The sequence below is a fragment of the Anguilla anguilla genome, chromosome 7 (genome assembly GCF_013347855.1).
Source record: "Anguilla anguilla isolate fAngAng1 chromosome 7, fAngAng1.pri, whole genome shotgun sequence".
In the NCBI taxonomy this organism is placed as follows: domain Eukaryota; kingdom Metazoa; phylum Chordata; class Actinopteri; order Anguilliformes; family Anguillidae; genus Anguilla; species Anguilla anguilla.
The window spans coordinates 35,726,236-35,798,324 of NC_049207.1; the positions used below are offsets into that span (position 1 = coordinate 35,726,236).

General features: G+C 40.2%; 2 protein-coding genes and 1 pseudogene across 3 annotated transcripts; 2 read left to right on the top strand and 1 right to left on the bottom strand.

The window, feature by feature from the left end:
• Window positions 1-5,175: 5,175 nt before the first annotated feature.
• Window positions 5,176-31,238, bottom strand: LOC118231753 (charged multivesicular body protein 3). 2 transcript variants are annotated; one of them, XM_035425928.1, is made up of 6 exons: window positions 31,065-31,238; window positions 14,954-15,014; window positions 13,619-13,798; window positions 13,324-13,445; window positions 11,720-11,834; window positions 5,176-9,768 (listed from the first exon to the last, which is right to left on the bottom strand). In XM_035425928.1, the coding sequence occupies exons 1-6, from the start codon at window positions 31,107-31,109 to the stop codon at window positions 9,629-9,631; spliced, it is 663 nt and encodes a 220-aa protein (XP_035281819.1). In that variant the 5' UTR covers window positions 31,110-31,238; the 3' UTR covers window positions 5,176-9,628. The 2 variants fall into 2 exon arrangements, with proteins under 2 accessions (XP_035281819.1, XP_035281820.1); XM_035425929.1 differs by lacking the exons at window positions 14,954-15,014; window positions 31,065-31,238 and adding an exon at window positions 14,251-14,366.
• A 17,397-nt stretch (window positions 31,239-48,635) lies between these two features.
• On the top strand, window positions 48,636-66,200 carry rnf103 (ring finger protein 103). The gene is made up of 4 exons (XM_035426472.1): window positions 48,636-49,412; window positions 51,093-51,235; window positions 59,786-59,901; window positions 62,688-66,200. The coding sequence occupies exons 1-4, from the start codon at window positions 49,187-49,189 to the stop codon at window positions 64,231-64,233; spliced, it is 2,031 nt and encodes a 676-aa protein (XP_035282363.1). The 5' UTR covers window positions 48,636-49,186; the 3' UTR covers window positions 64,234-66,200.
• Window positions 66,201-68,202: 2,002 nt separating this feature from the next.
• On the top strand, window positions 68,203-70,388 carry LOC118231441 (annotated as a pseudogene).
• Window positions 70,389-72,089: the final 1,701 nt, after the last annotated feature.

Sequence of the window (72,089 nt, forward strand, 5' to 3'; positions counted from 1 at the left end):
TCAGGGCACAAGGCCGTCCAAGAAGCTCACTAATATTAAGGATATCAAAAGGTACCTGAATGTGGCTACTGTTGCAGCTGACGGCCTGCTTGTTGTCAGGCGCTATGAGCCCTTTGCCCCATCCCGTGAGTGCATCATTGTCCCACGCCAGGTTTTGGATGGCCTTTTGACTGCACTCCACATCCAGCTGGGTTACCCTACTTGCCATCAGCTCAAGGCAGTCATCAAGCGGTACTTATACGCCCTTGATGTGGACACGGTGGAGGAGCATGTCTCCAGCGGTTGCCATTCCTGTGCTGTGCTGTGCCGTGCCCCAAGTGCCAGTGTGGAGCAGTCTACTTCCTCCCCGCCGGATGTAATGGGCCTGTCCTTTGCAGCTGATGTCCTGAAGCGTTCCCGTCAGGTCATATGTGTCCTCTGTGAGACGATGACATCGTTCACGTCCGTCCTGCTGCTGTCGGATGAGCGGCATGAGACCTGGTACAGGCGCGCTGGTACAGCACTGCATTCAGATGCGTCCCATGGATGGTCCTCCAGCGATTGTCCGCACCCACCCTGCCCCCGGGTTCAAGGCCCTGGTCAACGACGAGTTCTTGCGACAGCACAGGATCACACTGGAGCTGGGGCATGCTAAGAACCCCAACAAGAACCCAGTTGCAGAGAGGGCGATCCAAGAGCTGGAAGGCGAGCTCTTATGCCTGGATCTTTTGGGTGGCTCTGCCTCTCCCCTGACTCCGGTGATTGCCACAGCTACATTGAACTCACGCATCCGCTCACGTGGTCTCTCGTCACAGGAGATGTGGACCCAGCGGGACCAGTTCTCTAATGTCCATATACCCCTGGGCGACGATGCCTTGGTAGCCGTGCAGCACCAGCAGCTTCTCGCTAACCACCCATACAGCGAACAAGCGAAAGCACCCCGTGCACAGAGGCGTCCAGTCCCCGTGCTTGGTGTTGGTGACTTGGTCTACCTCCAGTCTGACGAGAACAAGTCCTGGGCGTGGGACCGGTACCTTGTCGTCACTGTGGATCCCCCTTTCTGCAATATCAGGAAGTTTGTGGGGTCCCAGCTCCATGACACATCATATCATGTGAGGATGTCTGACTGCTTCAAGGTTTCACCCAACGTATCTGATAGCCAGCCCTCTCCGGTGCCGAATCCAGCTGTCAACTCTACGGATGATGAAGAGTTGCCCCTGGATCCGCACCTGCCTCCTTTGCCTCCTGCTATCCCTGCTGCCATAGCTTCTCCCAGAGCAGTCCCTCCCATGAGATGTTCTGCCCTCCTGGCGACTCTGGCATCTCCTCCGAGGAGGGCCTGGCCTCTGACTGTGTGGACGGCGTGCAGCACGCCCCGCCTGCTCCGGCTGGGCCCGCCCTGTCGGTGTGCAAGGGCCCTTGGTGGTCGTTACGCCCCCGGCGCTCACCTGCATGGTTCCAGGACTTTGTTGTTGATTTATAGTTCTGTGTCTTTGCTGTTTCACTGTTGATGCTGTGTTATCCGGTGTTTATCCATTCATGGGTGTTTTTGGAGGTAGGAAAGAAGGATTGCACCAGTACCGACCAGCGGTATGTGGTCATGTTAAGTTATCGCGAGTGTTGTTGGCTATTTCACATTGGCTGTACGTGGCAATGTTGCTTCCTGTTGCGCGAGTAAAAGCCAGTTTACCTTGTCTGCCCGTGTCTCAGCTTTTTGTCAATAATACAGCCTCAACTGGCGCAGACTTTTCCACTTAACTGCTCAGATGATCTTTTACACTAGCTGTGTGCTGGGGATAAGGCTATGCTTTAGGTTCCTTCTAGTGGGCATGGTGAAGAAGGGATCTGGCAGGCTCAAGATTTAGCAGAAATCCTTATTTTTCACAGTAGAGAGAGGAAGGAGACCATTGGTGACGTATATGACAATGCTGTCAGTCAGTTCAATTTGACGCTTGACCACTTAGAAATGGTTTCAGAATTGGCTTGAGCAGATGGACTTTGTCTAACAGTGTTCTGGTTGGATTGCTTAGCTGCATTATGCTGATCTTGGACCCTCGCAATAAATTACAATCATTTTGTTGACTTGCAGATGCCACGTGGAATTTGAAGTGCCTTTGACTGAAACACAAACAGGAGTATTGCAGTGATTGCATGTGGTCTGACAGTTTCTAGCTCTACCACAAGGTGGTGGTCCACCAAAATGAACAAGGACTTATGTCCTCTTAGACCTTCTTAGTTCCTCTCCATGTTCAAAGATAATCTAAATGTGTAGTCTAAATTAGGTCCAGAGTTCATACACAACAGCAGGTAGTCTTCCAAAGTAGGGTCAGGGCAACAAAAATTTCTCTCAAAACAGTCCAGAGTCTCATAGAAAAAGGAAGCCAAAAAATCTAAATCAATCCAACAGACACAAAATTTTTCCTGCCACCACATAGCCAAACACCTTCACAGCACGACCATCATTTAATTTGGTTGGTTGGCATTTGAAAGCCTAAGGGTTAAGCTAATGCAGTCTGGGATGAGCAGTACTTTATCCAGCACTAAATACAATTTAATTTGATACAATAACCTATATAATAACACACAATAACCTATACTTCAATACAGGTGTCATTCATTAATTATTTCCTGAAAATAATGTTTCAGCACTATTTCATGTCTGTTCAACAAAATGCTTGATGTTTATGATGTTTCATGTACCATACACATCCAACATACGTTTTGGTATCGGCTACATCAACAGTAATACAGAAGAGAGGGCACATTGGATTGGATTTCAGTTCTGTTAATTCGATTTTCTTCAATTCAAATTTAAATTGCAGTTTTGTATTCTGTCTACTACTACAAATTCAAGTAAAAACTTGGAGAAATTCTCAATTCAATTCTGAATTGAGCACAACCCTGGATTGAAAAACCACAAAAGTCAACATGGTTACTTGTTTTGCCATCACTGCACGTTTTTCTCTTTTGCTTCCCATATGCAAGCCATCACAAAGCCAGCATTACATTACATTACATTACATTACAGGCATTTGGCAGACGCTCTTATCCAGAGCGACGTACAACAAAGTGTATAACCATAACCAGGAACAAGTATGACGAAACCCCTAGAGAGAAGTACCGGTCCAAGTACAGGGAACAACCGCATAGTTCAACTTGGACCCTGATGGTTAAACTGATTAACACTAACAACGAGAACGGCAACAACGCAATCTATGGAAAAATAAAAATAAATAAAAATACAAGTAGTCGTTAAGACAGGCGCATCAACTAAGTAACCTATGAAACAGCTGCCTAGTTACAACCCTAAGTTTAGTCATTTACAGGGGGGAAGGGAGGGATGGAGAGAGGTGCAGCCTGAAGAGGTGGGTCTTCGGTCGTTGTTTGAAATTGTTCACAGTCTCAGCTGTTCTGACCTCCACAGGGAGGTCATTCCACCATCGTGGGGCCAGAACAGACAGGAGACGTGTTCTGGAAGTGCAGGTGCGAAGAGGGGGAGGTGCTAGGCATCCTGAGGTAGCAGAACGGAGGGATCTGGCTGGCATGTAGGGTTTGAATATCTTGTGAAGGTATGCTGGGGCTGATCCCTTGACTGCCTGGTATGCTAGGACCAATGTTTTGAATTTGATGCGAGCTATAACAGGCAGCCAGTGGAGGGTAGTGAGCAGGGGAGTTACGTGGGAGTGTCTGGGGAGGTTGAAGACCAGACGAGCCGCAGCATTCTGAATGAGCTGCAGGGGTCTGGTGGCAGATGCTGGTAGTCCAGCCAGAAGAGAGTTGCAGTAGTCCAGGCGGGATAGAACCATTGCTTGGACCAGGAGCTGGGTTGAGTAGGTGGTGAGAAAGGGGCGGATTCTGCGGATGTTGTATAGGAAAAATCTGCATGCCCGGGTTACTGCTGCAATGTTGTTGGAGAGGGACAGCCTGTTGTCCATCATCACTCCGAGATTCTTGGCGCAGGGTGATGATGTCACTACGGTGTCCCCTAAGGAAATGGAAAAGTCGAGGAGGGGAGAGGATAGAGCAGGAATAAAGATTAGCTCCGTCTTTCCTGGGTTGAGCTTCAGGTGGTGATTGTCCATCCAGCTCTGTATGTCCCTCAGGCAAGCGGAGATGCGGGCGGGGACCTGTGTGTCCGAAACCTTCTCACGAAACCTTAGCAGTGTGACTGTTAAATGAATAACCATACAGAATACAAATACCTTTTAAGACCTTCAGCTTCCATTACATTAAAAAATTTCATTTGTGTCCCATTTATAATTTTAAAAAAGTATGCTCCTTGTTGCTTAATGAACTACTGAAAATGAGGACTCCAGAAATTAGGAAAATTCACCTGCTCAGTCTCATGACAGCTACAGTATATGACCAAAAATATGGAATGATGAACATTTATGCATGATCAGGACAGGATTTGTGTTGACAAGCTTTTTAATTAACTAGGTAAGTCAAGTGAGAACTGTTTTGCAGTGTTGACCTGGGAAATCAAAATGGGCAAGAATGCAACAAATGTGTAGCCATCCAGGTAGAGATGATGATTAGGTGACCAGATGTAGAGCTAATTTTGTGGAAAGATGGCTAGGATACCAAGGTTAATACTCCTACACTTTCAAAAAGTGCCATAAGACATTTAATGACCAGAGTGAATCAACAGATTATTATTGTTATTATTATTACAGGCATTTAGCAGACGCTCTTATCCAGAGCAACTGAACTTTTACACAGAATTTACATTGCATCCATTTATACAGCTAGATATATACTGAAGCAATGCAGGTTAAGGGTACAACGACAGTGTCCTAGCGAGGACTTGAACTTGAAACCTTTAGGTTACAAGACCAACTTCTTACCCATTATACTACACTGCCACCAGCAGTGCCCCCATTCGTGTGCAAGAGAGATGAATGTGAATTTCCTCCAGGGGGAAGCATATGCCCTACTAGGCCACCGACACCTGTTCCAGCAGCAACCTAGATCATGTCCATATCTGCACACTTACAAGTTATGTACTCATTAGTAGGCAAGTGTGCCGATTCAGACAGGGCCTTAGTTTTCCTAAGAGGTCACCCATCCAAATACTAACCTGCTGAGCTTTAACAGCTAGCGATAAGGAGAATACAGTGTGGAATGGTTGGCAGCAAGGTCATAAGACAAGCTATACCAGTTGTCGATACAATAGTCTAAAAAAAGCTAAGACAGGAAGGTTCCGTTTTTTTATTTAGTATTCTGGGTATGACATACATACATTTGAGTAATTTATGGACACAAAGAGAATAGCTTCATAAAAGTGAAATGGCTTAGACAACAGCATCATTCTTTAAGAGAGAAATCAGATTATATTAAAATATATAACAAACATAACAAAAAGAACATAAAAAGTTAAAAGAAGAAAAAAAAAATCAACGAACAGTAAACAAGTCTTCATAAGCAATTACTATTCAAAAAAATTAAACTCAGGACCTTGTTTCAATACTTGAGCTCTGCATTTGGATTCTTTAGCAGTTACGCGCTCTGGTGGTTGCACAATGAAGTTTCTCTGTCCTTTCTTAAAAAGAATTTGTTGAAAGCATATTTTCTTTTTTCAAGAAAGATATGATGTTACAGTTACATGCCAATTTAAAAAAGTGTATCCCCCATACGTAGCTTATGCACATCGTCAAAATTGACCCTTTGTTGACCTCTTGATTGGCTAGCTGAATGACCAATCAGAGCGCTCCTGTGTGCAGCAATTGTTGCCAATCAAACCATTACCTTCTATGAGGACTGTAAACAAAAATGACATCAAAACTAAAATAAAACATGGTTAAACGGTACACACAGGGAGCAAAAAATCTGAAAATTTTCCATGTCACATAGATAAAGGTAAGGAATAGGTAAAGAATAAATATAAATATTACATTCTGTTCCATTATGATAGTGCGACTCACTTTCACTGTCAGGAGATGAGGTTTTATTCATTTCACTTATGCTAAGAGCGATAATAAAATATGTTCCTTATTATCAGTAATATAACCCTGGACTGCATACTGGAGTCCCCGCTGTCGAGATCTGGATGAGATAAGAGATCCTTGGCTCCAAATGTAGTCACTAATAGCTGGTGTTCTGACAATTTGTCCTACCTTGTCTAAATGTCCTTCCGGTTGCACAAATTTGTAGTAATATCTATCTTTGCATCTCTATCAGAAAATACTACCTCAAGTAAACTGTGCTACTTTAGTAGCTAAAAAGTTGGTAGGCATTTATACCTTATCAAAAAACGATTTGAAGCAAATTACATTATTATTTTCATTAATTCATCCGGCCTGGGTTTCCCAGAGACTGTAGCCAAAGAGCCAAAGGCTATTCCTTTCCTCTAATCGCAAATCTCTTGACTGCAACATACCAACATAAAACTACCATTGATGTTTTATACAAATATTACTAGAGACACATTGCCCCTAAAACAATAGGCAGCATATTTTGATGGCCTAATTTGCACAATAGATCCTACCATTGGTGTTTCATAGAAAATATCAACTATCAGGGATAAATAAATAAAAAAAAGTTTATTTAATTGAATTGAATTGTAACAGAGATGTGTGCGGGCGCAATACCCCAGCCCTTGGTAGGACAGCTCGATAGATAGGATGAAATGTCAGAAACACTGGCACCCACTTCTGCCATAAACACGCCCCTTAGCTGTTCTAAAATTACAGTTCAAAGCCTCTGCGATGCAGTTTCATTGGACAACTTTCATTCACACAAAGCGTATGAGTCTCAACAAGAAAGACAATTCAATTTAAATAAGGCCACACTGTTAAAAACCATGCAAGCTGGTTATATATACAAAGCTCTTGCTTTCAGTTCAACACTAAAATATTATTTTTAAATCTCTCTGCAAACCAATTATTGATATCAAAATGATGCCATGTTACAACTAAACTTTTACCAACATTTCACCAAACTAAACAAGTACTGTTCCAAAGCAATACTACACACATTTTCCTTGCATCCAGTACATAGATAAATATACAGAACATTGGATTTGGTACTACCATAATATCTATTGTCTTTTCCCTGATAGGACTACACATACAGTGAGCTCCATAGTGGTTAGGACAAAGTCATATTTTTTCTCTTTATTTGGCTCTTTACTCCATTATTTTAGATTCGTAATCAAACAATTCATATGTGATTAAGGTGCATATTCTCATCTTCAATTAAAGGGTATTTTAATACATTTTGGTTTCACCATGTAGAGATTACTGCAATTTTTATATATGTCCCCCCATTTCAGGGCACCATAATGTTTGGGACAAATGGCTGTACGAGTGTTTCTGATTAGTCAGGCATGTTAAATTGCTTACTTAGTGCAGGTATATATATTTCAGAAAATAAATATATTTGTTTACTGATACATCTACTAATTTAAACAGTTGTATATTCTTCTGAATGCTGCTTGTGACTTTTATCCAGGGTTCCTGCCTGTATGTGCTGCACTCCACTGCAGCCTACAGCCTCCATTTTGCCATATGACAGTGATTCACATTTAGTTGTAATAGGCTGAGAACCCCTGCCATGCATATATGCCATTTGCTGATTGGTTTCGGTCTGACGTTTTTCAAACAAAGAAACATAGTAGCCTATTCATAAACTCTCTCATATTCCACCTAAACTATCCACTAAAAAATGTTTCTGAAAACATTTTAGGTGAGAATATTGGTTCATATTTGATCTGCAAAGCCTTGTTTGACAGTTTCACGAGTGTATGCTGTACAAATAATTTGCATACAGAATATTTTATGCAAATGAAATGGACACACAGCAAACAGCTGTATTGAGGCAAGAGCTGCAGAAACAGTAACTAAAGTAAAAAAAAAAAAAAAAAAGCTGTCCAATCATTGATCGCTCTGTGCGAACATATGTTATACAATGAAATCATTTCACGGTGCCCTGGAATCTCGTCATAGCTGAGGGGCGTTTTTGCACAACTGCGTTGCAATTCATAAACATGTGGAGGTAACTGGGTGGGAGGGATGTTGACAATATCCATCATCAGCTAGCTAACGTTAAAACCTTTACTCGTTATGTATCAAATTTAACGTAAACTACAGAGATTGTTGCCAGATTCATATCTATGAAAACTGCTACAAATACAGGATTTTGACTCATAGGAGAATGAAAGGGACACCAGGCAACCTTGATTTCTGAGCACTGTTAGTAGGAGAAAAGTAGCTGACACATTTCTGACCTCTAAGGAGGTGGAGCACAAAGAGAAAGAAATAAAGATGGCACGACAAACTTATTTGATTTGATTAATTTCATGACGTGGAAGGATTTAGTTAGTTACGTGCATACAGAGCCAACTTGTTGAACACAGTAAATGCAGTAAGCATTGTTAGAATAAAGTAGCCTTAAGATAAAGCTGTTTCTTTTTTTCCCCAAGACAACCGTGAATTTAATTATATGCACTGCCCTGTAAAGTACCTGGGAGTCGCTCGATTAACAAAAGGGGTTAGTCTGTCTTCAATCTGATAAAATCCGTCAAGGCTCTGCAGTGCTCTCATTTTAGGAGCATTTGCTCCTAAAAATTGATCTGTGCTAACCAGAAATGCTAATTTACCAGCACATCTACCAAATGGGATGCATTAGTGTGCTCTTAAATGTTTCAACTCACATGTGCCCCTTGGGAAAAAAAATGTTATCATAGAACCTTGTCTGTACAAATACAAGTGAATATAACCGACGGGTCCTCTCAGTTCTAAGGGATCTTGCTTTCCAAAGCGAAAACTGGATGGAACTAGCAACAGTAACTAAGGAGAGCGGGACTTGGACGGGGCTTGGCGAAGGGACAATTCTCATGGTCAATATACAAAAGAACAGCAGATTTCATATTTTTCAGAACAAAGATGAGAGTCCGTGTTTATGTTATGCACAATTGGCAAATGAGGTTTATTGGCAACTGCATGTTTGTGGATTGTAAATTTGAAAAGTCTTGGACTGAAATGATGGACTGAAATAACTCCTCATTATTACAATATACAATGCATTAGTCCTCTGAAATTAGGAAACCACACTTTAAAAACCAGCACCTAATGCACAGTATTTTTAGTCATATACAGTTATATCATGCATTTTTGTGTGATGACCTCCATTTTCAGGTTCAGAACAATTGAGCTAAGTGAGGCAAAACAACAAATCAATCATCATATTACAAAATAACCACACATATCCCTTAACCACAACACCTTTTCCCAAGATGGCTCTTCAAAAGATAAATTAATTTATGGATAAATGCATACAAGTACGGTGCCACTCAAAGTGGCAATCTTACCCTTTAATCTCAATCTTTTCTACAACTTCGTCTTCATGGGCCTTGTTTGACAAAATAAAAGATGTCAATATGGTAAAATAGAAATCCAACATATTTGATTTCCCTGGCATGTGCAGGGTATTTTGATATTAATTTTAAATATTCTTTTCTTATTTGGGATTTTACATTCCATCATATCAAGTGTTTTGGAAAAGGGAACATACTGCAAATTAGAGATATTGAAGCTGGTTTTAAGTGCAGGTTTCCAGCGTCTGAAGATTAGACAGGTGAAGAGAAGCCTCACATTGACAGTCTCTGTACAGGAGTGGGTGTAGCTGCAGGAGTGAAGTTGGAGCCCTCTTAACTTCGCAGGGCCTCCAGTCTGGACTGCATCTCCTCTATGTCTTCCTCTGCCTCGTCCTCTGATGCTGCCGTCGCCCCTTGCGCCTCCACCTCTGGGAGGGCATCGGTCACTTTGCTGGGGGCTTTTCCAAGTGCACCTGAAATAACAAAGTTCACATGATCTTTTTCACCGCTACCCCAATCAAATGAAGTGGCAATAGGAGAGCAAGATCTCATGAACACCATGATGCATAAAACATTTTTCTGTTGAAACTGTTCTCTGCTCAACAATGCACTATAGCCGTGTTTCCACCCAAAGTACCCAGAACTTTTAGTCCCAGGAACTACTTTCCAAGGAACTAAAAGTTTCCTTTAGCCCATTGTTGTCTGCGTTTCCATTGCAGTCTAAAGACCTGTGAAGATTAGGAAAATTAGTCCGCTGATGTATGTAAAAGCGACGTCGTTGTCGGTCCATCTGTCCTATGATTTCTTCTGTAACCCCATACTACCACCGAAGTAGCCTACATTATTTTCCAATAACCGGGACAGCCGGAGGGGTTTATTCCACTTATACAACGGGTTACCAACAATGACTAGGCTATATATGGTTACTTTAGTATTTATTGATTTTTATCGACTTAAGCACCTGAAATTGAAATATTCTTCCGCGGCCGTTTGGGCATATTATTTTACCGTTGTCAAGCAAAACTCTCGTTGGTAGTTCGACTTGGACCGTTGTTATGCAACAAACAGGATATACCAGGCCAATATACAGATTGTGACTGTTTTATATATCCTGTCAAACACATTCATTATGTTTTTATGTGAACATTCACTTTCATGTCTTGACATCCGAAACGACAGAATGCATTCACATTCTACAAATAACTGGTAACAACAGCAGAAAACATGCACACCTCGTAAACAATTTGCTGCTCAATTGATTAATTCGACGCTTATCGTCATTTCCAATATAGGCTAATCGCAAAATGACAAGAATATATAGAATGACAACTGGGACTTGCGTGAAAATTTAAATTAATATTGCAGTGGTACAGCCACTGTTTGCTTTCCTTGAAAGTTACTGCTAGCGAAGCAGCGAAGTGTGCCCTCCAGACGCGAACCATGCACCATAAATAGAGTCCACATGTCTAGTCTTCCTGGTCTTTTTGTGGAATTGAAGAATCGCAGAGTGAAATTATGGCAGTCTGAAAAAGCAAAAGGGACGATTACTAGAAGTAACCTGTTATTTTACCCTGACAAAAAGTGCAGAAGGTGATTTCTAGTTTGCTTTTACTGTATCCCCAATGTAAATTACACAGAACTACCGCATACCTCACATAACTGTATCAAACGTTTTGAGTCAATTACAACGGGCTAACAAAGAAAATCCGGAAGAAAATATTCAGCAACCGAATTAATCCGTTTGAATGTTTTGGTACGTAATATGCTGTCCCAGCACGAATGCTTAACATTTCATAAAAATACTAAAGAAAGAAAAGAACAGAAGAGCACACGTTATAATCCTCAATCTTAATTTCTCATCTGTTCCAAGACGTTGGCAGGCTATAACCAAAAGTAGGCTACTGCGCCGCATAACATACAAGTTTGAATTCAAGTTATTATTATGAAAATAAATCGGTTTGCGGCCGCAGATTTTTAAAAATGGCGGTTGAATACTGCGAGTAGTCGACCAATCAGAAATATTCAGCGCTTGTGCCCCACCCCAAAAGTTCCGGTACTTTTGGAAAGTACTACCCCCCGAGCAGGGAATTTTTTGGGGGTAAAATAAAGTCCCCGAAACTTATTTTAGACCCTGGTTCCTGCGGTGGAAACGCACTGAGTTCCTCAAAAGGTTCCTAGTTCCTGGGGAAAGTTCCGATGGAAACGCGGCTTATGATTTCTTAAAACCAGGGAGTCCCAGATAAAACATGAAAGCTCCTCCTCTTGTAGAGTTCATGGAGTTCACTGCAACTCCTGAAATTTGGAAGAATACTCATAGCCCTTTCCTACTTGTGGAAGCAGAAATGACATGCATAAGACATGTCAGATCCAAGTTACCTGTCTTGCATCGGAGAAGTTACCTGCAGTGTGGAGAAGGTGACTTACCTGCTGTAATCTCAAAGAGGATCTTGTCCACCTCCTCCTCTGCTGCTTCCTCCATCTCTTCCTCATCCTCCATGCCCTCAAAAGTATCTTCCAGCATCTCCTCAATTATTCCAGCCTGGAGATCACAACCACTCACTTTTATTTTTTTTGCCATTTTCAGATGAACATTAGTTGCATATTTTTGATATGTAACAACAGTAACAGAAGAAGCTGCAGTAGTGCTTGCACCAGTAGAATGACAGACCACTATGACTGACATACAGGTGTCAAGTTTGTTCCCCTCCCCTCACTTTTTTATTCCTGATTTATTTTTTTATTCCTAATCTGGAATCCACAGTCATACATGTAGGTCTATTCCATTTCGTCATTGGAATCCACTTCACCACATTTGAAGAGCAAGGATAAATGCCTTGGCTGAATACACCACCAAGAAGCCCCTCTTACAGTTAGACTTATGCAAACACAGGAACACTAAATACAGATTAATGAATAGCAATAATAAAAATTAATTGTTTACCCTGAGGAAAAGGTCCACACTCATAGAGCATACTTGTTCGCTCAATCATACTGTATTATTATGTGTAACCAGTTGCTGTTCATTAAGGCCTTACTCTTTGAACACTTGATAATAATTTTGAAAATCATTAAGACATGGGTATCAGTCTGAATCCAGATTAACTTCATACCTCTATCACAGTACAGCATCAGGTCCAACACTGACAATGCCTAAGACCCAGGTAACTTTTCCATCAATCTAACAAATGCAGTAAATACATTTTTTGATCTCACATTCACTAAATATTGACATGTATCATCACATCAGGCTGATTCTCTGATCAGGAATTTAATATGGCATAATTATCCAGAATATAAAATCTGATTCCACATCGGAACTGGTGCAAACCACTTTACCCACAATCCATAAATACCCTGATGCCATAGGCCACACAGGTGAATATTATTCGAGCAACTACAAAAATGTACAGGTTGAAAATGAAAATATATGATGACAGATGGTAATTAAAGTAGATTATTGGAGCTGACTAAAAGTAAGTCAAAAGTTGTCATGTGAACTTGCTAAAAAAAAACCTTTGTAACATAAATCCAGTGGAACTTAAATTGTATGGTCCCATATTGAAATGAAATTGAAATGGTGGTAAAATGGCTAGCCTGACAGACAGAGAATTTTCAAACAATTAATTTTCTGTCAGGGTCATACCTCAGTCTGTTCAATCACACATTGCTGTCAATAACTTCAATAACTTCCATTTTTTACAATCAACAAAAATTTCCATCATTCTTAAAATCACCCATGTAGCTATTCTGCTAGGACAAAAAAGACCATTGTGGTTGTAATTACATTAAAGGACCAAAAAGAGGACTAAAATTTCAGGAGGATCTGCTGACTGACTAGTCCATACTGCTCACACCATCATCAGCACAAAATATTCTGAACCATCTCCTTCTCAAGTATGTGACAATTTGCACAATGCTATGAAGTCCTCCCATCAATGAAAAGCATCTCATAGCAATCTCTCCTGCATGGAAACCAACCAATCTCTCCAGTGCACCAACAGGACAAGATAAGCATTTTCATCTCTGACCTTCATCATCTCCTTGGAGAGCTCCCTCATGGTGGCCTGGATCTCTGGGATTTTCACCAGGCTTTGCATGGACTTCATTACCTCTGTACTCTTCTGCAGAGAACCAGCAACACGCAGCACAGCTGCACATGAAATCACAGCAAAGAGAATATTAACACACCTGGCACAGCTGCACAACAGAGCACAGTGCATTACATAATGTATCCAAAAAGCAGGAATGTTTTAACATTATGTATTTTTAGATTTTAGCACAGCTAAAGCATAAGCACTCACAGAACCACACCCCCACACTCACACAGTTGGTTCTTCATGCTGAGGAGGACAGAGTTCATGTGGGCCTTGGATGTGTACAGCTTGTTTACAGCCCGTTTGGACTGGACCATCTCCTTGGCCAGAACCACGCACACATCCCTTTGTCCCTTCTTGGCAGCATCTTTGATGGACCGCTTCACCTTCTCCTGCTCTCTTTGTATGTCTGAGACACAAATTCACACAATGTTACTAACAAATGACCACAATCAATCCCCTCAAATCAAGGTGGATTTGTTAGAGAAAAAAAATATCATGCAAATAAATGTTTGCATAACTGTTATATTACATTACATTATTTTATTAATAATTATATTCTTATATAAACTTTGCCTGTATTACAATGTTTATTTATTTAATTAAAACGTGAAATTGCACATATATACTGTAGAATCTCTTTAAATATATAGTACCCACCAAAATTATTTGTGCACTTGCTAAAGATAAGCAAAAAGGCTGTGTAAAGTGAATACAGGTGTGCATAAATAGAGAAGTGATATGCTATTATGGTAAGGTAACTGCAGAAAAAGAAAAAGATTTTATTAAATTAGTAATATTATCCTTTCAAGACATGCAACAATTATTCACATCCCTAAAAATTATTTTTAATAATTTCACCTTAATCTTAGGGAACTGTATTGTTGTCTCTTATGATTTCCTGTTTCTCTGAGGAATAAAAATGAAGTAACACACATGTAGCATCCATGTGTAGGGTTTTCCCTGCAGAGGAAAATCTATGGCATGCACCAAAGCAGAGTTTGTGAGCACAAAAGCAGAGAAAAGGGACAACAAACTATTAAATTCCAGCATTTATAATATTTTAATGCTTATCATTAGGAAACATGGTCTGTCGCTTTGTGTTGGAGGTCGCAATGGTTTGATTTTATAGAAACGTCATTTTTGTCAAAACAGACAAGGACAGTTGAACTGTGGAGCCATTTTCTGGTGGTGACAGTTATGATTTAAATGAGTATATTTCACCAAAAATCTGGAGTAGAAAGATATCATTAATATGATATTATGTTATGCAAAAAAAGAAAAAAGAAACGATTTCGGATCGGGGGAGGGGGAGGGGGAGGGTCCAATGATGGGGAGCATCAAAGACCCTTTTCATGCCTCACCCACGAAGAACTCTCAGACAAACTAACAGGAAGGAGTTGGTTGCAAACAAATCAAACCAATCTAAAATTTTAAAGGAAACTGTTGTTAAACTATTGTGTGACAAGCAATTAAACTATATTCCTTAGGTTTCGTACCCTGCTATTTATGTACTGAAAAGGTAAATATAAATCAGAACAATCAGAATTCTGCCTCAACTTACCTCGGATTTGCCTGTCAATCACTCGCATCTCCTTCCTGATTTTGAGTGACCACTCATTGACCTGCAAACATAGGCACATGTCAGGTATAAACAAAAGTCATGGTTCCACTTCAAACTCAAATCTCATGGCAGCGGTTTTCTTGTGTGAGAGGAAAGAGCTGAAGTTTCCTAGAAGAAGCTCTTCTAGGAAATGATGCCACAATCATGAATCATGGCATTTCTTTACATTTTAACTTATTGGCCTATTTCAGGTTTGACCAATGACTTTTCATAGTGCAATTAATGTAAAAACCACATCTGCTGTCCTATTTCTTTGCTATACATTTACATTTTAGGCATTTAGCAGATGCACCTATCCAACTTAACCCCTCAAAACCAATTGTAAGAATACCTCCTGTCTTAAATAAATCCCAGTATCTACAAAACTATATACAACCCCAATTCCAAAAAAGTTGGGACAGTATGGCAAATGCTAATAAAACAATAATGTAAATTCTATTCACTCTGTACTATATTGAAAACACTACAACAGAACAGTATTTGATGTTTTACCTTGGGAATTTAATTGTTTTCTGAAAATATACACTCATTTCAAATCTGATGACTGTAACACACTCCAAAAAAGTTGGGACAGTCGAGTGTTTACCACTGTGTAACATCACCATTTCTTTTAATAACACTTTAGGATATGTAGTATTTAGATTTTGGCCTTAGAGAGGCAATCAGTGAATAAGAATGTGGCCTGGCCTCCCCATCACAAGCATCAAAGCAAATGTGATTGGGGCAATATAAAATCTACTGATACCCTAATCTAGGCAGACAATCTATGGGTCTCACCCCCTCCAAAGAGACAAACCAGATGACACAGGACACCATATCGGGGGTCGGAGACCCTACATGCCTAACATTTCCCTTTCCCATGTGCTCTTTAAGTTTGAATGCAATCTTTAGGTAGGCCAGTCCTTGCCATAAATTAGTCTGACCCCCCTTCCTTTCTCTTCTAAACCTTAACTCGGCATCACCCAATCAGGGCAAACATCCTCAAGCCATGCTGGGTAAGGTATTTAAGATGGCCATAGGAGAAAATTGGTCGTGTTGTGTTTGGTTTCAGAGCCTGGAAGAAGAAGAGTTTGTTTTCCTCTTTTTATTTTGGTGGTGGTTCCTAGGTTGTGTGTTTTTAGCTGGTTTCCTTGTGGCGCTTATACTGGAAGTGGGTGATACTATGGCAAGGTCTGGTCGATCCGATCCTCTCTCTCTCTCTCTCTCTCTCTCTCTCTCTCAGTTGTGTCTGCAATACACTTTAAATGTCACAAGAGACATCACCCAGTCTATGAAGGCACTGGAGAGCGAAATAGAGGATCTCCAAACTTTGGTGGAGACCTCTGGAGGAAGAGAAACAATTGGTGTTCTCAAAGCCAAAAAAACGTCTTTGGTTGACCTGCTGGGCATACGGGCTCAGGGAGCACTGGTGCGGTCAAGGTTCCAGGATGTAGCTGAGATGGATGCCCCATCAAAGTTTTTCTTTGGCTTAGAGAAGAAAAGTGGTCAGAGTCGGTTTATTCACTGTCTGAAATCCGTCACAGGTCAGGAGCTCACAGAGCTTACTGCAATCCGACGGAGGGCAGTGGAGTTCTTTTCAGAGCTTTACCTGAGTGAATACAGAGAGGAGGCAGAGATAGCAAATGCTTTCTACGACGGGCTTCCAACTGTTCATGCCAGTGGGGATCTAGGGGGGTTTCTATCTCAGCAGGAACTATACACAGCACTTCAGGGCATGGCGAGTGGGAAGGCCCCTGGAATTGATGGGCTGCCAGTAGAATTTTACAAGGGCTTCTGGCAGGTGGTAGGTGAAGACTTGCTATCCGTGCTCAATGACAGTCTGGCTGGAGGGTCACTGCCGTTGAGCTGCAGGAGGGCGGTTGTGACCTTGCTGCCAAAAAAGGGTGACCCTAAGGAGGTGAAGAACTGGCGGCCCGTGGCATTGCTCTGTACCGATTACAAACTCCTCTCCAAGGCTCTGGCTAACCGACTGAAGGAAGTGATTGGGCAGGTTATTGGTGCTGACCAAACCTACTGTGTGCCTGGCAGGACGATAACTGACAATGTAGCCTTAGTTCGGGATGTTTTGGCCCTCTCTGGACAATTGGGGATTGACACTGGTCTCATTTTCTTAGACCAAGAGAAGGCTTTTGACCGGGTGGAACACCAGTACCTTTGGAAGACCCTTGAGGCCTTCCAGTTCAACTATGGTTTTATTGCAAAGGTTAGGGTGTTGTATCAGAACATTGAGAGTGTGTTGAAGGTAAACGGTGGGTTGAGTGCCCCTTTTAAGGTGTGTAGGGGCATACGACAGGGGTGCGCACTGAGTGGAATGCTCTACTCGCTGGCCATCGAGCCCCTGTTGCACAGGATAAGGACTGCAATTACAGGTTTTAAAATTCCAGGTTGCCCAGCTTTTGTAAAAGTGTCAGCTTATGCAGATGATCTTGCTGTTATGATCTCTGGTCAGAAAGATGTGGATGTGTTAACTACCATGGTTAATGATTTCAAGGTGTTATCATCTGCAAAGATCAATTGGAGCAAGAGTGAAGCGCTGTAAGTGGGAGGCTGGAGGGGTGGGCAGCCTACGCTGCCAGGGGAGCTGCAGTGGACGCGTGGGGGCATTAAGTATCTGGGTATTTTTTTGGGAGATGATGACATGGTAAAGAAAAATTGGGAAGGTGTATTAGAAATGGTGGAGGGCTGTCTGAGGAAGTGGAAATGGCTGCTACCACAAATGTCATATTGGGGAAGGACACTGGTGATCAACAATCTGGTGGCATCTGCATTGTGGCATCGCCTAGCATGTGTGGACCCCCCGTCAGGGCTACTGGCGAAGGTTCAGTCAGTGCTGGTGAACTTTTTTTGGGACCGACTACACTGGGTTCCACAGAATGTGCTGTATATGCCCAAGGAAGAAGGGGGCTAAGGGCTGGTGCACCTGGGAAGCAGGGGGGCTGCTTTCCGGTTGCAGTTCATACAGAGGCTGCTCTATGGCCCAGCGAACTTAGTCTGGAGGCCCCTAGCCTGTGCAATCCTTCAGTGGGCAGGTGGGCTGGGTGTTAATGCATCAATATTTCTTATGGGTTACAAACGTCCTACACTGAGTGGATTACCTGTGTTTTACAATGGCCTGCTGCGTGCATGGGGTTTCCTGAAATGTTGCCGTGCAGGGTCCGCTACATCGACTTTCTGGCTCCTGGAGGAGCCGTTGGTGTATGGGTCCCGGCTGGATGTGTGCTGTGAGGCCCTTCCTCAGCTAACTGAACTGCTATGTGCTTCTAAGACTGTTAAGTTACGGCAGGCTGTGGGCACGGCTGGCCGGGAGTTGGACCAGGTGGGGGATTTTGGCACTCGCCTTCGGGTGCGGTCGGGGCGGTATACCTCCAAGGTGCTGCTGGGCTGGAGGCAGGCCCTAACTGACGTGGAACGGCAACTGCTCAGAGACTGTGGACCTAACCTAGGCCAGCATAACACAGGAGATCCGTTTCCTAGGCTCCTGGTGTCCCCCAGGTTCTCTGATTCTGCACATCAAGGTTCCCTGTTAGAACATCAAAGTATGGACAATGTGGCCCTGGACGTGGCACACGGAAAAACTCTGTATAACATGGTGGTGAAAGTAGTGAATGAAAAGAAGCTGATTCCTCTCACAGACACACCGTGGAGGTCTTACTTGGGGTTAATGGAGGAGGAAAAGCCACAGTGGCGGGCATTATACAAACCACCGTTGGCCAAGAGGGTTGGGGATTTACAGTGGAGGGTGCTGCATGGGATAATTGCAGTGAATAGTTTTATTTCTGTAATAAACCCGGCGGTTTCCCACCACTGTCCTTTCTGCAATGAGAGGGAAACTGTTTTTCACTGCTTTTCTGTATGTGTGAGACTTCGGCCTCTGTTCGCCTTCTTGGGTTGACTGTTTAGGTCAATGGGGGAAACTTTTTCAAAAAAGGTTTTTATCCTGGGTTTTCCATACAGTTGCAGACAGAGGGCGAAGTCTCAGCTCATTAACTTTGTTTTGGGGCAGGCAAAAATGGCAATTTACATGAGCCGTAAAACCATGGTTGAACGGGGGGGGGGGGGATGCACAAGATACGGTAGCTATGGTCAGGGGCATGATTAAGGCCAGAGTCATGGTAGAGTTCAGGTACTACAAGGCCATGAGGACACTAGAAGTTTTTAAGAGTGTATGGGGCTATAGGGGAGCAGTATGCTCAGTGGAGGAAGGAGAGCTTCTGTTTGCTGAGGGCATTGGGTGACTGAGTAGGGGCGGTTTTTATTTATTTATTTTTTTGTCTTTGGTTTTGTTCACTTAAGTGAATTTTTGGTCAGTGATGTGTAAAAATTGGGTTTTGAAATCGCCATTGCACTGAAAAATAAAGGATTGTTAAAATTCAATTCAATAATATAATTGACTGCTTCTTATTGAACTCAATTATTTAATCTGAAAACCCGATATACAGCTTGTTTGACTTGTTGGTTGATTCCACCAGTTTTCTGTAGACTGACCTGTCAAAGAATTTGGTGATTTAATTGATAATTCTAATTTTAAACATAATTATTAAATTAAATCTAATAAAATATATTTTACGTGTAGGTTAAGTGAGGGGTTCTAGCATGCAATATCACTTGGTTCAGTATTCAGAGTGCTGAACATTTTAACTAGGACATTGACTGTTGGAACCACTGGATTCAGAAAATAAATATATTCTTAATTAATCCTTGCTTGACCGACAACACTTATTAAGCCTTCGGGCACTGAAGACACCAGTTGGTTAAGAATTTCTCCCATTCTTCCATTATGCAGGTCTTCAGCTGTGCAATTGTACAGGGCCTTCGTTGCCGTATTTTGCGCTTCATAATGCCCCACACATTCTCAATCGGAGAGAGGTCAGGACTGCAGGCAGGCCGATCTAGCACCCGCACTCTCTGCTTACGCAGCCATGCACTTGTAATCTGGGCAGAATGTGGTTTGGCATTGTCCTGCTGGAAAATGCAGGGCCGTCCCGGGAGAAGACTGTGTCTGGATGGCAGCATATGTTGCTCCAAAATTTGTACATATCTTTCTACATTCATGGTGCCCTCACAGATGCCATGGCATGGGCACTGACACACCCCCATACCATGACAGAAGCTGGCTTTTGGACCTGACGCTGATAACAGCTAGGATGGTCCTTTTCCTCTTTGGCCCGGAGGACACTACGGCTGTTTTGTCCAAAAACTATGTTGAAATGTTGACTCATCGGAACACAAAACACACTTCCACTGATCTACTGTCCATCTCAGATGAGACAGAGCCCAGAGAAGTTGGTGGCGCTTCTGGACAGTGTTCATGTATGGCTTCTGCTTCGCATAATACAGCCTTAACTTGCATCTGTAGATGTAGCGGCGAATGGTGTTGTCTGACAAAGGTTTACCGAAGTATTACCGAGCCCATGTCATCCATTACAGACACATGACGACTTTTAAGACAGTGACGTCTGAGGGATCAGAGATCACACGTATTCAGAAGTGGTTTTCGGCCTTGCCCTTTATGCACTGAGATTTGACCGGATTCCTTGAATCTTTTAATTATATTGTGCACTGTAGAGGGTGAAATGCCCAAAATCCTACCGATTTGTCTTTGGGGAACATTGTTCTCAATGTGCCGGATTATTCGCTGATGTATCTGTTGGCAAATTGGCGAGCCTCAACCCATTCTTGCTCATGAAGGACTAGGCCTTTCTTGGAGGCTCCTTATATAGGCTACTATAACTAGAGCCCAACCGATATATCGGCCATTATTTGACTTTTTTGACGACATCGGGATCAGCAGTTATGCCGCCGATGTGTCCCGATATTTTAATAAGTATAATAACCAAAAAAACAATGATTATTTATCTGTACTTGTCTGTTCGAACGTTGTAGTTGCTATTTACTAGAATTATCCAGTAGAGGGAGCTCTAATACAAGTGTGAACTGCAGCAGCTGACGCTCTACTTCTGTAATAAGACGTTTGTCACTCGTGCCTCATCCAATATTCTCCACTGCAAGACTTGTCTGCACAGATTCGATTGCCGCAATAAAGGTGTGTATATTTGGTGAAAGTTTTTTAATTAGGCTAAATGCGTTTATACGACCACTGTTTATCAATCCTCATTATCAAGCGATTTGATTTGGTTCACTTTAGCAAGCTAGCTGGCTAGCAAGCCTTTATGAAGTGGCAGTGAGCACATAAGCAGCGTAGGATCTACATTTCCAGAGGACATCGCTGTATTCTCAAATAAATAACCAGCCAAAATAAAATGGTGATTGAATGCATCACACATTCGTTTTTTTTTATCTGAGATAATAATATTAGCTACTATATGATGCTATAGCCAACGCGTTATTGCAAGCGAGTGTGTCATCTAGTCACGCGTCATCGTAGCAAGCTAACCAGACAGTAAAAACGCCGATAAAACACTTCTAACATGGATTATTTTAAGCCATGTTATCTAGCTTTGTCGTGATAACATGAGAGAAGGAGAAGTGAATCAACCAACAGTTCCCGCGGGTAACCTGCACGAAAGCGCATTGTATTTTTTTCACGTATTTCATCCAGTCAATTTAATTTCATCTAACGTTACACTTGATTCACTCTTTGGCTCCGCTAGATAATGTCTTACTCTTTGAGATCATGTAGTAGAAATAAAATAAGAAAATATAATTCATTTAACTTACTGAGAATATATAATAAGAAATAATGAGGCTGTGTCAATAGCTAATGCGTTATTGCGAGCGAGTGTGTCATCTAGTCACGCATCAGAGCGTAGTTGTAGTTATTTTCACCACCGAATTCTTATGGACAGGGAAGCTCGCTAGATAGTCTTACTCTTTGAGATCACGCAGTAGGAATAAAATAAGAAAATATAATTAACGTACTGAGAATAGATACTAAGAAATAATAACAAATTAATAACACCAACAACAATAATAATAATATTCATAAAAATACATGTTTGAAACTGGAAAACGGACTTTTTTAAATTAATTTTTTATAGATGGCTGGAAAAGAAAGGAGTAAAAGCAAGGTGTGGCGTTATTTTGATTTCACACACTTAAAGATGGTGTTAATATATATATTTAATTTAATATCATCGTTTACTTTTTTTATCTAAAAAATTCTTTGTGTGTTTATTTCTATTTTAATTTGTTTGCTTATAAGTTAAATGTTCTTAAATATAGAAGCTTTAATAAAATATAAGTTTTTCAAAATTATTTGAAAAAGTTGCACTTTTTGACAAAATATCGGTCAAAACATTGGTAATCGGTGGGCTAGGACTCTCTAAAATCGGGATCGGCATTGGACCCAAAAATCTGCCATAGGTCGGGCTCTAACTATAACACGATTGCCTCACCTGTTTAATATCATCTGTATCACATCACCATGATATTTCAACTTGTCACATCGTTATTAGTCCTAAATTTCCCCTGTGAAAACTTTTTTGGAACATGTTGCAAGCATAAATTTCATAATAAAAGTATATCTTCAAAAAACATTGAAGTTAAATAGGAAAACCATGAAACTTGTCTTTATACTGCTTTTGTTTGAATACAAGTCAAAGTAAATTTACAAATGACTGCTTTCTGTTTTTATTTGCATTTCATTTACTGCCCAAAATTTTTTTGGAATTGGGGTTGTACAGTACAGACATGGTTCAAAGCTTGAAATGAAGAGCATATTTGCACCAAAATGACCAAATCCCCTGATTCTATAGGAGTCTCACTCAGTAAATATACAAGACAAATCTATTCTGAAAAACAAAGAAACCCAAAAATTGTTTTGTGTTTTCTTTATTTTGTAGTATTGCATGTATTTCTGATTTTGGACAAAACTAGATTTCTTTTTCCAATTGTATCTGAGGATGACTAGAACACCAGAAAAAAAAGTTTGGAGTCAACTTTTGCTTTCACCTCAGCTGTAACCTGCTTAACCCATTTTATTTGCTGTCTGCTACTCTACACCAGGTCGGCCAGTGGAGGATGGGCTCCCCCGCTTTAGCCGGGTTCCTCTCAAGATTTCTTCCCATTAGGGAGTTTTTTCTTGCTGCTGTTCGAGGGTTTTCTCTCCACTATGAGTTTTTTTTTTACCTTATATACTTGCTATATGGGGGTTAAAGGCTGGTATTTGCCCTGTTTGCTCTGTCTCTTACCTTGCTACTCTGTAAAGTGTATTTGTGACAGTTCTCTATAAAAAGCGCTATACAAATAAAATTGAATTGAACTGAATAAAGCTATAACTTTTGAAGTGTTCTACCGAAGATGGACCCAAATGGCCCCACAACCTCTCCAAATGGCACCAAATCTTTCCAAATTAGAACAATGTGAATAACCTTTTTCTCTGGTCATCTTCCACATCCAGAAGCTAATTCTATCAAGGGTGGTAGCCTCTGGAATCACACAAACCACATGATCTCCTTTTGACTAAGCCCCATATTTCAGTAAACGTGTACTTTTGAAGAGCTTCTGTTCAGCTATTCAAAACAGTTGCTTATCACACACAACAACAATCACATCTACTTATGCTCAACTGTCAGGAGAGGGAGGGGGAATCGCCTGCAAGTAACCCTGTAATTTGCATATGCAAACCGTGGTTGTGTGAAATGAGGCAGAGCCTCAGGCCCTACCAAAAGCCGCGTTTCCACCAAAATTACCCGGAACTTTTAGTCCCAGGAACTACTTTTCAAGGAACTAAAAGGTTCCTTCAGCCCATGGTTGTCCACCGCGGTCTAAAGTCCCGCGAAGATTAGGCAAATTAGCCCACTGACGTATGAAAAAACGATGTTGTCGTCGGTCCATCTGTCCTATGATTTCTTCTGTAACCCATTACATTACATTACATTCATTTGGCAGACGCTTTTATCCAAAGCGACGTACAAAAAAGTGCATTTCATGGTCGTAGACAACTGCTAAACACGGGTTCAGTAAGGTAACCCCATACTACCACCGAAGTAGCCTACATTATTTTCTAATAACCGGGACAGCCCAGAGGGGTTTATTCCACTTATATACAACGGGTTACCAACAATGATTATATATGGTTACTTTTGTATTTATTTATTTATTTATCGATTTAATCACCTGGAATTGAAATATTCTTCTGCAGCCGTTTGGGCTTATTTTACCGTTGTCAAGCAAAACTGTCCTTGGTAGTTGAACTTGGACCGTTGTTATGCAACAAATAGGATATAACAGGCCAATAGTCAGATTGTAACTGTTTTATATATCCTCTCAAACACATTCATTATGTTTTTATGCGAACATTCGCTTTCATGTCTTGACATCCGAAGCGACCGAATGCATTCACATTTATATGTATAACTGGCAACAACAGCAGAAAACATGCACACGTTGTAAACAATTTGCTGTTTGATTACTTTCTCATCGTCAATTCCATATCGCAAATCGCAAAATGACAAGAATAGAACGAAAACTCGGACTTGCGTGAAAATTTAAATTAGTAGTGGTACAGCCACTGTTTGCTTTCCTTCGAAGTTACTGCTAGCCGAGCAGCGAAGTGTGCCCTCCAGATGCGAACCATGCACAATAAATTAGTCCATAGTCTTCCTGGTCTTTTTGTGGAATTGAAGAATGGCAGAGTAAAATTACGGCAGTCTGAAAAAGCTAAAGGGACGATTACTAGAATTAACCTGTTATTTTACCCTGACAAAAAGTGCGGAAGGTGATTTCCAGTTTGCTTTTACAGTATCACCAATGTGAATTACGCAGAACTACCGCATACCTCACATAACTGTATCAAACGTTTTGAGTCAATTACAACGGGCTAACAAAGAAAATCCGGAAGAAAATATTCAGCAACCGAATTAATCCGTTTGAATGTTTTGGTACGTAGCTAATATGCTGTCCCAGCACGAATGCTTTTTATAAAAAAAATTTATAAAACGAATACTAAAGCAAGAAAAGAACAGAAGAGCACACGTTATAATTCCAAGACGTTGGCAGGCTATAACCAAAACTAGGCTACTGCGCCGCATAACATACAAGTTTGATTTGAAGTTATTATGAAAATAAATTGGTTTGCGGCTGCATATTTTTAAACATGGCAGCTGAAAACAAACACAAAAAATCAGAAATGTTCAGCGCTGAAAGCTCCACCCAAAAGGTTCCTGTACTTTCGGAAAGTACTACCCCCCGAGCAGGAACTTTTTGGGGGGTAAAATAAAGCCCCCGGAACTAAATTTAGACCCTAGTTCCTGCGGTGGAAACGCACTGAGTTCCTCAAAAGGTTCCTAGTTCCGGGGTAAAGTTCCTGCGGTGGAAACGCGGCTAAAGACAGTAACAGGAATTTTTACATACAGGTGCCCATTCTTGAAGCACAATATTTACTAAATATACTACTACAACAACTGAGAATAATAATGATAATAATAATAATAATAATAATAATATTAATAATAATACATTAGTCAAACAGTTCTGAGCAACCCTAGTTTTCAAAGCTTACAAAGGAATTTCACAGGGAAGTGTGAAGTGATGCAGCTCATGTCATCAATTGCAACTAGTCTTCAGCACACACACATGCGTGTGTAGGCAGTGGTCCCTACTAGGGATGTGCATGACAAACCAAAATGATTTTCAAATAGTTTGACTATTGACAGCGAATATTTAAAAAAATCAGAAATCCCCCATCACACTTCTAAACCAGAAGGCAGTGTGAACCATATAGCTACCAATTACCACATACACTGTAGGCTACCATTGCGTACAGTGCTATATCTGTGGTTCTATACACTGTGAAAAAAACACACAACAAAACAAAATAACATACAATGATAATTAAATGCAAAACTTACATTACATTACATTACAGGCATTTGGCAGACGCTCTTATCCAGAGCGACGTACAACAAAGTGTATAACCATAACCAGGAACAAGTATGACGAAACCCCTAGAGAGAAGTACCGGTCCAAGTACAGGGAACAACCGCATAGTTCAACTTGGACCCTGATGGTTAAACTGATTAACACTAACAACGAGAACGGCAACAACGCAATCTATGGAAAAATAAAAATAAATAAAAATACAAGTAGTCGTTAAGACAGTTACAACCCTAAGTTTAGTCATTTACAGGGGGGAAGGGAGGGATGGGGAGAGGTGCAGCCTGAAGAGGTGGGTCTTCAGTCGTCGTTTGAAATGGGTCACAGTCTCAGCTGTTCTGACCTCCACAGGGAGGTCATTCCACCATCGTGGGGCCAGAACAGACAGGAGACGTGTTCTGGAAGTGCAGGTGTGAAGAGGGGGAGGTGCTAGGCGTCCTGAGGTAGCAGAACGGAGGGATCTGGCTGGCATGTAGGGTTTGAATATCTTGTGAAGGTATGCTGGGGCTGATCCCTTGACTGCCTGGTATGCTAGGACCAATGTTTTAAATTTGATGCGAGCTATAACAGGCAGCCAGTGGAGGGTAGTGAGCATCCCATTCAAATGTGTGCGACTAGTTGAATATTCAAAATTTCTAATGGACCCCTACGCTCTACAATAACTCAGTTGATTGGGTTGTGCTTAGTCTGGCCTTAGACTTGTCCAGTATGGTAAAAACCTGCCAGGAATATCCTCACACTGGCATAACTCAGGGTCACAGAAGTAGGCTACATACTATCCTTACTACAAGCTGACAGGCTCAAATCACAACTAAAAAAAAATCACAACAGGCTGAAACTATTTACGATAATAGTGTACTAATAGTGAAAGCACTTTTTATACATAGTCCTCCCATTTCAGGGCACTATAATATTTGGGACATATATGTTATGTAAATAAAAGTAGTCATATTTAGCCATTTGTCGCATATCCCTTGAATGCAATGACTGCTAGAGGTCTGTGACCCAGAGACATCACCAGGTGTGGAGTTGGAAGCTGCTTCGCGCCTCTCCTCCAATATTAGGACACTGGAAGAAGGGAGGAAACAAATATCGGTATCGGGGCATGGAGGAGACAAGGTGGTATTGGAGGAAAGGAGGATACCTCTTTCAAGTACTGGAATGCACACAATGAAATTTGTAAGCAGATAAAAAACAAAAGCACTGAACAGTAAACTGTTATTAGCTAGCTTCCTTGTTAACATTAGATCATGTGTCAAATGCATCCTGTCACCAAGCTCCTTCAACGAGTAACAAAAAAAACCACGGTGCCTGCGTGCCCTAATACCCTAAATTCTAAAACTACAATTTAAAAAATCTACAACTGAAAAAAATCTATTAATTTTCACAGCTATCTTAAAAAAAAGGCTTTCTCTCTGTTAGCTAATATTAGATAACGTTAACTAACATTAGTACTGTCGGGGGAAAAAATGTTACTTCGTAAAGCTCTTCCAAATTGTTGTAATGTGAGCATTATAAAATGAGTTAATGCTAATTTTGGATAATGGTAATAGAGCCATGCTCCCACTAGGGGTAGCTGTTTGATAAGGGATGCTGTTTTCTGGAATTTCCGGGGTTGTAGGGTTGCACTGCCGGTCTACCGGGCTGCGTAGAGCTAGCTCCTCCGCTTACAACATGTGCAGCGTTCGCCTACTTATGTAGCTATATATTGTTTTCCACTTTTCGAGATAAAGTTGATTCTCGAACATAAAGTTGTTGAGTGGTCTTTTCCAGAGTAGAAATTACCACACAAACAAATAACAAAAATAACTCCTACAGCCTCTCCATCTCACCCTAACACACTCAATCAAAAAAAAAAAATCAACAAATTTGGACAACTATATCTTATCACAAGCTTCTCTCTCTGTATCTCATCACTCTACAACTGAGCATGATGGACTTACATGCATCACGACACTTGATCAACCCCTCCTGTATACTTTAATGGATGTATTAAAGTATACAGCATGTACAGCATGTCATTTTTATTTAATCTGATGACTGACTGGTCTAATGCCATTTGGGCAATGAAAAAGATAGGAAAGGAAAAGCCGTGATAAGAAGGCTATATTTGAACAGATGCTTACTGAGGCCTGGGGAGGATAAGTGGCAGCGTTTTTCCATTGCATTACGGTGAATGTCCACTGCAGCGTCAAACATCGCGTGTCGCTTCGCGTCGTCTGGCTGCTTGGGGGCGTGTCAAAAAAAAATATGTGGTGCACGCTGGTGGGTGTTACGAAGTCCTACTGAAAATGTGTTCCCGCTCATGCAACATAATCAAAAATGTGTTCCTGCTCGTTTAATGCAAATTAGGAGAGACTGTACCTTACAATAGTGGTGTATAAATACAGGAGCATCACAATATATCTCAAAAATTCACAGCTGCTAAGCTAAACTACCTAATATTTTTCAAGAAAGTAAAGTACTACTCTTCAAAATGCTAATTTTTCAAACTCACCCGAAACACCCACTGTCTCTGACACCTTTCTCCAGGCGACATTTCTGGCTTTGGTGTCCCACTTCTCAAATAATGAGCAATCGTATAACACCAGGAATGCAGCTACAGAAATTGTCAGTTTTTCCTCCATCCTCAAAATGCGCAGAACTTTTTTTTTTACCAAATAAGATTTTGGCTAGCCGGCTGAAGAAACAGCAGCGCAGCCTTCACCTGATTGGGTAAATTGAACGCGCTCGATGGATTCATTTGCATAAAGTTGAGCTCTGCTCAACTTTTTCGTCGCGCTGCTACCCGTTGCTTCAGCGTGCCACTACCAGAATGCACTGCGGGGCTGATTTACGCTTGTCCCATAGGAAATGAATGGGAGGCATCAAATTGCGCTGCTTTCGACGCTGCAGTGGACCGTTAGAGGCCGCTGTTGAGATTGTAACATCAGCAATAGGGGTATTGTGTATCCTAGATGCTTATAAATGGACATGAAAGTGATTTGTTGACATTGACATTATTTTTAAATAATTCTTTTTGTTGACAAATTCTTGAGGAGGACACCCACACACATACACACATTTATATATATAGTGATGCAGGGCTGGGGGTGGCCACTGCTCACATGGTGAACAAACAGGAAAAACACAAAAGAAGTGTTGGCACCACATAACACTGGCACACACCCATTACACTGTTCATTCTCCAGCTCCCAAATGCCTCTCCTCTAGGCCTGGGAGCTAGGCCTCTTATAGAGCCCATAATTAGGTAATAGGCCACAGCTGATGTGATTGCAATGAGGCCATATTCGTCTGTAGGGTTGGTGCGGTCCCCTGGTGGGCAGCACCCTAATTCCCTTCCTGGCACCACATTCCACCCCACAGCTTCGAGCTCTGGGCGGCAGCGATAACGTACAGCCATGAAGGAGCTCTTCTGTGTGCCAAAGGCCACCCCCAGGGTCGAACACCCGGGTTCCTGGGATTGGTGGCCTGGGCGGACACATCCAATAGGGCATAGCAGGCACAAAGCTTGCTATGGCAGGTTGCAAAGGCGAGGGAGCCCCTGCTGGTGGGCCTGCTCCAGCAGGCTAAGGGGGCTCCATGTCTGCAGTGGTCCCTGGGGCTGGCGGCCTTCTGAAGGGCTCTCTGGGCAAAGTGAGAGGGCAGGGGGCTCCAGCAGCTCCCCTGGACTGGTCGGTGGAGCAGCAGCCTCTGGCGGCACCTTGGGACACGGTGGCGGGACAGCGGCTTCTGGCAGGCCCTCAGGTAGGGAACAGTTTCCACACCACTCACACAACAAAGACCCATCCAGCTTGCCCCAGTCCTCTTCCTCCTTTGACTCATCCAGGGCTTACCAGTCATGGCCCAGGCAGGGATCCAGGTCCTTCCTGAGCCACCCACCCAGGTCTATCCTGAGCCCAGGACAGGCCTCAGCGAGTTGAGTCAGGAGATCCTCCAGGTAATCCAGGGGGCAAGCCACAATGTCCTCCCTGACAAAGGGCCCTGTCAGCTCGTAGGGCCCGCTGGGAGGGGTGGCGCCTCACAGTGTCCCCACGCTACATGATTTCCTCTTTATAAAAAATAAAATTTGAGGAAAAAAGAAAAATACAAAAAAGAAAAATCTGTCTGTCCACCAGGGACGCTATGCCCACATTCTCCACCAGTGTGAGACAGGGCTCGGGGTGGCTACTGCTCATGTGGTGAACAAACAGGTAAAACACAAAAGAAGTGTTGGCTTTCCACCGTTTATTTCTCCAAAAATGCCTAAACAATAGCAATTTTCAAGAACAAAAGAATTTGCCAATCTGGCAACCAAAACTTCAAAGGGTATGTGGTATGTGGACACAGCGACACAACGCTGTACATAACAGCAAAGTTTAGAGATAGCAACCAACTTGATGCAAACAAACCGACAGGCTTCAGGTGCAGAGACACTGGAGGAAAAGGCTGAGGAAGTACAAACTGCACAGGCGCCAATGAAGGTGAATTATTAGAAGAAAGAGGAAAATTAAAAAAAAAACATAACCTAAAAATAGCAAAACAATTGACAAGCCATCCAAAGTTATTTCTCGATATGCTTGTGTAGCCGAGGTAACATTCAGGGGGGTCAGGCACTCTTCAGGCACTCTTCACGGTAAGGAGAATATTGCCTGTATCGAAAATGCTGCGACGGAAACAGCGATAGATTTGCTAAGCAGTCACATCTGTCCAGAATGTAAACAAGTCAGACATTCTTCACGCTAAGAAACAATTTTACGACAACGTCACTGGCTCTTGTATTTTTGTTGATTGATGTAACGCGCAACAACGTTACTGTCAGTGGAAAGTGAGATTATCACAGCCAACTTGCTCGTTTTACTAGCTAACTTTGGGTCTGCTGATCTGGAGAAGCAAAAACGCGTTCAAAACATTCAACCAGTTAGCATTTAACCAGCTCGACATCATTGTCAGCTAAAATAGCGAAAACGTTAAAGCTGATTTGTGCCTGTCGTGACAACATCAACATATATATATATATATATATATATATATATATATACACACACACACACACACATACACAATACAACTACTCTCAAAACAGCGGCGTAATTAACTGCTAAACCAGCTGACAACTACGACTGTTAACGCCATCAACAACAGCCTGTCTCGAGTCAAAAGTCCATAGTGGCGAAGTAAACTGCTAATTAGGAACGCCACATTTAAATGCAAATATTTTTTCTGGTTTTCTTACCAGATCTTTCGGTGGCTTTTCTTGCGTTCGTCCAAATAGTCCCATTTCGAAGCCTTGAAAGTGGTAGGTCTTGCCAATTTAGCAAGTACGAAATTATATAATATTAAGGAGCTCAGGCTTACACAGCCAACTGTTTTTTATTTACGACACCAAGCCACTTCCGGCGAATCTTGTGACGTCACATACGATGAGCCCAGAGCTGACGGCAGGGCAGTATGGCTTCAAAAATTGGTATGATAATCGTATTTTATTGGTGAGACAATTATTTAAAGAAAATGGTAACTTACTTAATTATATTGAATTCCTTAACAGATACAACATTCCGGTGACCATGCAAGTATGTGCTATTGTGTTTGACGCAATTCCTACAGGTCTCATTAGTTTATTGAAAGGGGATGTTTCACTTGAAATGGATGGTACTTTAACACCAGGTTCATTATTAAATGAAATTCACATTACAGATGCAGTAATGGCTTTATCAGGAATATATGTACAGAAATAACCTTTCCCCGTGCTAAAATGTACTGGAACTCGAATTATAAGAATATAAACTGGAAGGAAGTATGGAGCATGCCAAGAAAATATTGTCTCACTAATAAAATTAAAGAAGTCTCTTTTAAAATTCTTCATTTAATCATTTAATTTATACAGTCCAAGACATATTAGCTAGATTTAGAGTAAATATTGAAGACGAATGTGTATTTTGTGGTACAGAGAAAGAAACAATAATTAATTTGTTTTATCATTGTATGTATAAAAAATGTTCTGGTATGATATGCAGCATTTTCTAAATAAAGAAATGAACACAGCGATACAACGTAATGCTAGATGCTTAGCTAAACTTTAGAATTACTGATGTTGTCCAAGACAAAGTATTTCTAATTAATTTATTGATTATATATGGTAAATATCACATACATAAAATGAAATGGACTAATGACAAGCCAAACTTTACTCTATTCAAAATAGAAATAGAACATTACATGAAATTGTTAAGTAATATTAAAAATAAGATAGCAAAACGTAATTGTAATATATGTGAATCCCTGTGTTTATCTAGAAATGTTATTTACCCCTGACGGTGTATAAAGTTTACAATGATATTTGATATTTAATTTCTTTATATAAAACTATTTGCTAATGCTTTCTGTATTGACTGCATTTATAATGGCTGATTTTGTGTTGAATGATTTATTACAATAAAAATAAAAATAAAAAAGGCAGGACAGTACACCGCTCCTATCTGTAATTACATTTTAGATATCCATAATTGTCATGGTTCTGTGGTTTGTTTGCGTTTCCCATTTTGGGCCGCCAGGGGGCGTCACTTTAGTTTTTAGTTCTGTCCTTTTCCCCCTGTTTAATTGTATTATCGTTTTCAATTATTCTATTATTGTTTTTGGGTTGTCTCGTTTTCCCTTCCCTCTCTGTGGCCTGGTTGTGCCCTCCTGTGTCTCGTCAGTGTCTTGTCTATTTAAGTTCCCTTTTTGCTTGACTCAGGTGCTGGATCCTTTTTTGTGTCTGTGTTTTCTGATGGTGTTTCGGTATGTGCTCCCTTGTCTACTTGACTCTGTGTTTTTGTCCTGAGTGTTTTCTTCCCTGCCCGAGTTCTGTTTTTTGCCTGTTTTTGTTTTTCTGGATCTTCCTTGTTTTGCGTTTCAAGAACTCTTGCTTAGTCCAGTTTTGAGACTTGCCCTGCGTGGCTGTGTTTCGGTTCTCCTTTGTCTTTTGTTCTTATTAAAAGTGAAATTCTCAGTTTGGATTTTCCCCTTTGGTTTTTTGAATATTTTTCTCTGCGTTTGGGTCCATTCCCTCGCCCCCCCTGACAATAATTTTTCCTAGTAAAAATTGTATTCTCACTAGTCAGAATGATAAAGATATCCACAATAACATTCTTACTAGTAGAAATTGTATTTCAAGATATCTACAACTTTGATTGTACTAGTCAAAACTAAATTTGAGATATCAAAATCCTTAAAAAATATAAGTGGCCGATTTAACATTTAATAGCTAGACTGGATATATATTGCAGATATCTGTAATTCAATTCTTCGTCAAAAAGAACATTTTAGATATCCACAATGACATTCTTCCTATCCACAATTGTCATTTCAGATATCCACAACGTCATTCTTCCTATGACAAATGACATCACTTTTGCCATTCATGTGGATTGGGCTTTCAGTTTCAGATATCCACAATGTCATTCTTGACATCCAGAATGAACATTCTGGATATCTGCAATAGAATTCTTACTAGGAAAAATTCCCATTTCATATCTACCATCCAAAGCCAACATACTGAAGACTGCATCTGCAAGAAACCACATAAATGATCTTAAAGAACTATGTACAAGTAACACACTGCCTGATAGTGTATTGCTTCTTAGTCACAGCACCTTTAAATATGTTGCTTTTCTTGGAATTGGAGTAAGCTACACAATGACGGTAAGGGAAAAACCCAGTTACTCTGTCAAGATGTCCTGTGTGTTGCAGGGAAAGAGGGGTGTAACAGTTTTGCCTTGACCAAGTAATCCCTGATACTCCAAGATCTAAAATGGTAAAAATGGGAGGGTCTGTGAAAAATCTAGGCCCCTTCAGGGTCAGCTGACAGAACATGCCAGTGCTTCTGTATGCTTTTTCATATATTACTTCTTAAAGGGGTGTATGTATTCGCACAAATGTCTGTGGAACTAAATCTAAATTTTGATTTCTGTAGTGTCTGTTATATAGCTTTTATTGGGTTTTGGACAGTGTTTTTGTTTTATAACATTTGTACAAGTTTTTTTATGTGACTATTCTCTAGTATATATGTTCGTGGCCATTCATATGGTGTCCAGAGAAGTGACATTTTTTTTGTACAGCTCCTTTTTATATTAGAATATTCTAGCGTGCTTTATTTTCATAAAACTAAATTTTCTGACAACTGATATTGTATGCAGTTGTGAGTCGCTGATTTAGGCCACACTTCACTGCCGGCATATATATACACCGATCAGCCACAACATTAAAACCACCTGCATTTTTCTGATTTAATATTTTATTTTGTCTGTTTGTAATCAAACAATTCACACGTGGTCAAAGTGCAAAGAGCTTTTATTAAAGGGTATTCTTATACATTTTGGTTTCACCATGTAGTAATTACAGCACTTTTAGTCAAATTAACATAATGTCAAATAAAAGAGTCATGTTTTGTATTTGGTTGCATATCCTTTGCATGCCATGACTTCCTGATGTCTGTGACCTATCAACATCATCGGAGTCTGGATATCTTATTGTCAGATTGTCCTACAAGCGATACAAAACGATGCATTTGAATGGATCTCTATGGGAATTGGGAGGTGGGACTAGATTCAGCTGTAAATTATGCTGATACAGTGTTGAATAATTTGTTGGCTAAATGGCTTTAAGTCATGAAGTGTCCAAGGTATCAAATAAGCCACAAACCACCGTGCTGCTGCCAGATATGCAGTAGATACTACAAGCATTGTTTTTCCTGTTGAACTCAATGGAAAAAATCATAGGTGTGTTTTGGGCGTAACATGAAATAAATTAATCGTAGTGTCATCTCCCATTCCCATTAAAAGCCAGGTGCGCTTGCACCTTGGCGCATTGCTATCTTGAGGCAGCGGGAAGTGATTGTGCGATTGACCAACAAAAACCTGGTCTTAAGTCAATGGCGCAGTATTTTACAGTCATTTTAAGGGCGCATTATTAAGATAGTAATATGCGCCTACATAGGCGGGTGCACAACGCGCGATATAAAAAAAATACATCATAATATTTAATTCATTTATTTTAATACTGCTTCGCAAATCCGCCATTATAATAGTAATCCGCCAAAGGTGCAAGCGCACATGGCTTCTAAAGGGAATGGGAGATGACACTGATTGGTTTATTTCATGTTACGCCCAAAACACACTTATGATTGAGACTAAGTACAACCCATTTGAACCATGCGCCTTACTTTGCGCTCAGATTATCTGCGTTAGACTAGAAAGAGTGGATTTGGCTACGCCCTAAATTCACTTGCGCCATGTGCTTTAGACCATGCGCTTAGGTTTTTGTTGGTCAATCGCGCAATTGTTTTCCGCTGCCTCGAGATAGCAATGCGCCAACAGTGCGCCTGACCACACCTCATTTTAAGACCAACACGCCCATGGACGCTCAGATGGGCGCAAGCATTTTTGCTATTTAAACAACTTGGCCGCTGGACAGGAAAATGACAACTGCGTCGGTCTGAAACTAGCAAAGACACTTGTGTTGCGCTTGGTGCCGCTTTGCGCCGGTTTGAAAATAGAGCCCTTGATGTTTGTTACACGGGCACACCCGCGCATGAACGAGAATGAGGATGTTATTGACTCATCAATTGACTACACTGAAGTTGCGCATCGACTATGCATCGGTCACATTTTGGCAACCACCACTTAAGTTTCCATACTTTGTAATTTGTAGGAAAATAATTTAATTGACAGTGCAAATGACCATGTTAAAGTAAAACATCCATGTTAAAGCTTAATAGGAAAATTATGGTTAAATATTTCCTGTCTTAATCAGGATGTGCACCAGCATGCCTATCAGGTGCCCTGTTACTGAATGAAATGGTTCCGAATCATGTGACACACTCATTGACACATTATAAAGCATGGCAATTATAACCTGCTGATTAGGGAAATGATTTGTAATCCAAACATGTGCAAGGCACTATCCTTCAATCAACAGGATAATGAACAGGCCTAAAAATTGTTGAGCAATGGCAAGTTGAGTTAGGAGTATTGGTAATTCCGTTGTTTCGGTCTCTTAAATGACATTGTTGTCCTTAAACGATGAAATGATGCAAGTAAATTTTGAGGCATAGTGCAACACGAATGTTACATTAATAATGCATGTCCCATGGCACCCCGCTCCTGTGTTACCTTCACTGGCTCCTGGTGGGTGACCACATCAAATTCTGAACTCTGGTGTTGCATACAAGGCTGCTAAAGAAGTTGCACCCTCATCCTTTCAGCCCATGGTCCAGCCATACAGCATATTTATTTGTTTTCAAAAATGCACTTCAAAATGCTACCTGTTATAATAACTGTTATGATAAATGGCCATTCTGTGGTATTTTGTCACATTTCTTATTTGCTTATACAAGCATAATAGTAGCTTTATATGGCTGCGTTGAGATTTAAAGTGATGAGAGCTGCATTCAAAATGAGAAAAACGTAAGCTGAAATAATACTGTTATAAACTGATATGGTAAGAAAAGTAAAATTTTAAGTATTCAAAGACATCCCAAGGTTTATTTGACTCAGATTACTAGCACACTGATTATGACAAATTTGAAAATATTCACAATTCACACCAAGAATCAAAACCATAATTTTTAAAGTACTGGCACCAGGGTTTTATTTTGGCTGGCTCTTCAACAACATAATCCAGAGGTACTGACTGTGTAGGAAGACAAGTTTAAGTATTAGCTGCAAATAAATAAAACCTATGAATAAAAACTGGCTTACTATAAATAGGATGAGGGGAAAATACAGTATTGTAGTGTGTGTTGTCCATAAGTGCATTTTTATGTTGATAGATTTGCCAGCATTATTTTTTACTTTGCAGTGTAGTGCAGAGAGGGCAGATAGAGTGGCCATGATGACCATGAGCTCTTTCATGTTGAGCTCGCCAATTGACTTAGTGACCATAGAGACCTTAGATCTCTTAATCTTCCTAACAAGCATCCTAAAATGGTGGCCTGAGGGCAATAGCTCAAACTCTTCTGTAGGGCATGGTTCGGACAGTATAAAATTGCCTTGGCCTTCCCAAGGACCGGCTTGCAGTAAACATTTGAAAGCTGGACCTGACTTACCCCTCACTATCTTTCTAGCCACCTTAACAAGGCTGCCAGGTTTGTTCTTACTGGCTAAGTTGAGGTTCCCATACCAGGCAACAATACAAAGAGATAAAACTGATTCAACAAAATGTCAACAAAACAGAGTCAACGTTAGAGTACAAAAATTAAGAGTGCAGTTTTCTCAGAAAAAAAGACCTTGCTGCACTTTCTTTGAGAAGGCATCTGCATTGGGTTCAAAACACATTTTAAAAAAAATCAATAACAGTACCCAGGTATTTCTAGTGGTCCACCAGCTCAGTGTTATCACCCTTGGTAACAGTAAGTTTGGGGTTAGACGAAGACTTTCTAAAATGAATAAGCATGTCTTTAGTTTTTGATTCATTTAACTGAGGGAAATACTTGTCACACCATGACACAAAGATCTCAACCACAGGCCCATGAGCATATTCTTCCCTGTCAAAACGGTTAACTATTATGGAATCATCTGCCAATTTTATATGTTGATTCTTATATTTACTCCAACAGCCATTACTGTAGGATATGTAGTGTTTAGATTATGGCCTTAGAGAGGGAAACAGTAAATAAGAATGTGGCCTGGCCTCCCTGTCACAAGCATCAAAGCAAATGTGATTGGGGCCATTTAAAATCCACTGATACCCTAATCTAGGCAGACAATCTATGTGTCTCACCTCCTCAGAAGAGACAAACCAGAAGCCACAGGACACCATATTGGGGGTCGGAGACCCTGCATAGCTACATGCCTAACATTTCCCTTTCCCATGTCCTCTTTAAGTTTGAATGCATCTTAAGGTAGGCCAGTCCTTGTCATAAATGAGTCTAACTCCCCTTCCCATCTCTCCTACACCTTAACTTGGCATCACCTAATCAGAGCAAACATCCTCAAGCCATGCTGGGTAAGGTATTTAAAATAGCCACAAGAAAAAGTTGTTGTGCTGGGTTTGGTTTTCGGAGCCTTGAAGAAAAAGAGTTTTTCTCTTTTTTTGTTGTGTGTTTTTATCTGGTTTCCTGTGGTGCTTACACTGGAAGTGATACTTTGGCAAGGTCTGGCTCATCTCTCTCTCTCTCTCTCTCTCTCTCTCTCTTTGTGTAATTTAGAAGTAATGTGCCTGCATTCAATAAAGAATGTATGTTTTCAATTGATTAGTATAATTGATATAATATAATTCTTATTGAATTCAATTATTTAATCTTAAAACCTGGTATAGAGCTTGTTTGACTTGTTGGTTGATTCCACCAGTTTTCTGTAGACTGACCTATCAAAGAATTTGACAATTTAATTGATAATTCTAATTTTGAACAATTATGAAATTAAATCAAATAAAATATATTTTAAATGTAGGTTAAGTGAGGGGTTCTAGCACACAATATCGCTTCATTGGTTCAGTATTCAGAGTGCTGAACATTTTAACAAGGGCATTGACTGTTGGAACCACTGGATTCAGAAAAATTTAGCTATGGGTTTAGCTATAGGTTTAGCTATGGTAACCTATAACATTTGAAACTTAAAGGTCCAGGCAACTGGATTCAAATTGTGGTTGTATTCCCCAGAAGTGACAATTGATTGTCTTATAAATATTTATTTTAAGTTTTTTTGAACCCAGTTACAATCATTCAATCGTAATGAATTCGATTAGATTGTGACCTGTTCAGCAGACAAGGACAGGTGCAATCATTAACATTCATGACCATATGACACGTCAGGGGCGTGTAGCATAATGGGTAAGGAACTGGGCTTGTAACCTAAAAGGTCATTGGTTCAACACTGCCATTGTACCCTTGTACCATTGTAACCTGCATTGCTTCAGTATATATCCAGCTGTATAAATGTATGCAATGTAAATGCTATGTAAAAGGTTGTGTAAGTCACTCTGGATAAGAGCATCTGCTAAATGCCTGTAACCTCATATGAAAATTATTGCTCATCGCCAGTTAGGTTAGATCCGGTTAGAGCAGACAAAATGAAAGAAAGCCGACTCAGCTTTTCCATTGTATAGTTAAACTTAAAGATCATTAATTGTGTAATAACGTTGAAACACTGAGCTATTGTACAGTAACATTAGACTCTATAGCAGTCTCAAACATCAGACATTACACCTGAATAAAGAAAGTCTTTGATTCCACATGTCTAAGCTTGAAAGCTATTTAATTGTTGATAGCTAATGGTAGGCCTACTTACTGATCCACCACATTTTGCGACAAGTTCCAGGCAAAAATGGGCACTGCAAAATCTAACTGTAGGGCTTATTGTAATATCACAGTGCCCCAGGGCTCCAGAAATAAAACCTGTTTCTTCTAGGTCTCTTCATTTTTGTGAAAAGAAAAAAACATTGCTTTCTCCACAGCCAGAGAAAGGGGAAATGCTTAGGCATTTTCAACTTACAGTATCAGTTTCAATGAGACAAATTGTTTGATGTGGTCCAAAAGTACTTCTCTCAATATGGTAGTTATTTGCAATCAGTGAATGCGAGTGTTTTTTCCACATGCATGAGTGTATCATTGTCAGTATCCCCAGTATGAAAATGTTGGCGTTTAACCCTTTATCCTGAAACATTTATAAAGGCAATTTTCACCTGGGTGTACAACTCTTAAATAAAGCCTTACAACTTTATGGCAACTCACTGCAGAGAGCTTATGGCATTATTTGAAGGGCACATGTGTGCCATCAAGACTATGTATAAAAATTTAGGAAATATGTGAATAATTATTTGTGGTGTACATAAAATGTACATAAACATGCAACTGTACTACAAAAAACACAAAAGTTATCTACACAAAAAAGTGTAGATAACTAAAAGCAGTGAAATTTTGCATGGGTTTTTCCAAGACATCCGAAAACCTCTCCAAATTGCAGTTTTTGGATAATGCTTTGAACACATAATCTACACCACAAAAACAAATTTTCTTCACTCAAAATCACATATTTTGAACAGATAAGAGAAGAGAATCAATTATAACATGTTTTAAGTCTCAATATCTTACAAGAATTAACATTACATTCAATGCTGAAATATGTGCGTTAGCTGGCACGAATTATAACTGAACAAAAAGTTTTGCTTGAACGTGCTTTGCTGTTGCTAACATTGCTGCTTCAAACGTCACCCACCTAGAGTAGAGTATTTGTTTGTTAGAAGCTTTGCAAAAGAGAGAGAGAGATGGTCTGTACCTATGTCAGCGGCGGCGACCGATTATAGCTTGCATCCGCAAGTGTATTGTTCATATTCCAAGCATGTTAATCAAATTCTTGAAAATTATCCGATATGAAATTGTAAACATATAAAAAAATATCTGTGCTATTTGCACAAAAACGCAATCAACTAGGTCAACTACTAGCCAAACTTGGTAGGTCTTGTTGAAAAGCCATTGGACGAGTGGCATGCAGAATGTTGATGCAGAATAAGAAGAAATAACAAGGAGAACACTAAACTTGCTTTTTCGGTTAATTTAAATCCCCTCCAGTGGGGCCATAACCTTGCCTAGGACCCAATCTTTGAGTAAACCTCTACTTTATAAACATGAAAATGAAGCCTCTAATTAATTGAGCTTTGACAAGCTCTTTAAATACTTCTGTCATAGTTTAAAACCCTTTTCTCCGATCTGCCATCATTATAAAAACATTTTATAGCACAGTTGTTCGGAGTACTAGCTGGCTTATCGGCTGATGGCCAAAAAGGAATCTGTTGCAGGCGTTGACCTCAAATTTGTGGTGTCTTTGTGGCCCATTTTTAATAAATTGTGGATATTTTTTTATTATCATTCTGTGGGCGCCGGTGCCCATACCACTAGGGGGCTGGAGGGATGTTCATCAACTCTGGAGAAGGTGGGTGGGCTTCACGTAGCCTTCTTACATCACTCCTCTGTGCTTTCCTTGTTGTGCACGTGACCAAGGATACATTTCACCAAGGACATGACTGTTGAGAATGGCATAGGATGCGTTACAACCGCTTATTTTTTCTCCTTTCCTTGTCTCCTTTCCTAGTATGGAAGGCAAAATCGGTCAGAAATATGTGAAATTGACATCTAGCATCATGAAATATCAACATCGGCTCATTGTATTTGCTTATTTGGAGGATGCAAGGAAAGGAAGCAAGGAAAGGACACAGGAAAAGAGAAATCAAGGAAACGGCAAGGCAGTTGGAACATTCTTACTTTTTCAAGTGTCAGTTTGAAGTCACGTCAATTAGAGATGTGGCACATGAGGATGGCTGGATCCCCAGGTTGAACATTATATGTCATGCCTTCCTCGGTATGTCCTCAAAGACAGCGATCTAACCTTTATTGATTTCCAGGTCAGTCAAGAACCACGGGGACAATAAGTGATTGGAATGCACCCACGTGGACAATGTGTGATTCCAAATGTCAATTTCACATATTGTTTGACCCATTTTGCCTTCCATACTAGGACAAAAGGCAAGGAAAGGAAGCACAAAGGTAAAAATAAGTGGTTGGATGGCAACCATAGAGTGTACATAAGAACTGGAGAGGTTAGGTGGAGCCAGGCAGTAAGGCCTAGGAAGTAATGGGAAACAGTCTCTACTGCGCATGTTGAGGGGAAAAGAGCTTGCTACCAATTGAATTCAATGTAGAAAACTAAGGTGAATTATCTACCGACGAAAGCTTCATTGGTCAATTTTTTGCCTTCAAAAGTTCCCATTTCATTTTAATTTGCCCTCAGCACGTGCAGTACAGACTTACTTCTGGGATTTCATAAACTTAGGTTTGCTGAAGTCATGCTTGCCTGTCTAGTTAAATATGCATGTCTATGTGAGAAGGCTATGTCTACGGACTGCAAGAAATGGGCTGGACCAGGATACCAGGGATTAGCCAGGGATTGGCATTATCTGTGAAGCCGCCAAACTCCAGTGGTTACCCGAGGTATTGTAGGTGACAAAAAGCAAATTTCCCCATTCAGAACTATGAATTTACCAAACTATACTATTTTTGACTGTTCTTTTAAATCCTAACATTTCTTCAGAACAATCTAAGTACTCTATAGGGACCAATTTTCTTCAGCCCCAGAGAAGAATAGAAGATTTTTTTTTAATTCCAATTTGGTCTGTGTGATTTTACATCAGTGTGGATACATGCTTGCATGGCCACACCAGTGCATAAACGAGCATGAGGCTGTGACAACTACGGAGAGAGTGATTGAGCCAGCAAAGCCTTGAAGTTGCTTGTAGTGTACCAATGTATCCGAATGCATTGATATTTCCACCCAGCAGAGCTAGGAAGAATCCACCAACAGTGTCATTATTGCTTTGATTATATTATATTTTTATATATTATCATTAATTGTAATAATGTTATCTGCAATACTATCATGTTTTTGCTTCTTGAAAATAATGAAAATTAGCCAATATTGCATTTAGGTGATAAGCTCTTATTTTATTACTACATATTGTATACATAGCCTATAATACAATGTACATTGTGGGCTCTATTTTTCGGCCGGTGCATGGCGTGTTGTGAGACGAAATTATATCTTCGATATATATTTTAACATGCTTGAGCAGTCTGGTAATTTCATGACTCGCCCTGCATCGAAGTGGGAGGGGAGCCACTGCTGGGGGTGTATCAGTCAATATCACATGACCCAATGAAATTTTGGCAGTTCCTTGAATTCTTGAGCCAGCCCATTGAACACCCACCTGCCCACACAAGGCAAGCTATCATCCGGTGAATTGGTCATTTCGGGGCTTTACGATGCAATGCGCCCATGTTTCACAATCTATTCAAAAGGCAATCATTTTATAGCTGTTCCTATGGCTGGTCCTGTATTTCGTTCTTTTTCTTACACCTGTGTGTAATGAGAAGAATGACAATAAATCTAACTTGACAAATGTTTTCATTTCAATTGACTGTAGTTAAAATGATAGCAGTGGATATGTATATTATGGATAGACTGTCTTTATGATTAATTCAGTGTTTAGCAACAATCCCTCTTTTCAGCAAAATAAAAGTAATATATAATGAAGGTAATATCAACATATAACAAAAAATTTAGTAATAATTAGCATTTGAGTGAATTCTTAGCATTGTCATTATTCATTTCCATTTTTTTTTTATTAATTCATTTATGCATGCATTTTTGATTTAACACCCTTCCAACAGAAATATACAGAAATTAATGCATTAAGAAATATATACAGAAATAAATGCATAAATGGTGTGGTAACTAGGGCCTATACGTTGAGTGTCCACAGATCTGTCTGTACACAAAACCCTGCTAAACTAATGGTTAATTGTATTGTTAATTGTATGTACCTACTTACATTAATGCGGGCCTTGCACTTGAACATAGTTTCACAGTCTTCAAAGTCATAGTAAAATATTGCCATTAATGCCTCAGTCGGTGCATGTCCTCGTTTCAACTCACGATTAATGTGAGATCGTATTAAAATGGCTCTGGCTGAGTTGGTGACAGTCTTTTTCTCATCCTAACTGTTACAATAAAATCAAACGTTTAATATTATCGTAAGTGTTTAGTCTTGGCTAAAAATCTTTGTGATGGTCAAGGATTTATAATCCTACACTGCCAACATTTAACCTCAGCCTAGCAATTGGAGACAGGATTTCTGCAGATAAACCAGAGGTCACTGACAGCTTGAACAGCTATTTTACAACCATTGCTAAGACCCTGGTTGATAAGTTGCCAGTTGACTGGTTGTTTTGGGGAGAGCCAAGTCCAGCAATTCTGTCAGAAACAAGGGGTTCAAGCTGATGCTTTTTCTTTAAAAAAGGTGACTGAGACGGCAGTGCTGGAAAAGCTCAAAAAACTTGATACCTCCAAAGCAACTGGACTAGACAATATCCCGGCTATGTTTCTGAAGGAAGTTGCAGAAATTATTTCTCAATGTGTAGCCCACATTGTTAATAAATCTATCGAAACAGGGAAATTTCCCCGTGAAATTAAGCTGGCGAGAGTAATTCCTCTCTTTAAAAAAGGAAACAAATTGGACCAAGGAAATTATAAGCCTGTTTCTATTGTGAGTGTTTTTATCAAAAGTAATTGAAAGGATTGTCTATGAGCAAATTGTTAAATACACCTCCACTCACAATCTGATGTTTCAGTTCCAGTCAGGATTCAGGAAGTCCCATTCCACAGACACTTGTCTGCTGTTTTTCACAGACTACATCAGAAGAGAGGTAGCTGAGGGGAAATTTTGTGGAATGGTAATGTTGGACCTCCAAAAAGCATTTGATACAGTGGATGATGGGTCATGTTATCTTGTCAATGAAGCTGAAGGCTCTGGACTTCAATGATGCAGCTTTGAAGTGGGTCAGTTTCTATCTTGAAGGTAAGACAGCAGATGGTGGATGTTAATGGAGTATTCTCCCATCCTAAGACCGTGGAATGTGGTGTCCGACAGGGGAGTGTTCTGGGTCCACTCTTCTTACTTCTTTACATCAATGACCTTAAGTCAGCTTGCTCATGTGACCTCTTCCTGTATGCTGACGACTCTGCCCTGCTTGTTTCCCACAAAGACAAAAGCGTAGTTGAAAAAACATTGAGCGCAGAACTTCAGAAAATCAGTGACTGGTTAGGGGACAATAAGCTGTCCCTCCATATAGGGAAAACTGAGTCATTCTTGTTTGGGTCCAAGGTTAGACTAAGGAAATCCCCTGGATTTAGAGTTGTGGTAGGAGACACATTGATTACAGAGAAAGAGTCTGTGAATTATCTTGGTTGTGTTCTTGATAATCATCTATCTGTAGAGAGCAGGGCACAGAAAGTTCTTACAAAGATTAACAATAAGATCAGATTCTTAACCAGAATCTCCAGTTTTCTGGAGCAAGCGGCTATGGTAACGCTAGCAGGTGCTCTTATACAGTGCCACTTTCGACTATGCTTGTTGCTATTGGTTCAACAGTGTCCCCAAAGTTTTAAAAAAACGAACTGCAAACATCGCAAAACAAGTTAGTTAGGATCATATTAAGGTTACCAGCACGTACTCACCTCGAACCCTCACACTATGAGAGCCTGATATGGCTCAAGTTGTGCCTAGTTCATAGGATTGTTTATGGTGAAGTACCAAGGTATTTCAGCGACTATTTTAATCGTGTCAGGGATAGCCATTCGTACTCCACTAGAGGAAGCTCCACTGATTTTGTGCTTGTTAGGTTCAGAAGTCGTATAAGAAACGAGTCATTTTTATATTCTGTGGCTGTTCTTTGGAACAGTTTGCCTGGAGATCTGAAAACAACAAGAAATGCAAATAGATTCAAGTCCTGTCTGAAAAAATGGACAAGAGGTGACCTTTAAAAAGGCTGTGACTAGGCTGTGTACATGTCTTACTGTATTTAGTCATCATTTTGTATTATATGTTGTTTTTGATGATGATGATGATGATGATGTTAAGATGATGTTGATGATGATAGTGATAATGATGATGATGATCATATATGTCTAACCAGTGGGCAAAATGGCCTTCTATGGCATTTTAAGTGCTGACACTGGATTAAGTTAATCTAATTGGATGTGCAATTTGAGATGTTTAGGATTGTGTAATACTGATGCTGATAGGTGGTTTTGATTCGGTGTTGATCTACTGATGTTGTTGATGTGTTGGTTGTTGTTGTTAATGATGTTGTGTTGTAATTTATGCTGCTAGGACACATTTTTTACCTGCTGCCTACACACACACCCTTCCAAAAAAAGACCAGAATGGAAATAAGCTATTAGCTTTATTGTGTCTATCCTTGATAGTTAAAAAAAAAAAAATGTGCATGAGAAGCTTGCTTCAGATGCATGTTTTTATTTCTTTTTAAAAAATTATTGAATAAAATCAATCAATCAATCAAACAGCGAATAGGTGCGTTGTCTCTGTCTGACATCCGCACACCAGAGGAAGGCTAAGATAAAAAATCTCCAAAAGAACCCTGTGTTTTTACTGTATCACCAATGTGAATTACGCAGAACTACCGCATACCTCACATAACTGTATCAAACGTTTTGAGTCAATTACAACGGGCTAACAAAGAAAATCCGGAAGAAAATATTCAGCAACCGAATTAATCCGTTTGAATGTTTTGGTAGCCTACGTAATATGCTGTCCCAGCACGAATGCTTAGCATTTTATAAAACGAATACTAAAGCAAGAAAAGAACAGAAGAGCACACGTTATAATTCCAAGACGTTGGCAGGCTATAACCAAAACTAGGCTACTGCGCCGCATAACATAAGCCGCGTTTCCACCGCAGGAACTAGGGTCTAAATTTAGTTCTGGGGGCTTTGTTTTACCCCCCAAAACGTTCCTGCTCGGGGGGTAGTACTTTCCGAAAGTACAGGAACCTTTTGGGTGGAGCTTGCAGTGCTGAACATTTCTGATTGGTCGAGTACTCGCAGCATTTGTGTTGTATTTATTTTCCGCCATTACCCGCCATGTTTGAAAATATGCAGCGGCAAACCAATTTATTTTCATAATAACTTCAAATCAAACTTGTATGTTATGCGGCGCAGTAGCCTAGTTTTGGTTATAGCCTGCCAACGTCTTGGAATTATAACATGTGCTCTTCTGTTCTTTTCCTGCTTTAGTATTCGTTTTATAAAATGCTAAGCATTCGTGCTGGGACAGCATATTACGTAGGCTACCAAAACATTCAAACGGATTAATTCGGTTGCTGAATATTTTCTTCCGGATTTTCTTTGTTAGCCCGTTGTAATTGACTCAAAACGTTTGATACAGTTATGTGCGGTATGCGGTAGTTCTGCGTAATTAACATTGGTGATACAGTACAAGCAAACTGGAAATCACCTTCCTCACTTTTTGTCCGGGTAAAATAACAGGTTAATTCTAGTAATCTTCCCTTTAGCTTTTTCAGACTGCCGTAATTTTACTCAATTTTACTGCCATTTTTCAATTCCACGAAAAGACCAGGAAGACTATGGACTAATTTATGGTGCATGGTTCGCATCTGGAGGGCACACTTCGCTGCTCGGCTAGCAGTAACTTCGAAGGAAAGCAAACGGTGGCTGTACCACTACTAATTTACATTTTCACGCAAGTCCGAGTTTTCGTTCTATTCTTGTCACTTTGCCATTAGCCTATATGGAATTGACGACGAGAAAGTAATCAAACAGCAAATTGTTTACAACGTGTGCATGTTTTCTGCTGTTGTTGCCAGTTATACATATAAATGTGAATGCATTCTGTCGCTTCGGATGTCAAGACATGAAAGCGAATGTTCGCATAAAAACATAATGAATGTGTTTGAGAGGATATATGAAAATCAATAAATACAAAAGTAACCATATATAGTCATTGTTGGTAACCCGTTGTATATAAGTGAAATAAACCCCTCCGGGCTGTCCCGGTTATTAGAAAATAATGTAGGCTACTACGGTGGTAGTATGGGGTTACAGAAGAAATCATATGACAGATGGACCGACGACAACGTCGCTTTTTCATACGTCAGTGGGCTAATTTGCCTAATCTTCGCGGGACTTTAGACCCCGGTGGAAACGCAGACAACCATTGGCTGAAGGAACCTTTTAGTTCCTGGTAAAGTAGTTCCTGGGACTGAAAGTTCTGGGTAATTTTGGTGGAAACGCGGCTATACAAGTTTCATTTGAAGTTATTATGAAAATAAATTGGTTTGCGGCTGCATATTTTCAAACATGGCGGTTGAAAATGAACACAAAAAAATGCTGCGAGTACTTGACCAATCAGAAATGTTCAGCGCTGCAAGCTCCACCCAAAAGGTTCCTGTACTTTCGGAAAGTACTACCCCCCGAGCAGGAACTTTTTGGGGGGTAAAATAAAGCCCCAGGAACTAAATTTAGACCCTAGTTCCTGCGGTGGAAACGCACTGAGTTCCTCAAAAGGTTCCTAGTTCCGGGGTAAAGTTCCTGCGGTGGAAACGCTGGCGTGGCCCAGGTGCTAACTGACTGACGTCACACAGGCGACTCTGGTTGGATCCGGTTGGATGTCTGGGAAGTGAGGTCCAAAAACACACCTGCAATTACTGCTTTTCGCCATTAGTACCGCCAAAGAGAACGAAACAGAAATCTTCGAGATTGTAACTTTAAATTTTAAAATTGGAATAAAGTGCCTACATCACCTTGAAAATGAAAACAAAGGGGACATTTGGGTTTTTTAATTTGAATTACGTCATGGTTTTTGCGCACATCAAATTAAAACGAATTGTAATTGTTGATTTGCATTTTCATTTGAATTTTGTCGCAGACATGCTTCAATACTTTGCATCGTCGCCACCAGCCAAAATCAGGTTGTGTTTCTGAAGCTCAGTTCCTGGTCTTGTTGTGAGATGTGTCTCACAAGGGCCAGTGCGGCTGAGTGGTTTCAGCCAGCTATTTCAATGTAAGTAAATGGTAAAAATACGATCGACATATGAAATGTTAGAAATTTTCCTTTCCAAAATTTTAAAGTATATCTCAAGAAGTTAAAAATAGGAGAAAATCAAAGATGACAGATTATTTGGGTCCAAAAGACAAATGAGCTGTGAGCTGGTATCAGTGGGTATTGAACACATATTAATATTAAATAGTTAAGGTTATGAATAATATATTACACCTTATAATGTTTAATGTGCTATAATATTGCCTACTATGTTAAATAGCCTACTGATCGGTATTTCTAAAATTATTAACAAAACAAAATGACCGAAGTAGTAGTACAGCCCTGCCATTGGGTGGCAGTAAACAATGTTCGTATGATAAAAATTTCAGAAACCCCCACAGCAGAAGAAGGAGGAAGAGACGTCACTTTGTTTTGTGTGCCAGCTGATCTGGCACACAAGGCGCTCCTCCAACATCAGCAACTGAGCCGAAAGGACAACGGCAACAATCTTTCAACTCATATGCTGTGATCCACCGGCTGTAGATTAAAAAAGTTACAGCAATCAGTAGACACGGCAACATGCATTCTAAGAGGAAATGCGGTCTGTAATTCACTAGGCTGCGAAGACAGTGGACAGCCAAATATTGCGGTGCTGTTTTATTTTAGACATTCGCCCGACAGAAACAACTTCTGAAAATGGTGGACACCGAGAGACTGTACATTTGGCCCTAAGGCCTTGCAGTTGCGGTAATCGGAAATCATTGATCTTTTCGTAACCGGGAGGCGTTCGGTTTTGTCATTTTTAGGTAGCTGTTTACTTGCTCTAGATGCGATAGGCGAAGCGGTGTATTGCAAATGGAGATCGAATAATTAGGAGACTGTTAGACTCCCATCCAATGCAAAGTTGCCAAGTCGTAGGCGGATATTACAGACAATTGTAAAATAGCCTATTCCTATTGGAAAGGGAAAATGTGGTTGAAACTATTTTTTTTGCTACTATATTTTTTGGTGTTGTTCGTTCTGGCTAGGTTTTTTGAGGCAATTGTCTGGTATGAAACGGGTATATTTGCCACTCAGCTGGTGGATCCCGTAACACTCAGCTTCAAGAAGCTGAAAACGATTCTAGAATGCCGTGGTTTGGGATACTCTGGACTTCCAGAGAAGAAGGATGTCCGGGAGCTGGTCGAAAAATCTGGTGAGTTGGCTGTTTCTCCTGTAGAGTCACAGCCTACATTTTATACTGCTAAAAGAAACGACATTAAAAACAAGGCAATTTTGAGGGGGAAAAATTCGAAGGAATCGGTAAGAATGGTTCCCCTTATGTATGATTCATTGCGGTAATGTAGCATTAGCAAATAACCTTGCATTTAAGTGGTACGCTAGGGTACCCAGCTAAGTTTTCGCATTCAAAACGTAATACATATAAACTAAACAACCACCAAGCGTTAAAAAATTCTTAGAGCGGATGTCGTAATGGTGTTTTCAAACGAGCATTTCCCTGATGTGCTTATATTTCGACCAGTGGCTCCCAAACCAGCTCTGTCCTCGGACCCCCTGTGTATGCTGGTTTTTGTTCCAACTACAGTTGCATTCCCAGAATTTTAATAAGCTGCTAATTTTTCTTAATTAGGTGCTTTTCATGTTGAGATGTATTATTTACCCTCTTAAGCCACATTACCAGAAATATCTTTGCATACACGAAGAATAAAATTCCCATGTTGATATTGTTCTACATTGGAAACAATTAAAAAGAGATCATTTTTTGATCAGTCAAATACAGAGGTATATCATTAGGCTCTTAATTAGCTTGTTGAACTCGTGTTTAATTTCTTTTTTTTTCTTTAAACTTTTAAACACAATGCAGGTTTGTCTCATTTTCTTTTGTTTTTGAATTCTTCATTATCTTCCAGCTGGTTCGTTTTAGTGGCCAGGGGTCCACACTTTCACCCATTTGGAGCCTATCGATTAACCTCAGTTTTTAATTTGAAGTTTTAGGTCTATTTGCAGTTGTTTGGAATTTAGTAGGCTACAGTTACAGTAACCACAATGTGAACATGGTGATTTCGTTCCTGATGGAATGCATACCTATTTCGGACATTATCTGGCTCAAGAGGGTACATAATCCCTCTAAACGCAAAAAACACCCAATTAAGAAAAAATATGTTAAAATTATGGGATTGCGATTGTAATTGGAACGAAAACCACCGTATAAAGGGAGTCCCAAGAACCACGTTTGTGAACCCCTGATGCGTTCGGTGTGTGTTGTAGCGCGTTTTATTTGACACACGGAACAAGCAATTACGAGAAATTAAATTGAATAGGCTGTTTAATTTAACATTTTTTACGACTTGGAGTTGATAGCAGTCCCTACATACGTTTTAAAGTGAATGGAATGAATAATAAGTGGTTAGAAAAAAAAACAAAATGGGCTAAATTTCACGTTGATAAATTGTTGGTATTTAGGCTACATTTGCACACTGATATTCTAGCATGTTTAGTGTTGTTTTAGTCAAACCATTCGTTTTAGAAAATTCTAACAAGTCGTGCAACAATTTCACTTGATCATGAAGTAGCTAAGTCCCAGAAATGTTTAACTCTAATAGTGTTTATCATGGTAATAGAGTTGGTGCTACTACTCTGCAGTTGCTGTTTAATTTCAAACATCTTTCCCCCAGTATCAAATTGATCAGTGCTCAACAATCTCAATAATATGCTTAATATGTTCTGTAAAAACTGAGTGGAGCAAAGGCACAGATGTTCAAATTGTGTTCACTGTTTAGCGTAGCAATTGGTTTTGCTAACTATGGCATTTGAGCATGTCAGTCTGAGTGAAAATAATGCAATGAATAAAGGCCTTCTTTCTCGTGGTTTACAGGCGACTTAATGAAGGGAGAGCTGTATTCCGCACTGAAGAATGAGGAAGAGCAGGCAGAGGCCTCCTCCAGCACCACCTTCAGTGGCGAGATGCACTTCTATGAGCTGGTGGAGGATACCAAGGATGGTATCTGGTTAGTTCAGGTAAAGCTGGTTTTATTTATTTATTGATTGCTGTAGCGTTTAGCAAAGACTTTCATTTTGAAGCCTGTGTTTTTGTCCATCTCCCCATATCAAAATCAGTTGGACTTGGTTTCACTGATCATGTACATCATGGCTAGATAGACATTGATCTAACATCCAACATGTTTTTCAACCGATTTGGTTAGGTAGCACATTAACATCAGTAGGCCTACATGTTAAATTTAACGTACAAACTAGTGTGACAGACAGCCAGTTGCTGCATTTGAGATTAAAAGCAGACATATTTCGTAATGGTGTTGTTTATCCATTCCTGGGTTAACGAAATATGTTGTATGAACTTGTTTTAACACACAGAGACTTTATTTCTATGTAGTGGCTATCTGGTTAATTTTAGTTCCAGACAATGATGCACAAAGAACTTGCCAATTGCATGTGGTCAGTACATTGGATATTATCTGTTCAGTGAAAGTGATTTGACAGATAGCATGAGAGCAAATGAGCCTTTATCTCATTTAAAAATGAAGAGGAGTAAAGGTGAATTTGTCAGTTTATCAATTGATAAAATCTGACTTCATGATCTCCAACACTGATGTTACATGTCATTCACATGTTGAGGATTTCACTCATCCAATTATATACAGAGTAGTACTGTAGTTAGCATAATAGAATTATTTAGTGAATAAATGCATCTCAGCTGGAAGTGGCAGTTGGGGGCACAGATTCCTTTTGGAAGAGGATGTACCCCCCAGTGAACACCTATTTGGCTCTCAAAACACTTGGGGATCCTTATTGATTGTACTAACTGCTCAAATTGTAGAAACTGTCTGATGTCTTTTTCTAAAAACAAAGGTTGGTGAAGGAAATACCCTTCTTATTATGTCACAATATCCCTGCTTTTGTCTGCATGTTGAGCACTAATAATGGTAGAACTGTGGGTAACGTAAGTGACCATTATAGGATTAGGCTAATATCATATTCCAATTAAGTATATAAGAATACTGATTATTTGTTTTATTTTAATACCAGCCCGATTGTTATTGTATAATTTTTTAGTACATTTCCACATTTTCCTCTAAACAGCATCTACGGAACAAATAACATATTTGCAAAACAATTTTTTTACCATATGACTAGAGATTTACCATGATGTTACCTGATTTAATGCGCTAATTGACTTACCCCCAAACATTTGCAAGTTACAAAATTTTTTTTTTTTTGCGTGCAAACACCCTTTGGGTTAACTCATTTAAATAAGCAAAATCAAATAGTTTATCAAACATACAAATGTGAAGTGGGTCTGCACAATACAGTAGGCTGCTGCTGTAGTTCATTTGTGAAATCAGAAATCCCAGTTGTTGAAGGAAAATATAATTATTATACATTTGAAATACCAATGCAAAATCATTTGTCTACATGTTTTAGGTTGGTTTCATGATCAGGGTCAGGATTAGGCTATGAAGTTGATGCATGTATCGTAACAGCTTTTTCTGCCTGCATCTACAAAGAATCGCTGGTTAGTGAAGTTACACACTTAATCAATATTTGCAGTTAAGTAGAATTTTTTTCTCTTGTCATTAATGTATTGCTGTGGTGTTCTCTGTATAAGTATGTATGGCTGTTTAAAATACCCATCACATTTGAACATGTATTCAGTAATCTTTTGTATGAATTAATTTTTTTTATTACATGCATTGTTATTTTTGGTTTATTGACTTTGACAAGTTTAGTCCACCTGAATTGCACTGGCCAATTATAAATGGTATTAGGGCGCTAAAGTGAGAATACTGTATAAATGAAAGAAAGGCAAGCTTGTGACAAATTTTATGTTTTTAGTTTAATTATTCAATATTTTCCAAAATAGATTGGATACTGGTGAGAATGGCCTTCAGCTGCAAATAAATTCCAGTTTCCCCTCTTACATGTATGCTTTTTTGGTCTAATTTCATCATTGTTTGCATGATCAATGGTATGGCAGGTATTTTAAGACCATAATCCATACCTCATTAGTCAACACCAATTAGCATCCTTATGAGTCAGACTTGGCCATTCAAATGTTAAACATTCCATGATTCAAAGTAATAATTTCATGATTACAAATCCCAGAATTTTGCTACACAAAAAACCTATGGGTTCTTATAAAGCATTTTATTTTTTAGCCACAATTTAATAAGTGATGAAGTAGCGCATTCAAGGGTAATACACATTTGAGTGGTTAGACAATTAGTGTGTCTTCCATATCTGCCCAACAAGAAAGGTTTGTACATATTAACAGTAAAGCGTGCCTGATTAATGACCATCTGCCATTGCAAGCAATAGATTTTGCTAACTCCACCGCTTATGTTTTTTTGTTACTTAATGGAGAACCCTTTATACATCACTGTGTCCAGGTACTTTAGGTATGCAGTCTGATAATTCACTTAAAAGGAATATGAATATGGCATTCACTTGGGCATTATATACAGTGCTGTGCAAATTGCCTCCTTCCAGATTTCAGCCAGTCATAATATAGATTTCCTATATTATTGCGTATTTGTCACATTGAATGGTTTCAGATCTCTAGACAAAATGTAATATTAGACAAAGTGAGTAAACACAAAACACATTTTTGTTATTTTATTTATTAAATGAAAAATGTTATCAAACGCCCATATCACCCATGTGAAGAGGTAATTGCTCCTTTAGTAACTCAATCAACCAGTTAATCAAATTTAATTGTTAATTTGATTCAGCTGATTGGACACAGCCAGGCTTGATTGCAGCCAGCCCTGTTGAATCTAAACCTCACTCATATTGAACCTTACCTTCAGAGTGAAGTAGTCGCCACAAAGTTCCTACAATCGCACTATGGCCCGAATAAAGGAAAAAAAGGCTCTGGGACTCCACAGAACCACAGTGAGAACCATTATCTTCAAATGGAGAACACTTGGAGTAGTGGTGAATCTTCTCAGGATAGGCCAGCCTGCCAAAATTTCACCAAGGGTGCAGCGACTGTTCATGACTCCACTCCAGAAATAGACTGGGCAAAAATGGGATTCATGGGAGAGTAGCAAGGCAGAAACCACTGCTAACATCAGTGTTCCCAAGCATACCTCAAGATCAACCATTTTACTGTTTTGCTGTGAACATCTTGGTCTCCAGACCTCAGCCCAATCGAAAATATGATTTTAATTAAACACAAGTGAAGTGAAGGATCTAAAGGAGCTGTATATGGAGGAATGGTTAAAAACATCGTCCTAGATATGAATGCTACCACAGACCACAGTAGTGCTCCTGAAAACTGAAAATGGGTTTAAATACTTGTGCCACTTGATTTATCATTTTAGAAGAGTGTCGTTTTGGTAAAGTGAATCATTATTGAAGTAGAATATTTTGTTCAAGTTTGGGAATGTAAATGTAGGCAATTATTTATTTTTTTACAGTCTTCAACTTCATCAAAGGTGTGAATAATTATGAAGGACACCCAGAGTGGTGTGTGTATGTAAATATGGCTAAAAGGGTACTGTAAATATAATTGCTACAGCAGCTGGCTTTGCACATTTAGGAGAATGTATGGTGGTCTGAGCTCTACTCAACTGTTGAAGGGTGAAAACCTTGGCTGATTTAACATGGAATTACCCTGCTGGTAATTACTCAGTTATCAGCACTGCACACTTTCAGTGGTGCACCTGCATTCTCTTCTGCTAAATTCTCTCCAGAACGAGAAAAGCCAGTCGCACATGTCAAATGCCCTGAGGGACAGTTTCTTCGGTATGTGTGCTTGTCAGATTCCATTTATTCACTTTTTTCTTTGTACTTTTTCCAGAAATAGTTTGTAGTGGCTAGTGTCAGCAAGAATGTATTATGCAATAGAGGGGTGATTTACTGATCCGAGTTATGTATAAATCCCTTGTGAAGTTTTTCAATTTTCTAGTATTTTTGTTGTAAAATAGCAGCGGAGCTAACATCTGCATAAAACAAAATAAAGCTACAGTCACGATTTTAAAAAAACTTTTGCCTGATATTGCAACATGCGCTTGTACGTATATATGTCCAAAACAAGAACATTACATGTATCCTTCAATTGGCTTGTGAACCCTTAACTTGGTGGATGTCATACTCACCTTTCCAATACGTTATTATGTTTTCAAAGCTAGAATGGGAAGAACATCTGATGCCATTACATGGTTTGGGTCAGTGAATGTTCGTACATTAAGAAATAGTAATCTGAATTTTGGTGAAGTAATATATCATCACTCTTTACATCAAACCCACTTCTGGAGTTTGTGTTCATAAAGCTGTATTATTGCTTCATTTGACCATTTTTAATTATTTCCTTAAACTTGTTGATTGGTATTTGCAGGCATAAATAAGATACATATAAAGTCTAAATTGCTATTTACTTTCATTAGATTTTCTTCTTAGGAATTTCTGTGGGTGCTAATAATTGTGACATGTTGATAAAAATGTTTCTTGATGAAGAAACAATTTACCAAACACCTGAACAATTTTACCTCTTAAAGATTAAATTGCTCTCATATTTGATCAAGCTGACAAGCAACATTTTTTCATCTTTAACCAAGGCACAAACAATTCTGGAAGGCATTGTATATACTGAAACCTGACATCATGGTAATTGTCTAGGCCTGATTCTGTTACATGTAAATTTTTTCAATGTTAATTTGGTATTAGTGTAAAACAGGTGGTCATTTCGTGTTTGAAATGCATCTATGTTCTGCTAAAAGCAGATATTTATAAAGATGTCATTCTGGAGGAGGGGGTGATGAGATGACATGAAGATTGTCACAAATCTTTATTGAAACTGCTGTTAAAGCCAAATATTATGGGCTGAATTCAATCAAATGCACTTGGACTGATTGAGTGCTGATGCCATTCAAACAAACCTTTAATCTGGCATCTTATCTAAATAAAGGCACTTTAGCACTATCCCAAGAAAGCAAGTGGAGGTCAGAGGTGCAGTATGTACCAATGAAAATTAGTTTTCATATAACACCTCTGGTTATAATTAATCAGTCAGACCACTATGAAATATTCATCTTTTTATATTAAGAGCTTTATTTGGGTTACACGTTTTCAAGCGTGCTAAATTCAGTTCAGTGTTTTCCAAAGCACAAAAACATATGAATTAGTAGGAAAACACCTGCAACTTGACTTTCTATCTTCCTGGTAATGTGATGAAAAACATTTTTCCAGCTCATTTGTTTACATAAGAAGGCACCAGGACAAGGTCAAATTGCTTGTGTTCATTACAAGCATTATGTAATGTTTTAATCTACTATTGTGTAAAGACACAGTGAGGTTTCTGTTTTGGTTTCATTGCATCTGCAGTTTTGTGACATTGAATTTACTTCCAGAAAGCCATTTTGTTCATGACAGACTTATTTCTTTGACCCATTGAAATGTTGATTTGAGGATGCACAATATTGTTCAGGCATGAAAAGATACCAAAAGACAAGAGCGAGAACGTAGTTGTATGATTTCCCTGTTGCAATAGCTATTATTTTAATATTTATTTTGAATCTACACGTTGATGCTTTTCTATTGCAGAGTTAATTTGTCAAAGAAACTGTGTCTTGAGGGTTTCTCATAATTGGAGTTTTATATTGGAACTGATGTTAAATATAAGCATTTTAGTAATAGCCTGTCCAAGCTCATTGATGTACAACATTCTTCATTTTAATCTCACACACACACACACACACACGCAGACACACACATTTTCTTCTGCAAGCAGAGGTATGTATCTAAGCTTAACCAGGTGTCCACTGCAGTGCACATACTGTATCTATGACGTGCTAAATATGCTCATCATTATTCAACACATGAGAATACCACTAAAAACCTGCTGCAGTATTCATTCATTATGGGGAACACTGTAACCCAGTTGTATTTTAATGGTTCATTTTTGAATTTCACACACAACTGGAGACTTATGGCATGAGCTTGCACCAAATCATAACAATTAGTCTATATCAGTAAAGGCCACTATTAATATCCTTTGATAGTGATTGATGTTCTAATTCGGCAACTTATCATTTAGTCACTGTGGTTGGGAAATTCTCTGTGCAGATTTTTTTTTGCTTACATCCACTATCTTGTTAGTTGGGTGTAGATGTACAGGTAGCACTTGTGGCAGCGGGTAGCCTGTTTCCAGGCACCTGGCCTGCAGTACAAGGTTTCAGAAATTTAATGTTGTGATCTTGACAGCCCGGTTTGGGTGGGAGGCAATTTCTGGAGCAAATGGTTTGCTAGCCTAATTGCAATGTGTGGGTAGTGTGGAGCTCTAAGTTCTGTCTCTACCCTGGGCAATCAGGCAACCATTGGTGTTAATCCCTGAATATGATGATATAGTTCTATGTACTGTATATTTTTTAAACTTGTATTAACATGTATTAATACCTTCATTGTTACATTAGACTCATTAATACATCAGGTATAAGTGCATTTAGTGATATACAGTTGCAAGAAAGAGTTTGTGAACCCTTTGGAATTACCTTGATTATTTGCTCATTAAATGTGGTTTGATCTTAATTTAAGTCACAAAAATAGCCAATTCTGTCTATTATTCTGTCACGTGTAATAACACAATCAGTGAAACTTCATGTCTTTCTTGAATACATTGTCTAAACATTCACAGTTCAGGCTAGAAAATGTATGTGAACCCTTGTATCTAGTTAACTGGTTGGACCACTTTAGCAGCAGTAACCTCAACCTTGTCCTATAGCTGCCGATCAGAATTGCACAATGGTTAGGAGAAATTTTAGACCATTCCTCTGTACAGATGAAGATGCTTCAGTTCATTCATATTTCTTGCATGAACACCCCTCTTCATGTCATGCCACAACATCTCAGTTGGGTTAAGGTCTGGACTTGGTCATTCCAAAACATAGGCTAAATCTTTTTCTGTTTAAACTTAGGTTACTCAGGTGTTTCGTGTCATTGTCTTGTGGCATCACCCAATTATTGAGCTTCAGCTTCATTCTCCTGTAAAACTTTTGAATTCAAAATTTTGAATTCTTTGATCTCTCAATGATTGCAAGCTGTTGAGGCCCTGAGGCAGCAAAGCAGCCCAAAACCATGGTGGTCCCTCCACCATGCTTCACAGTGGGGATGAGGTTTTGGTGTTGGTGAGCAGTGCCTTTTCTCTCCAAATGTAGCTTTGTGCATTTCTGCCAAAAAGTTAAACTTTTGTCTCCATCTGTTTGTAGAATATTGTCCCAGAAGTGTTGCGGAACATGCAGGTGGTATTTTGAAACTTGATGTGCAGCAGTGGGGTTTTTTTTGGAGAGCAGTAGTTTCATCTGTGGTGTCCTCCCATGAATACCATTCTTATTTAGTGTTTTTCTTATAGTGGACGTATGAACAGAGGGTTCTGCAGGTTCTTTGCTGTTACCCTAGGGTTCAGCATTGCACGCTGCACTTTGCCGTGATCTTTGCAGGATGCCCATTCCCAGGGAGAGGAGCAATAGTGAAGTCATTTCCTTCATTTGCAGACAACTTGTCTTATTTTGGTTTGTTGAACACCCAGGCCTTTAGAAATTATTTTGTAGCGTTTCCAGCTTTATGCACCTCTACAGTTCTTCTAAGATCCTCAGAAAATTGTTTTGATCAGGGCATGGTTCACATGAACAGAGAAGAGCAGATTGTAAGTAACCAAGCTTTGTGTCCAACCCACACCTCCATTCTCATCTCATTGATTGGAACACCTGATTCCAATTAGCCTAGCTTTTGGAGAAGTCATTAGCCTTGAGGTTCACATACTTTTTCCAACCTAGACTGTGAATATTTAAATGATGCATTTAGTATTGACAAGAAGCACAGTTATTTGTTTGTCATTAGTTTAACAGATTGAGTTTGTCCGTTATTGTGACTTACATGAAAATCGGACCAGATTTGATAAGTAATTAGTGCAGAAATCAAAGTAATTCCAAAGGGTTCATAATTTTTTTCTTGCAACTGTATAAAGGATGACATAAGACATGGGTTTGTAAATTCTGTTTTCATGTGACATGATGCATCCTGCTGTGTGCTTTCTGTTGCATTGCCCCTTGTCTGTGGAAGAGATTTTCTTGCCATCTCAGAGCAGCACAGACTCCATCATTTTTGAACCTCCTCTTAGACCTAAAAACTGGCTCGTGATTTTTGTTCGTCTTGCTTTTTGTTTTTTTCTGTTTTTCTTTGTTTTAAAAGCACTTTAAAATCACTTTATAAATGAATTCATAATTCATAATAATAATAATAATAATAATAAGACTGAAGGAGTTCTCTGAATGCAGCAACCTGAGGGATTTTCTATGTGTTTATCTGACAGTTGTGATTTTGACTCGGAGTTTATCATTTTTTCACAAGCAGATTTTTTTTGCATTCTCAGTGTGGGTATCCACTTTGTCTCCAAAAGCCTCCAGCCACAAAAATGTAGGAGATATTGTTACAATACATACACCTTTGTGTGTATAGAAACACTTGGAACATGGCACCATGACCCAGGTTACAGAAAGCAGGCTGTAGACATTGGTTTGATACATGTCAAATAAAACTAATCTCTTTCCACAGGTGATAGCCAAAGACAGACACCCTCTAGTGAGTAAAGCCAACTGGGGGAAGATGGTCAAAAAGGTCTCTCAGTTTGGCATTCGGACCGGCACTTTCAACTGCTCTAGCGACTCCAGGTGAGCCCAAACTGTATGGTTTGCTACGGAATTTTTTCTCTCTATGCTTTGCTACTGAAAGGTACCATATAACTAGTTATAAAAAGATATGACCATTGTAGTTTTCCCTTAGTCCTTTGATACACAAATTAATCTAGAAGTTCTCAATTAATTTTGTTTGTTGGAAATTAGTATTTAAGTATGAATCCTGGGTAAACATTTGGACAAAATGTTTTGTTTAACTATACACTTACCCTTGTTTTTATTTGCTTGTAGAACCTCTCAAAGTGCTGTTCATTAAAAAGGTTTGCTATTTGAAGCCTTATAGTTTGAATTGTAGTTCATTTTGCCAAGACACAATGTATTAATTAGTGGTACTGTACTGTAGTTGCGCTTTGGCAACTGGTCATGATACCAGCAGGTTGGAATTATTTTGTAGAGGCATAGGTTTGTGCCCATGACCTAAAGGTATTTGTAGTGAAAAGAATACTAGCAATACAGATTGAAAAATGTTTTCAAAATCTCATTATGGAACCTTAGCGAAAGGTATCGTAGTAAAATAAAAATGGAAAAGTATGTAAAATTACTATAGTAATTAATACTAATTCACAGAAGTTCAGTGAAGACTAAGTTGGCTACCTTCTTTTGGCAATCTGCTTGGCAGATTGCCTTTTCAGAGTCAGTGTATTATCTTTCCCCTTCAGTGGCATTGGGAAGACCATCCCTTATAAATAACTGGGTCATCCTGAAATTGAGAAAAAAAAGAGTACCGTGTGATTCACATCGTTGACATGCTCTGTCTGGCAGTTTTTAATAAGGAAAATGATTTAAAGAATTTGTAGAACCATACATCCTCCTGAAGGTTAGTACTGATTGAATGTTTTATGACAGGCATGCAGGTTTCTTTTTATGATAAATTTCCTACGTTTAAGCAATTGTTGAAATAACTTTTTGAATGTCCTTTGGAAATAGATGGATCTGCTTACAGCCACACAGTCCACCTCGATCAGCAATCATCAACATTTTTAAAAGGGAGAGGCAAAACACCATTGGAAACATTTTGTCAAAATGTTTCTGACTTTAAAGTACCTGCATTTAGAAAAGATTCACACTTAACATGTTTATGGCCGGAAGATTCAAATGTCTGGGTGTGTTGCCTTCATCAGTGAGATGCAGTTGTATGCTGATGGGCCATCCTTATATACTTAACAGAATCACCATCCTGATTTACGTTCAGTGCAAGTTCAGTGCAACTCTTTTTTTAACTCAAAGAGCTGAAATAGTAGTGAAATCTATTTCTATTTAAAATGACCTTTTAAACAGAAATCTTTTAAGTCTAAAATGTCACGAATAATAGTCTAAACTACCAATTTGTCAGGGATCTCAGCCCTATGTACAATGCCTTTTACTGTATAAATAAAGTTATTCAGTCTGTAGGTGTTAGAGGTGTATCTTTACCCAGATACTGATTGTAAATGCACAAAATATTTTTAAATAATAATAATAATAATTTTTCTTCCTGAAGTTGCTCAGGAGATATTTGTAAGATGAGATTAGTGGATAAAGTGAGCATTAAATGGAAAGCAATGGTAATTTGTTATGCGATACTGATTGTAAATGCACAAAATATTTTTAAATAATAATAATTTTTCTTCCTGAAGTTGCTCAGGAGATATTTGTAAGATGAGATTAGTGGATAAAGTGAGCATTAAATGGAAAGCAATGGTAATTTGTTATGCGGAATAAAACGCATAAATGTTTTACTGAATTTCTGGACATGGTGACAGATTCTCATTTTTGACAAGAAACCTGCATAACAGACCATAGGTTTAGAAGCACATCCTTTTGCCCCTGGATGGTAAATCACTGTGGCACCCAATGTCACGTGTGTGTTCAGACAAGGTTATGATAAGGTGGTGAAAAAGCTTGGTCAGTGTCAAAGTATTGTGCAAGGTCACATATTTAAGTGCTTTTCATTATTGAGTGAACTGATTAAATATGGCGTTACTACAAAATTAGGTACAAAATTTGTGCTTTACAAAGGCCACTTACAGGCCACTTTTTTAAAGCATTCTTATTGATTACCAATAGAGGGCCTCAGTCTTTTATTTTTCACTTATCCGGGACACTGACATGACTGGACCAGGCAACGGTTGGTGCAGAAAGGGTGGACTGTTGTTTTTAGGCTTTTTGATTGAGCCAAAGGTATTGGTCTTTTCACCACCTCAACAGAATCATTACAAAGCGACCTGACCATGGTAATACTGTTTGTGCTCCTTGGAAACATTCTTTGAGATGTCATCACAGGATTACAACCCACAAACAGAGGGTTGATTTTCATCTCTCTTATGTTTGTGTACAGATTTTTGCTGAATAACCTTCTCAAATGACCATAATGAATCTAGCAGACTCAAAAAGTAATTTGCATGATCAAAAGTTAAATAAATGTTTGTACCATTCAAACATTTGTTCCATTGGGTGGCAAAAACACAGACATTTCCCCTGGAAGGTTGAAAATCAGTCACAAAGCTCACAGTTGGTGTCTTGCACTTGTTATTGTGACTAGGAGCCTTGTTTGAACATTTGTTTGAGTGTCAGAAACTTGTATACGCACTGGTATTTGTATACACAGTATATATTGCATACATTTGTAAAGACACTATTCCTAATTTGTGCTTGTGTACCAAAATTCGCCATCACTGGGGCCCACCTAAATTCCATGAATGTATATATCAGGACCTGGCAAGTAGATATTAAGACATTTTTTATGCATTAAAACTGGCATGTTCTCTGCTCTCTCCCCACAGGTACTGTCGGAAACGTGGCTGGCTGAAATCGACACTTATCATGTCTGTACCCCAGACCAACACTTCCAAAGGAAGAGTTATGCTTAAAGAGTATAACGGTAGGCGCGTGGAGACAGAGCACATCTTCAAGTGGATGACTGCTCATGTGGCGTCTCGGATCAAGACCCTCTGCACGCCGCGTGAGCTGGAGCAGGAGTGGCATGCTAGTGAGCACCATCCAGTGAAGATGTTCCTGTTTGCGGAGCTGGCCCAGCCACCAGCCTTCTTCTCTGCACTAAGCGTCAAGTTCACAGGGCGCATTGAGTTCATCTTTGTTGACACACGGGGCTGGGCCGCTGAGAGCCACCTGAAGGAGATTGGGGTGTCCCAGGTACCATCGTATGTGCTGAAGACCCCTGAAGGTATGTACCGATATGGGAACAGCACTGGGGAGTTCATCTCCCTCCATGCCATGGACACCTTCCTGCGCTCGGTTCAGCCTGAGGTCAATGACCTCTTTGTACTCAGCCTGGTCATGGTCAACCTGATGGCCTGGATGGACCTGTTTATCACGCAGGGTGCTACAGTCAAGCGCTTCGTAGTCCTCATCAGCACCCTGGGGACCTACAACTCTCTACTAATCATCTCCTGGCTGCCTATACTGGGCTTCCTGCAGCTGCCATACCTGGACAGCTTCTATGAGTACAGCCTGAAGCTGCTAAGGTATGCTGACACCACAGCACTAGCCTCTTGGGTGAGGGCTGACTGGACCTTCTACTCCTCCCACCCGGCACTTTTCCTCGGTACCTACCTTGGGCATGGCCTGCTCGTCGACTACTTTGAGAAGAAGAGACGGAGGAACAACAATGAAGATGAAATTAATGCCAACAACCTAGAGTGGCTGTCCAGCCTTTGGGACTGGTACACCAGCTACCTCATCCACCCCATCGCCTCCTTCCACAACTTCCCCAATGAATCTGACTGGGACGACGACCCAGACTTCCTCCTGGAGAGGCTGGCCTTCCCTGACCTCTGGCTCCACCCACTCATCCCCACCGACTATATCAAGAGCCTTGCCACCTGGCGCTTCAGGCGCCATGGCCACAGGAGGGCAGCTGGCAGTGGGGTGGATGAGGATGGCCTCTATGATGGTGGTGGCGAATCAGAAGGCGAGTCCAGGAGTGAGCAGGATGAATCATCTGACGACGAGCACGGTGGGGGTGAGGAAGTGTTGGCCTCAAGGTGCACGTGTGAGCATGAAGGTTTGGGAAGTGGAACTGGTTCAGAGGGAGGCGAAGGGTATGAAGCATGCAACATAAATGTTAGCGGAGAGGGCCGGGAGGCAGATTGGTGTTCCTGGCCTACTAGCATGCTGCGGTGCACGGAGTGTGTTGTGTGCCTGGAGAACTTTGCGGACAGTTGCCTCGTTATGGGGCTGCCGTGTGGTCACGTGTTCCACCAGCAGTGCATTGTGATCTGGCTGGCAGCCGGCCGGCACTGCTGTCCCGTGTGCCGATGGCCATCCTACAAGAAAAAACCTGACAGATTGCAGGAACAGCGCCCATAGAAGCAGGATGGGGCGTGCCGCTGGATCACTCTGGCCTGGGGAACAATCCTGCTTCCTGCACTTAACTTATCTTAATACTTGATGTGTCAATGTTAGTCTTTAGAGCTCTGTTAAACTGTTTTTCTTTTTGTGGTTTGAACCTTAGTTTTACTTTAGGGTGGACAGAAGGGAAAATAATATGGTATACAACAGAAGCACTAATGATTAAAAACATTTTTTACATTTGGTTGCCTTGACTTTAAAGGACATGAAAACATTTGGCTGTAGCAGAAAAACGCTTATGCGTTAAAACTATAATCTAAAGCTCATTGAACTAGCTGAAGCTAAGTCACACTTAAATAAGCTATCGCTTGCTCTCGCAAGGGAGCATTACGTAACCAGAAGTCTTAACTAATAAATCTACAGTTTTTTGCATTTGAAAATGTGGACAACCTTGAATCCAGGTTACTGTCATTTGGAATTCTTTCAGTCCAGTCATTTTCCTCATTTTACTCACTTCAGTTCTGTGTTTGTTTCCTTCCTGTTATGCATCCAGAAGCACAAGAAAGAAGCAGGGGTCAGTGTAAGAATATAGATTTCAATCATTACAATTAAAAGGAGTGAACTGCAACTAAGATCAGTGGCAGCGTTGGAGGTTTGCCTTCAGCTTGTACCGGTTCCTCCTTGCAACTTCACAGCTGAGATGGGGAGATTTAGTGCAGTGTGGTTGGGAATAGGGCTGCACTTAAGTGCTGTAAGATCTCTGCCCACACCTTTTCCTGGGCCGGAGCTCCGGTAAATAAAATAAGATACAAAGGTGCCTCTATTTAGCTGGGGGAGGAAGGCTGACAATCTCCACCTACCGGACATTGTCAGTAAGAAATACCGATAGCACCTGTTCCCCAATTTCTCACCCCACAATACTAAGCATCTAGGAGGCTCCTTTGACTGTCTTCACATGGCCATCATCATTTTCGGAAGCCATGCAAGAACTAATAAAATATGCACAGGATTAGAACATGTACATTAAATTTAAGGACTAAGTGCATTTTTTGTGGATTGCATAGTTCACTGTGTAAGGACCATCACAGAGCAGTAAGGACAAGCTCACACCTTAACCCTGAAAATTAGCACTACTTGCTTGTAATCTTAATCTATATTCTTGTGTATTTCATTTCTGAAAAACCAAAGGACCAGGTGCAATTCTCCAACACTAAGGGTGAAGGTAGCAGCTTCTGTTAAGCAGTGGTCATGCTTGTGCTGTTTTAATTTTTGGCATGAGGGAGATTGCTTTTGTTCTGTGACTTTCACACCTTAACTTGGCTTGTCTAAACATTTTCTCCAGTTTTGTTGGTCCTCATGTGGTAATGCAGGACACTTTGCTTTTCTCTCTGTACAGGATGCACGCTGGTCTGGTTTGTCCAGATGCATAATGTGGTTTTAGTCCAATCAGGAAAGCGTGTGTGATCTTGCTCAACGTGGTGGCAAATGCCACACTGGTTAGTGTCCGAAACTGCTTACTTACCTACTATTGAGTATACAAGTTGTATGCAACCTGTACACTCAATTGTATACAAGTAAGCTGTTTCAGACATGGCCCTGGTCTATCTTACCTGAGCCTGGAAAGGATTCAATGTCCCCAGTACTCTCTGCTTATGAACAAAAGAGTCTGGACACTTGGCTTCAAGGCCTTGTGTTTGCACATGACATTGCAATCTATGACCGAAGTTTGAAACCTGAAGGTGGATATTTATTGTGCAGAAATCACTATAGTTCAATGAATTTGCCCAAGACAAATATTAATTGTATGTTTAGGGTACTGATTTGTAGGAAAGAGCCAAATAGGTCTAGTATTTATATGAAATCATAATTGTATTTACACCAGACCTAATTTAATTACAAAATTCTTGAAATGCCCTCTGTTGTACCTTTGTGAACATGTGGAAAATGTTACTTATGAATGTTCAATAAATTACATCTATAGCAAGCTTTTTTTTTGGTTTTGTTCCCATGCACTAATGGCATGTTCAAATGCATGAGCAACATGCTTGCAACTAAATATTTCAAATTTTAGCATCCAAATCAGACAGCCAAAAAAGAGATCAAATTCTTCACACAGATTAAATTCTGCACATGTAAAAGGTATAAATGAAACCCCATGTGTTGGAAAAATATCTTTTTTAGTGATTTAATAGGTCTTGTGCAGGTGATTTTAGTAGTGTCTGTAAATGTTCAGTCATTTTCCCCCCATGCACCGGTAGGTCACTGCCATAGAGACTCATTTTGGATTCTTTACTTAATAGTGTCAAATCCGCAGGGAGCTCCAGGAAGGAGAGAAGTGGCTGCCTGCTTACAAGTACTGCTGTCCACACAGACTAACTGAAGACACCACAGTAGCGGCTGCCTGCTTAAAAGTACTGCTGTCCACATAGGCTAACTGAAGACACCACAGTAGCAGTGGCTTGTGAGGTGTTAGTCCCACACACACTCCCCAGGCCCCTTTTGTAGAAAAACCTCTGACAAACCTGAGCAGACTTTGGAATTGTCCCCCTGCCTTAGTCTCAGCTGCTTAAACTCTGTTTCAGAAATAGGGCACTGTCAGAGTCAGGAAAGTCATCCTCACAGAAAAACGGCAAGAAAATTTTCTTTTTATTTAACCATTGACAAGCAAATTATTTTTTTGTTGAAGTCTATGTGTAATGGAATTATGTGATTACAGTAAAAAAACCCACTAAGTTCTCCCTCTAAAGTCCAGCAATAACCTCAGCTAACTGACAGGCACAGTGTCCGATATGATTAGCTTGCTAAGCTAAAAGCCAAGGTCCCAGCCAAGAGAACTGATCGCACACATTTTGGATTCAGGGATTGATGTCAAACAGTTACACTTGTGTACTTGGTTAAACTCACACCTTCACTGGATAGATGTAGCTTGGGCTTTTCCTGAGTAAAGAGCATCCCTACACTTCGTACCTGAGCACAGGACACCAACATCCTACTTATCTTCACATTACGCATGTCCCCACTTAGCTGTGGGACACACGCACAGCGCCACCTCATCCAGTCTGTTCCTTGTCCAAAATGGGAGGGTAGTGGATACCAACGACTGTCCCACACTACCTGAACACAACCTGAGTCTCATCCAGGTTCCAGGAGTCATCACACACCATCCCTTAGGGGCTGCTAACAGTCCTGCTCTGCCCCCCTAGCGTTTTAAGTAAGATGGTGGCTGCAATTGGCTGATGGGAACAAGATGACCTCTTACTTGTGGTTGAACTATTCCGGTACTGAACCACTGCAAATTTGACTGGTAATTGTTTTTTAGAATTGTCCAATCATAAAGTTTTGGTACATGATGCCACCTGGGCCATGCAATACGTGATGGAACAGTTGGTGTTCTGTTATGTTATGTCATATTCCCAGTACCTCATTTTCTATTCCAGAACTGTGGGCCTGTAGATGGACCTCTCACCAAATACCACTGTGCTTTCACAGCTCAGGGATTACAATCAGGGGCCCTGCCCATGTTAATGGAGGAAACATTAAAAAAGCCTTGTAGAAATTCTCAGCTGCTTTGAGAGTAAAGAAATCAAAATACATAAAACATACAATAAGACTGAAGAATTAAAAGGTATAGCAATCCCTGCATTAACTGGTTTCCATTCCAACCAGTTGCAACTCCTGAATTGTTATGAGTGGTTAATTGTTTAATTAGATTATTTTAAGGTCTGTTGAAGTATTTGTTTTTGTTACGTCTGTTGAAGTATTTATTTTGTTGCTTGCCATGAAGAATAATAGCCAATTTTCGTGCCTCAGGAGTTTTTAGATCAAATCATGCTTTTAGTTTTACAATGTGGTAAATTAGCCTTTCAGAAAGAATGTGCCTGTTTACATAATAGACTGGCTGGTAAAATATGTTAACTCTAAACTGCTGAAAGTGTTTACATCTGGTCACTGAAACAAAATCAATAAGCCAAACCTGTTTTCAATTAAAATAAGTTGAAGGAAAGCATTCTGAAATAATAGCAACACATGCGTTAAACAATGTCAATTAGTCAAGGGATTAGAAGTGGCGCACAAAAAAATCAACACAACTCTTGCCCTTCTAGACCAGTCCACTAAGTGCAATCATTTGTTGGATTGCATGAGATGCACCTTGGTACTGAGTTCAGACAACCTGCAGAAGTATCATTGATTAATTACCCAGCTGAGACAATCAGAGTGCTGAAGTATTTAAAGTGCAGTGGAGAGCTTCTTCACAAACATCCTTTCTTTCAGTATGAAGGTGTACAGATGCAGTGGGCAGCTTGTGGTATGGCTTGGTGTTTTGGCCATTACTTTGGCACAGCACCAAGATAAATATTTTGGACCACAGGGTTCGGAAGCGGTTCCTTTTCAGAGATGCCAAGTCAGTGGTTTTGAGAAGGTGCCATGTGGAGACCCTAGCATTACTAGCACTGACTGTGAAGCCATGAACTGCTGCTTTGATCAACAACAGTGTTATTATGCAAACGAAGGTAAGCATTGGGTCATGTGAGTGGTTCTTTGTATTGATTGCTGTTAAAATGGTGCTACCTGCTTTTGTCCTTGGTTCACGTGTCACTTTCTACCCCCCAGTTACAGTTCACTGTCTCCGGGATGGTCTGTTTCTGGTTGTGGTGTCCAGAGCTACCGCCTTGACTCCAAGCCTGCTAGACCGTGATGCAGCAACCTGTGGTCCTGTAGATGCCACTGCTTCCTCCCTTTTTCCCTTTAAGGGAGTTGACTTGCTACATTACACAGCTACTTAACACTAACCATTTCTTTCCTCTTCCAGGAGGAAGAGTTATGTATGAGAACAGGTTGTCCTCTTCATATGAAGTGGGGATTGGACTCTTGGGCTCCATCACAAGGGACAGTGTGTTTAAGTGAAGGGTCTTTGACTTGGTTCTCCTGTTCCTGATCACTGACTTGTGTTAGACTTTCCTTCCAGTGCCGGTATCTTGGTAGTGAGGTGTCTCTGGTGGCTGAGGTGAACACCGTTCCTCCTCACCTTCCAGTAGCTGCTCCAGGACCCCTCCGTGTGGAGCTCAGATTAGCTAATGGCCAATGTGACTCAAAAGGATCACTGAAAGCTAAGCTGTTTTTATTAAAATGCTTGTTCCATGGGCCATGTTAACCTGCCCTCCATGGTCTCTAGCAAATGGTGTACAGCTCCTACTACAGTGAAGTGGACTACCCTGTGACACAGGTTTTGCGGGAACCTGTGTATGTGGAGGTGCGTGTCTTGGAGAGGACTGATCCCAACATTGTCCTGACTCTGGAACACTGCTGGGCCACATCCACTTCCAGCCCCCTCAGCCTGCCCCAGAGTCTTCTGGTTAATAGGTAACTTGCACTGACTTCCTGGCCACTACTTCCACCAACCACCCCCCCCAACAAAATGATCACTGTCCTTTTGCAGGTGTCCCTACCATGGTGACCAGTACCTGACCACCTTGGTTCCTGTGGATGGCTCCTCTGGGCTCCAATACCCAACTCATTACAAGCGGTTCATTGTCCAGATGTTTACTTTTGTGGATGCTACCTCCTTGCTGAAGGAAACAGTACTGTCTGACTGCTACTTTACTGTCCCTGCTTCATGCAACAGGATTTTAATCCTTGACTACTTCCTCACAGGTGTTCATCCATTGTAGTACAGCACTGTGCCACCCTTCTGCTGCTGATCGCTGTGAACAGAGATGCAGCAGGCAGAGTGAGTGATTAATGGAAGATGCTGGTGCCCTGTGCTTCAGCTTCTAAGGCAGTGTGACGTGGGCACTAACTCCTACTGTGGCTTTTCAGGGAGGACTATTGCTACTAAAGGAAAAGTTTCCATTGGGGAAACTATAGTGGTTTCTAGTCAGAAAGTGATCTTGCTGGACTTGGAGCCCCCAGTATCTGACACCTACTCTGACAATGAAGGCGAGTGGCACCTCTATAGTAGATTCATCTGTACTGTGTCTTTGTAATGAATAACTAATGTGGCTGTTGGGTTTTTGTTTCCAGTGCCCCAGTCACTTGGCTATGGCCTGCTGGAAATGGCTGCCTTGGTTGTGCTTGTCTCTGTCTTGGTCCTGGCTGTCGTGTGTGTGGAGATCACATTCTCTGCAGGAGGTTAAAGCTGTGAGCATTTTATAAATAAAAGCTGTTGTACAACACCCCAATGTTTCTGGTTTAATGTCAACTATAGCCGCGTTTCCACCAAAATTACCCGGAACTTTCAGTCCCAGGAACTACTTTACCAGGAACTAAAAGGTTCCTTCAGGCAATGGTTGTCTGCGTTTCCACTGGGGTCTAAAGTACCGCGAAGATTAGGCAAATTAGCCCACTGACGTTGTCGTCGGTCCATCTGTCATATGATTTCTTCTGTAACCCCATACTACCACCGAAGTAGCCTACATTATTTTCTAATAACCTGGACAGCCCGGAGGGGTTTATTCCACTTATCTACAACGGGCTACCAACAATGACTATATATGGTTACTTTTGTATTTATTGATTTTCATATACCCTCTCAAACACATTCATTAACAGCAGAAAACATGCACACGTTGTAAACAATTTGCTGTTTTATTACTTTCTCGTTGTCAATTCCATATAGGCTAATCGCAAAATGACAAGAATAGAACGAAAACTCGGACTTGCGTGAAAATGTAAATTTTTTCCTTCGAAGTTACTGCTAGCCGAGCAGCGAAGTGTGCCCTCCAGATGCGAACCATGCACCATAAATGAGTCCATAGTCTTCCTGGTCTTTTCGTGGAATTGAAAAATGGCAGTAAAATTGAGTAAAATTACGGCAGTCTGAAAAAGCTAAACGCGAAGATTACTAGAATTAACCTGTTATTTTACCCGGATAAAAAGTGCGGAAGGTGATTTCCAGTTTGCTTGTACTGTATCACCAATGTTAATTATGCAGAACTACCGCATACCTCACATAACTGTATTAAACGTTTTGAGTCAATTACAATGGGCTAACAAAGAAAATCCGGAAGAAAATATTCAGCAACCGAATTAATCCGTTTGAATGTTTTGGTAGCCTACGTAATATGCTGTCCCAGCACGAATGCTTAGCATTTTATAAAACGAATACTAAAGCAAGAAAAGAACAGAAGAGCACACGTTATAATTCCAAGACGTTGACAGGTTATAACCAAAAGTAGGCTACTGCGCCGCATAACATACAAGTTTGATTTGAAGTTATTATGAAAATAAATTGGTTTGCCGCTGCATATTTTCAAACATGGCGGGTAATGGCGGAAAATAAATACAACACAAATGCTACGAGTACTCGACCAATCAGAAATGTTCAGCGCTGCAAGCTCCACCCAAAAGGTTCCTGTACTTTCGGAAAGTACTACCCCCCGAGCAGGAACGTTTTGGGGGGTAAAACAAAGCCCCCAGAACTAAATTTAGACCCTAGTTCCTGTGGTGGAAACGCACTGAGTTCCTCAAAAGGTTCCTAGTTCCGGGGTATAGTTCCTGCGGTGGAAACGCGGCTTATGGGTGACTGGCATTTAAGTGCTAAGTGTGGTTCCTCTTCTCCCCCCCCCCCCCCCGTGAATGTGTGAACTAATGGAAATGTCTTGCTCGGTTTCATGGTTTGTCAACTCCTCCCTCACAAGCTTAACTAGGTAACTTGTCGTTGGTGATGTCTTGCATGGCCTCTTAGTTAATTGGCTTGGGTTTTGGGGAAGAATTGCCATCGGAAGTACTCTTCTTTATACTTTACGCCCCCCCCCCCCCCATCATACTGAATAGATGAGTTTGACAAACATCATTTCATGTAATGTAAAATGAATTAATCACCCTATGAAGAGGAACATCTTAAGAGAGCCCAGGTGGCCAAGCTTCAGGAACCT

Bases quoted from the DNA above. Each gene is read 5' to 3' on its own strand.
- rnf103 (XM_035426472.1), top strand. From the start codon at position 49,187: ATGTGGTTGAAACTATTTTTTTTGCTACTATATTTTTTGGTGTTGTTC. The intron at 51,236-59,785 runs GTAAAGCTGGTT...CTCTTTCCACAG, and splicing joins ATGGTATCTGGTTAGTTCAG to GTGATAGCCAAAGACAGACA. The intron at 59,902-62,687 runs GTGAGCCCAAAC...CTCTCCCCACAG, and splicing joins AACTGCTCTAGCGACTCCAG to GTACTGTCGGAAACGTGGCT.
- LOC118231753 (XM_035425928.1), bottom strand. From the start codon at position 31,109: ATGGGACTATTTGGACGAACGCAAGAAAAGCCACCGAAAGATCTG. The intron at 13,799-14,953 runs GTAAGTTGAGGC...TTTGTGTCTCAG, and splicing joins GATTGACAGGCAAATCCGAG to ACATACAAAGAGAGCAGGAG. The intron at 11,835-13,323 runs GTCAGAGATGAA...TGTGATCTCCAG, and splicing joins TCTCCAAGGAGATGATGAAG to GCTGGAATAATTGAGGAGAT.